General features: G+C 47.2%; 2 protein-coding genes across 2 annotated transcripts; one reads left to right on the top strand and one right to left on the bottom strand.

The window, feature by feature from the left end:
- Positions 1 to 31,689: 31,689 nt before the first annotated feature.
- On the bottom strand, positions 31,690 to 32,419 carry LOC121835159 (the record flags this gene model as incomplete). The annotated part of the gene is made up of 1 exon (XM_042289118.1): positions 31,690 to 32,419. A coding segment is annotated over one exon (708 nt), but the record flags the coding sequence as incomplete, so codon positions are not given.
- A 759-nt stretch (positions 32,420 to 33,178) lies between these two features.
- LOC121835100 lies at positions 33,179 to 58,270 on the top strand. Its single transcript, XM_042289037.1, has 2 exons — positions 33,179 to 33,993; positions 58,192 to 58,270. Exons 1-2 carry the CDS (start codon positions 33,179 to 33,181, stop codon positions 58,268 to 58,270), a joined length of 894 nt encoding a protein of 297 aa, XP_042144971.1.
- The last annotated feature ends 13,819 nt before the right edge of the window (positions 58,271 to 72,089 follow it).

Below are 72,089 nucleotides of genomic sequence, written 5' to 3'. Positions count from 1 at the left end.
TCGTCGACGGATTGATTGTTGACGAGCGCATACGTCTGAGTGACGCGATTATAGTGTCCAATGCGTGAGCTGGGCTCGGCTGACGTCAGTTTGGCACCGCTAACGCGCTTTGGGTACCTCGGATGTATCATAGTGAAAAGGCGGAGAGCTTTCGAAGGAAAGGAGGCACGAAATAGTCCACTATATTTTTAAATATTCCTGGCGAAAAGCTGGCTTTTGACTTTTTACCCTTTCTCTTGGCCCACTAAGCGTTATGCAATTAGTAAAGTCCAAATTTAACATAGTTCATTCCCGCCCAAAAGTTGTTTTATGCCCCCCGCTTCAGTTTCTGTTTAATTCATCTTTCATGTTATCCACTGCATCTCCATTATCTACAACTTTGCCTATACAAACGAATCATATCCCCAACTTTGTCTCCAAACCCGCCTTCATAATTTGAGTTTTTTTTTACTTGTATCGTCTTCCTTTCTTTTTACAGTGCTTTATTTGCACCAACGCTTGTCTCTAAAGTATAGTTGGCACCTCGAATGCATCTCCGACTAATTTGTTTATCGCGTCAAAAAACAAAACAAATACGGTCCCTCGATTTCCGCCTGATGACGTCATAGAAACGTCATGCCGTCGCCGGTTGTGATACTGGCCGCGTCACAGCAGAGATGGTGAATGTGCTAAGGGTCTCTCTGCAGCTTCACACTCCGTGGAAGCCTTTAGCAGCCAAAAGTGGGAACTCCGCGATGACAGCGACACTGGCGATCGCTGGTACCTTCTGCTGGGACTTCAACCCTCAGCCGCCAGGATGGCGACAACCGATAGTGTTATAGGCCGGTTTCTGTGACATCGTTTGTTGGCACTTCGGGACCACTTTTGATGACCACTATGATGCGGGATAGGGCGCTAACACGCACCAGTCGGAGACGCGCTCCACGCACAATATTATGAAGCAACGTTACTGGAACCAGTCATTTAGGAAACTGCCATAGCGCCTACTCTGTAAAAGTGGCACCGATTCGTACTCGCGAACCGAACTAATAGCGATCGCAACGCCGCCATTTCTCCTGCAGCGGCCACTCGGGGAACTGCACGGTTGCTTGTATTGGTTCGGAAGTATCGCATTCCATAGCGACCACTGTAACTCCTCTATTTTGGCTTCAATCGGCCATTTTGGCGCCGAAACGTATAGGATGGAAAGGGTTTCAGGGATTTCAACCCCCCGTATCCCAAGCGAACGCGCCGCGAACTGCTACACTCTTAAACAAAATGGTGTCGTCCTACACCCTCTTGTCCCATATAATGCACCCCGAATTTCAATTCTACGTACAGCGCGCTACAGTCGAACAGACGGGCCCAAATTTTACGAAAGGCTTGATAATGGTGCGATATAACTTATTAAGCAGTTAAAATACGTATCAAAAACACAAACAGAACGCACTGAGATTTTGCAGCAGGGCGAAGAAAACCCCGATGATATTTTTTAGTCAGTAACACGAACATTAGCTATTCTAATGGGCTATCGAGTCTCTCTTGACCATATGTAAACTAAAGATTAAAAAAAAAAAACATGACGCGCCAGTCATTTTTTACCAATCTCCAATAACATTTTCGACAAAAAGAGCTTTTTCTGTTTGTTTTTACGCAAAAAAACATGCTTCAAATTCTAACTCATGGTGATTTCAGTAAAGAAAAAAATTGAGCCGCCATCTTGCCACCTCGAGCTTCGGAGTTTCGGTACTCTGGGAACATTCAGTGACTCTAGCTGTAGCCATACAAAGCAACTTTCATGTTTCAACTCGTCGCTAAGTGGTGGCGCAGTTATCGTATTTAGCTCGGTCTCGGTGCACGCCAGCAGCTTAGGTTTGAAAGGTGAGTTTCCTAACTGGGTGTTTTAGTAACGTAACTACGAAGCCACGCAGTGGCAATGGCGCTGTTGATGGATCTGCCTACTATACTTTGTTTCACCTTAAGTCCAGACGCAGACGACGCTACGAGCCAATTCGACCAATTAGTCAGCGTCATCGCTGAACCAATCATGAACCGAAAACACCCCTTAACTTTCGCTTTTCGCTCTCCTTGATTGGTTCCATTACCTCGTAGCGTCGGCTACGTCTGAACTTAGTTGGAAACGAACTATAGTGTGCTTAGATTTAATATTGTTTCCGACTAATCGATTTGGGGTCACGAGGTTTATGGGCCGTGTTTTCTATGCAAGTTGTGAGAATGAGGCGAAAACGTGTCTCGTTCGCAAGCACCTTCAATATTCGCCCAGCCTCTCCGCCGGCTATCCTTTCCTCTACGCGATCACGTGCACATGCGCACGGACAATCAATCGACGCAGGAGGTTTCCGCCTTGAAACGGCAAACGCTCTCCGTGGTTTCAGTCTCTCGCACTCTTAATTCGATCCCTCTACTGCGTATTCACACCAAGGGAGGACTTATGGGTGAAGCTAGGGAAGTCCTCAAGAAGATATGACGTCAATCAGGGATGTGTCGTCACGGGCGATGCGTAGACCAGATCTAGTTTTTTTCCCTAATACTTGCCATTTTACCAAAAATTAAAGATTTCTTTCTACAAAACGAAGCAGGTAAATATCGTCTCCCTTATAAAAAAAAAAAAAAAAGGCGTTAAGGGGCAATTCTAGGTAATGTGCAGGCGCAGTGCCCTCAACTTGTCCGAGAAAACGAACACTTATTTATGCTTAGGGATTTGGTTATTTTGCATAACTGAACTCCCTCTTACGGCGGTTTCCATCTATTCTCGGCTTGAAGCCATAATCATCAAATAAATACCACTGCAATTACCATATGTTTATCGGAATCACCATCAATTATCTGCCATTACCAATGCCATCGTCATCACCATGATCATGTTTCTTGGCAAGGTGGCGCAAGCAGCCATCCATTACGCAATGTATCGACAGTGTAACCCGTCCTCAGTTTTTCAACATGAGCATAATCATCTTACTCATTTTTCGATTTAAAGTTTTCACCTTTACAATCGTCCCAAGAAACGTAGTTGACAAGTCCGGTTTGCAGGACGAATAAAGAGCAAGGATTTACAACCTGGAACAAGTAAAATAATATAGAAAGGCAACAGAGGAATGATAGACAGCTGCGATTCGCAACTTTCACAATCTATGAGGACGCACGGGCGCCTATCGAATTGGCTCTCATCTGGATGATCGTCGTAGAACAGAAATACGAAGCTGGGTCTGCGAGGTGTAAGTAAAACCTGGTTTTGTCCTATACGAGCAGTATATTAGAGCCTTACACTGTTTTATTTACGTGAAGAAGGTGTGGGTAAGCAGATTTATTATGAAGACTATCATTCAGGAGCTAGGGAGCCTCGATTCTCACACCACGGCTCCACCATCGGTGAATGTTGAGAATTAAAATATCAGCTTCTCCCATAGGCGTTGCGGGAGCAAAAACCTTTTTCCCGCTCACCGGCCTTTTCTCGATTCAAGGCGCCGTCGTAGTTTCAGAAAATAATCTATATGACATTCGAGCTACTGCTGAAGTGTACACCAAAAATTTAATTGATTTTCGCTTAACAATAACTGGTCATCTGCTGTCTAGTGACAATTAGCGTAAAACATCCGCAGGCATATTTTAATCCATCAATCAAACCGTTATATGCAGAATCGCCGCGTTGTTTCAAAGTGTCGCTGAGTGTATTCGTGCTCCGCAGCTGGGAGCATCTAGAGCAAGGACACCGGCTCCAGATCCCAAGGATCCTAGACTCGATACCCACCCCTGCTCGTTTGAACCTGGACGAGAATCGTAACGCCATGCTGTCGTGTAACACTACTGCAGGATGCTCGTTAAATATTGCGGTCTTGCAGGGGTACTGCTTCGGCTAAATGTATTATACTTCGTCTCACCTTAGCATGGACTATTGTTAGCCGCGGATGCTAAAAGAACGAGCTGTTGCTTTGGATGAAGCCTCGGTGGCTGCACCAGCGCTCGTGCAGCGAGTGCTCCAGTCGAAACAGTCAAGACTAGCTGCTCGCGCTTGCACAACCTTCGCAGGTAGTCCATGCAAAGGTGAGACAAAGTATATCTACAGCTGAGACAACAGACGCCCGTTTCTGCTGCCTAACGTCCGGATGTCTAAACATACACGGAACATAAATATTGAGTATTTAGGCTTTCCTTTTTTGTTTTTCTTCCTGAAACAACATGGAGAGTGCAGACACGCAAAGACTGAGGACGGGGAGCGTTGTATAGGGTGGTTCATAGCGTCATGACACGCACCGCGTACAAACATGCGTTGTTCTTGGACGGCGCTGGTTATTGGCAGGTAGGGCCCTAATCTGGACATTTTGGTAAAAAGTCGACGATAAATCCGTCATCCGTAATTGGCCAACGCCGCACTTGACCTTTGCGCCGTCTAATAATAGCCGCCAGATTTCTGGCCGACTTTTTCGCCAAGTGTCCAGAAAAGGGCCCCAACTCCACTGCCCCATTCCGTCCTTCCCAAGGAACGCTTCAACGACAGATCATCCGGGTCACACGCTTTGACCCAACTCAGCCAATTAATCAACGCCAAAAGTGCCTCGTCACTGCGCTCGTTATCTTTTGCCGTTTGGTACCACCGGGTTATCCAATCAGGCACAGTGAGGGCGCCATGATGCTGCCTGCTCTCCGACGTACTGCAAAATAGTGTATGGCTTAGACAAGAATGGAACTCCGCTTCAAATCGCTCTCAAAACAGCTGGCAATGGAAACCTGCTTCAATAGATTCCTTCCTCAATCATCTCGCTCACACTCACCCTCTCTCCGCTTTAATACGCTCTCTCTCTCTTTACCTCTCCCCTTATTTCCCTTTGTCCCCCCTCCGGCTTTCATCCTTTCTCCCCCTCGTGGAGGCTGCCGCAGTTCCACGAGCCACCGATAAATACGCGTGCGGGGCGCCCCGATTCTGCACGCGGTGCCGAGGCCCCCGATGGGTTCCTGATTGCGCCCGCCGCTTAGCCCCGATGGGCTTCCCGCGTCACGGCCCATTAATTCGCGGCGGGCAGACGGATTAGAAACGGGCGCCGCAACTACCGGTGGCGCGCGGCAGTCCGGCTACGCGTCGCCGGATCTTCAGCTCGTCTCCCAGCACAACAGATGGGGGTCGCACTAATACCGCCCAGGAGGAAGGGTCCGCGCATTACGTCATCGTTAGAGGATCCCCGACGCTCTCCGAGCTGCAAAGACGCTCAAGTTTGACGAAGGTACGCGTCAAAGCGGCAGAGTCTTGGCGTTGCCCTATGCTAGCGTCACTCTCCTTGTGAGACGCGGATAGACGCGTTCGCGGCGACTCGGACGCGAGCTAGGTGGCATTTCGTAGATCTACGTTATGTGAAGAAAAACAAGATTCGGCCGGCGAATGCCGTCGCTGTTCCCGTGACCGCCCCAAGTGCGTCGCACAAACATTCGAATGCTACGAAGCAGCAGACACGTGCATCTTGGAGTCGCCGCAAACGTCGCCGGCAGTTTTTCATAGGCCCAATGTCACACCGTCATGCAAGAAAAAAGCATGCGCAGACTGCTAGCAGACGGGCTTTTGCATAATTTATTACCAGTGTTGCCGCGGCTTTGGTTTTCATATTGTTCTTGCGAAATGCTGCCGATGCACCATGAACACGTCGGCGGCGCTTTCGCGTTTCGAGGTTTTACCGCCTTACGCTAGCTAAAAGCTTATGCTAGGTTAAAGTTTAAGGTAGTCATCTAAGCAGCGAGAAGAATGCTTTATCACATCTACCAATAAAAAATATCGTAGCGTAGGCTAGACACAGGCTGCTTAGCTGTCAAAAAAGCAATGCATAACATTGAAAACGTTGTACCGAAGACGCCTTTTTGAAAACCACATCACGCAACATTGGCCGTCACCCTTCCTGGGGCACTAAGCCTGTTATTGCACCCGAGTGATCGCCAAACGCTGACGTCAGCCCTCGTGTTCCAGACATGCTCGCATGGAGCGCGCTCAAAGCAATGCCGGACTCGGACAATTGGCGGAGCGGTCACTAGATGGCGTGCACGTTCGGAAAGGGTCTGTGACAAACAGGGGGAGAAAGCGGAGAAAAAACAGCAAAAATAGCCGTACAGAGCCAGGCGACCAGCGGGGCTTAAAAAACCGCCTGCTCCTGTTATCGCACATAAGACCTCTCCATTTCTTTCTTTTTTTTTAAGTAAAGGGGGGGGGGGGGGGAGGGAAGAAGGGATTTTTAATTTGCAGTTGAGCGCTCTACTGACTGAGTTAACCAGGAGTTAGACGTCAGTACAGCAAACACCTGTCACCAGTCTAACACCAACAAGGCTGGTGGTAGCTGTTAAGACCTGTTTGCTCTACTGACGTCTAACTCCTGGTTAGTCCAGTTGGTGGAGCACTTCACTGGAGATGGAGAGGTCCATGGTTGAATAGAAGGACTAGGGAGATTTTTTTCAGTGATGCATTAGTCACCTGGCTGTGTTTGCAGATTTGTGTGTGTCCCTGGTCCTCTTTGATCCCCTTCGCCAGGGATTATTATAGTTGATGTTTATCGTTGACTTCGTGAAGTCGGTCTGTCTTTGAGGAGTGGTGACACTGGTGTACGCTGTGAATGAGACATATAGTCAGTTGCAGCACCACTGCTGGTATGGCGTTATTAAAGTGCACACATCGAAGTAGCGCTACTTGACCGCACAACGCAGCAATGTCATCCAGATCGAAACGTGAAGGGGTGGGGATTTAACAATGCTAGAATCCCTGTGCTCTACAGCGCGAGCTTTTCGCTCTACGTGCTAGGAGAAGCCGTGCTCGAATATACTGTATAACAACAAGCTGTGCCCACCGTGCTATAACAACAAGCTGTGCCCACATTGCTCACTGGGGGGCCGTATCGGGCACATTTGATACATCACTTGGGTAGCGGTAATTTGCTTTTACGACCTTTGTGGCGAAGCGGAATTTCGGGCCCTTTTATGAAGTGTTACTGCTATGTTGCTTCACGCGTTATAATGTGCTCCGTTGGCTTGTAGCACCGGCGGTAAATTGTTATAAATACATAAAAGATATCGTCGGTAGATGTGGAAATACGACCGTGAGGAAGGGTTTCGTTATGGGATGCTAGCTCCCAATAAATTTACTGTAAAACACGTCTGAGCCATAACTCTATTTCAAGTAATCGGATTTCCGCCTGCTTCCTTTCATTAAAAAATTACAATTCCAAAATGTTTTTGTTATCTTGAAAGTGTTCTAAAGCTTTATTGTTTTAGACCATTCTAAATATTTGATCAAAATTATTAAACCCTTATTTCGACATCTACGTGAACATTTGTCGTAAATATTTCTTTGAAACAAAAAGCTGACCTGGAGGCCATCAGTTGGTTTATTTAAGATCAAGAAACTCGGCTAGTTTGGCAGTTGGTTAATCTTCTAATTAGAAAAACTCCATAAAAGAACCATAGAGGCAGTCAAGCTACACGGAATGATGTGCTTAGTGTTATGCGGTCGGCCTCCAACCTTGGTTGTTTTCATTAATATTTCCACTTTCACCAAAATGTTTTCATGAGCAATGCAATGGCGAAATTAACAAAAATACACTGAACTGTTTTACTCTACTGAGAACAAACGACACTTCAAAACAACATAGTTTTTTAGGACCGGACACAAACCGTAGCGATAGACCACTTTATTGAAAAAAAAAAAAACGCTTCCACAAGACCAGAAGGTCATGAACAAGCATTTCATCTCGGTTGATGTCAATAGAACAAAAGCAACAGAGAGATCCATACTCGCGATATTAGAAAGTAACCATCAACTCGGGTTGTGCTCCAAGATCAAGGCAGGTAAGAATGTTGAGTTAACAGCGTTCTTTTCAGCAAAACGCACAAAGAGGGAAGTTTGTTCCGGGCAATTATTTCAGAGAGAAACACGTGGCAAGCTTACGCGTCTTAATTTCTCTCCGAAAAGATCACCCTTGATTCAATGCAAGACCCCTTCCGGATACCCAATTATGAAAATGTGGTATCATTTCTTAAAGAAAAATGGAACCTAATTGTGTCTGGGTTTTCCATGGACGTTCATGACATGTTTTACTCCATCCCGCATGCGCGTGTCCTACAAGTTATTCTGTCTAACATCGAAGACCAAGGCCTCGCATCATTCGAGAATGCGGCAGGGATGCAAAATGATACCTTTTTACAACTTTTGGGCTATTACCTGTCAGCCATGGTGGTGGCCAACCAAGATCGCTACTTCGTGCAGAGAAGTGGCGTGTGCATAGGATCCCAAGTAGCCCCACATCTGTGTGAAGATTTTCTCGGAGCGTGAAGGCGTGCCATCTAAAAAGGATTAGGGATTCGAGAGTCGTGGCGATATTTTAGTATGTAGAAGATTTCTTCATTTTTTTTTTACTACAGTAGTTGACGATCAAATTGACGGGTACATCAACAACATCCTGAGGAGTTTTCAGCAGCCATACATGGGGCTTACTTTCAAACATGAGCTACCAGACAAGAAGACCATCAAGTTTCTTGATTTGGTTTTGGAATTCAGAGCAAGTCATGTTTGCTGGAAATACCAAGCCCGTTCAGCCAAAGGGTTTCTGTTTTTCTTGTTGGAGCATTCGAAAACTGTTAAGCATGCAGTAGCTGTCACAGCTTTGTTTTGTAGCCTGAACAAATCATGTGAGCATAAGATCTCTCGAAGCTTCGAGATACAAATATCCAGATTCGAGGATGCGGGCTACTCACGGCACGTAGTTGCCTCCGTGTGCGAAAAAATTTGCCACACCATCATGATGTGTAAACACAGCGATCCTTCTACACAGGAAAAGAAGACAAGAAGCCCTTTTGTGGTTGTTCCATACATACATGGGATCAAACATAGGTTAAAAAAGATGGCAAAGCGGCACGAGGTACAAGTGCTGTGTCCGATGCCAATTAAGGGTTATTCGTTGTGCCGCAAGGTTAATCAAGGACAAACAAGCAATAGCAAGGGGTGTGGCACCAATCACAGGACTGCTTTCGACCAGTGTGACAAGGAGGTTATTTACCAGATACTCCTGTTAAGCGGCCGCTGTTACATCGGAGAGACCGGGCGATGTATCAACGACAGGACTCGAGAACATGCCAATAGTCTAAAGAACTTGACGGCAGCAGGTCATTTAGCCCTACATTGCCGCGACTGCAAGTGGAAGACAAACTTACACTTCGTTTCATACTCAGCATGCAACGCTGTCAAAGCTTCTGGCGCGAGCGCGTGGCTTCACCTACGGCAGGGGTGGCCAACCGCTGCTCGCGAGCCGCATGCGGCTCTTTGCTGGTCCAAGTGCGGCTCGCAGATCCCTCGTAAGCCCCCCGCCCGCACCTTTCCGCGTTTTCCCAGGAAAAAAAGAAAGGATTGCAGAATAAAGCACGGCTCGCGGTTTGGCAGCCTTGTACCCCATATGTACAGTCGTACAGCCTTGTGCCCCCCTACGTACAGTCAGACTCTGAACAAAATTTAAGTTTGTCCCCCCCTCCCCCCCCCCCCCCCCCTCCCGCGGCTCTTTGAAGTTTCGTGGTTTCGCTTGCGGCTCTTAGGCCGGGTCAGCCTGGCCGCCCCTGATCTATGGTCTTGTTTGCGCGACAACTCCTGGGTGATTCCACGTCAGTTCATGCAATGGAGGTCCGGGTCATAATATTGATATTTTTGTTAAAACTGTATATGAAAGCCATGTTCTTGGGAGGAACATTCCGCTATATATGAACGCTGTAACGTTTTTTTTTTCGCTGAGATATAAAATAGAGAAGCTCGAGGCGTGGAAATTGAGAAGATTTCACTATGCTACTTTGCACAGTCGTCATTTTCTGATCGAAGCTTTCACGTTACCATAACTTTTTTAATAAATTTCACAAGAGAGATACAACACATACCCAAAAAAGTAAAAATATCAATAACATATTTCTATGCAAACAAAAAAGTCAAACATGGCATAAAAACACGTTTTAGAGACATATTCACAATATTTTTGCAAATAAACTATCTTCTATAATACTTTACAAAACATATCAAAATGCGCGCCTTTGAATTATCTTTACGAATGCATCAAGATAATATGCCCACCCTTAATTTTATTCTTGTTATTAACGCAGAAATGCGGCTGATTTCACAAAATGTGTCAAGATTGGGCGTCGATATTTAAAAAAACTCCATCTTTTATTTTTTTTAAACTCCCCTTGGCAGTTTGCAGTGACATGAACTAACCTGTGATGGCGAAACATTGAGTAACATATGACCTCCGAACGGGAAAAGCTGCGACAAACCTTCACTCCGAGCGAGCCGACCTCTCGTTATAGCGGCTTTGCCGCATAACGTCCCCTTCATGGAAGCCTAAAAATCTGGAAAGCGGGACTCTGTCGTAGAGAGCGGAAAGTCGTGCTGTTTCGAGCATTGCTTTATCGTTGTGTGACTATACCCCCCCCCCCCCTTTCCCCCGCCCTGTCCTCTTCTTCCCACCCCTTAACACGAGCAAGAAACGCATTCGAACGTCACTGCTTGCGGTAGTTAGCAATCGTAGGCACATCACATTGCCTTGAAACCCAAAGCTGTGAAGAGTCAGTTACGGTAAAATAAGGCGACAGTAGTTGTAAGGGAAAATATGCATGTCAGTTGGTCACGAAACATTTCAATCTAAACCCAGAGACGAGGAAAAACAAAAATAACGGACAGTGCGAAACGAACTCTCAAACGCAGCTGAACTTATTCACAAGAAGAACGACAATAAATGCATGTCCAAGCGGAAAGAAATAAAATAGGGAAGATCAAGACATGCAACCGCAAAGACTTGACCGAACCTAACCAGACAAACTAAATCACTCCAAGGTTAAGGACAGCAACGGGAACGGGCACCTCTCCCAAGGACCTGAACAGATGGGTTGCACCACGCTATGCGAACCGACCGAGATCGAACCCCTAATCCCTCTTCTATTTTACTGCCGTAACCCCCTTCCCCAACACACACACACACACACACACACACACACACACACACACACACACACACACACACACACACACACACACACACACACACACACACACACACACACACACACACACACACACACACACACACACACACACACACACACACACACACACACACACAAACTACAGTCCAACACCGCAAACCCCAAAAACATTACAATATAAAAAACTTTTAGAAGGTAAAAAAAAAGGAAAAAAAGACGGCTGACTATCGCTATCCTTACAGGAGACTCGGTGTCTTTGGTGCCCAATAAGTGGTACCACAAACAAACAACACCAGCTTAACCATGCGTGACGCACCGATTATATCTACTATGGAAGGCAGAAGTTGATAACCACAAGGACATTTTCTTTCCGAACTCTGACCGGATATTCGGAGGCGGGGGAGAGGAATTCAGAACCTCTCAAATAGGCGATTGCGAGGGCGTTTCAAGTTCTCTCATTTACGAAGCGAGTAAGAGTCTAGTGTCAAATCGAACAGCCATGGCCCAACGATTCAGCACCGTGCGATTGTTCTGTGTGGACTATCTACGGAGACACAAGAAGATAGTGTATAGCGATAAGCACCTCGTATCGGTAGGGAGACTCAACAAAGTGCGGTTGGAAAAGCTACTGGCTCCACGAACAGTGAAGGAATCTGACCTTTTATGCCAACATTGCTACAGATACCTTCAGAATGAGATTGCTTCTCCTCACAACGTGAGTACATCAGACTCTTCTTTCCGGGACTCTGATGAAGTTCTGGCTGAAGTGAGTCAAGAATTGGGTGCTGCTAGTCCGTCGGTAACTCCATTGAAACCACGTAAAACCATAAAAAAAAGGCGCGAAGCATATTTGAAGAAAAAACAAGCTCAAGTGAGTTCTTCGATTACAAGAAAGCTGTCAGGCGTTTATGGCATGAAAACCGGCGAAGACAGTTGTGAGCACTGCGCGGAGTGGTTTGACGCGTTCCGCGAAGCGCTGAAGGCATCCAGTTCCCACCAGAAACGCAAGCGATTGAACACGCTTCTGCCACCAAGCATCTCGAAAAAAGAAATATTGCGTCTGGTGCCAGAAGCGACTGCCTGCATAATTGATCAAACAAGAAAACTGAAGCGTAAGGGTGGTGTATGGGCAACCCCTGATCCCTACATGGGGAAAAAGGCGAATGCCGAAGACGTGAGAGTTGCACTTGAGTACTACACACGCGACGAGCTCGCATGCTCTATTCAAAGCCCCAACAAAAAGGACGTCGTCAAAGCCATGATCAACGACAACAAGACCAAAGTCGTAAAAAGGTTTATGACCCGCTCTATTAAGGAAGCTTACCAGCTGTTTAGGAAGGACCATCCACATCGAGAACTAGGCATTTCTAAGTTTTATTCCCTACGACCAAAATGGGTAAAAAAGAGTCCCGAGCATGAGGTGTGCGCTTGCATATATTGCGTCAATTTTCAGTTGCTTTTAACGGCAATAACAAATGCCTCACAGGAGACATTTATTGAAGACGACTTCAAACGTATCTACCTCTGCAGCGCTCCACAAAACGATTGCTTCCTGCGCCGTTGCGGAAAGTGCCCAAAAATGCAGAGCATCTCGCTGCAGTCGCTCCATCTCGACGAAGACGAAGAGATCTGTTACGCGTTATGGGACGCCGGCGAACTCGTCAAAAAGGTTATGGACACTTCCGCTTTCCTAAATGAACTGGAGTCATGGAGCGAAAAGTATACGAGGCATTCTTACATCCGTGACCTTCAGCGAAGCCTGATACGTGACACAAGAACCGCCTTACCACCCAAGGCAGTGATGTTCCACTTCGATTTTTCGGAAAATTGGACAGTCATCTTCCCAACCGAAGTGCAGAGTTTTCATTGGAAAAAAACTCAAGTGTCTCTCTTCACATGTGTGGTTACGTCCACGCAAGGCACGGAAAGCTTTGCCGTTGTCAGCATGACACGACACATGACAGAGCTCACGCTCTTCTAGCCACAAAAGCCATAGAAGAGTATGTTGATGAACATTACCTGTTCTTTTCTGAAATAATTTTTGTATCAGACGGAGCGGCGGCGCATTTCAAGAATCGCTTCCAATTGCACGAATTATCTCGGAAGCCGTACTCTTTGGCAAGATGGATCTTTTCAGCCACTGGACACGGAAAAAGCGCTTGTGATGGAGTAGGTGGTGTTCTTAAACACCCCGCAACGCTCACCAACTTGAGATCTTCGCTCAACTCAACGATTGTCACCGCTAAAGACTTTGCGGAAGTGCTGCGTGAAAAAGTAACAAATGTCTGCATGTTCCACCTGTCTGCGGAACGGGTTCGAGAGTTTCGTGCGGTGAAGCAAGTAGAGTGGGCCACCGTAAAACCTGTGAGAGGAATCCAGGCATCTCATCTGTGGAAGTCATCATATGCCGAGAGGCCGGATGTATACATGGCCACTTCCGCAACTGAGAGTTTTAAGCTTAGGTATGCATAGTTAGCGAATTTGCAGAGTGGGGCCGTTTTGTTTTTGTGAATTGTAAGCTAAGTAATGGTATTCCAGCCTAAAGTATATTTTCGTGTCCGTTATACTAACCCCTTCTGAAAAAAAGAATTTGAAAAATATAAAATACATGCCATAACTAACGCTCAAAATATTTGGTGCTGTGCGGCAAAGCCGCTATAACGAAGACGTCGGCTCGCTCCGAGTGAAGGTGTGTCGTAGCTTTTCCCGTTTGGAGGTCATATGTTACTCAATGTTTTGCCATCACAAGTTAGTTCAAGTCATTTGCAAAGTGCCAAGGAAAGTTTAAAAAAAATAAAAAATGGAGTTTTTGAAATATTGACGCCCAATCTTGCCACATTTCGAGAAATCAGCTGCATTTCCGCTTTAATAACAAGAAGACAATTAAGCGTAGGCATATTATCTCTATACATTCGTAAAGAATATTTATAGGCGCGCATTTTTATATGTTTTGTGAAGTATTATGACAAATGGTTTATTTGCAAAAAAACATCGTGAATATGTCTCTGAAACGCGTTTTTATGCCATGTTTAATAGTTTTGTTTTCATAGAAATAATTTATTTATATTTTTACTTTTTTGTGTATGTGTTGCATATCTTTTGTAAAATGCATTAAAAAGTTATGGTGACGTGAAAGCTTTGATGAGAAAATGATGACTGCGCACAGTAGCATAGTGAAATCTTCTCGATTTCCACGCCACGAGCTTCTATATTTTATATCTCAGCGAAAACATTTGTTACGGTGTTCATATATAGCTTAATGTTCATCCCAAGAACATGGCTTTCATATATATTTTTAACAAAAATACCAAAATTATGACCCGGACCATCATTGCATGAACTGACCTGGAATCACCCTCCTGCAAATGATCAACGAGATCAAGCCCCAGGCTCACGCCAGTAGCCTTGACAGCGTTGCACACTGAGTATCAAAGAGAGTATAGACAAAGTTACTTTCATACGGCACCATCGAAACCGGTTCTCACATGAGTTTTCTTAAACTTTATCCATAGAAGAAAAAGGCGACATGTGTGTTATACCCAAATTACACGGCAGCGTAAAGGTACCTTTAGCGCAGGTACCTCTAGTAAAGGGAGCTGGGCCGGTTTGCTCATCTTGCGGCTGCGGCTGCGGCCGCGGCCAAGAGGGATTTTTACGTCACGTGACCAGCTTCATGGGGACAAGGAAGTACCTAGCCTCCCTGCTTAATGGTGGAAAGATCCGCATCGCTTCAAGCACAAAAGCCTAATGTCGCTCGCAGGAACTGATTGCAGGGACTTTCAACTGGATAGCTAGGTTCGACATTGTACATGTACCTTTTTTTAGTACACGGAAGTGACGTCATCACGTCTGATTGGTTGGAAACAAAGTGACGTAATTTCCCTAGAAAAATGTGGGCGGAGTCGGCAAAACTGGGCGGAGTCGGCTACCGGACGTGACAACAAAATGACGTTTCGTTTTGTACCGAGTACGTTTCAAAAGGTACTTCCTCGGAACTAGGTGTCATTGGCACCATGTTTTCGCCGGCGAGGCGTCGCCGTCTCGTTAATTCGACTTTTTCTGTAATAGAGCTTTTTTTTTCGCCCGAAAGGCTGTATCGGGAACACCGCGATGCATTCGAGCTCCCGGAGGAGATCTTTCGGAAGGAATACCGCCTGCCCAAGATCGTGGTGCGGTGGTTGTGCGACGAACTTCGCGAGGAACCGGAGGTGAGGAGAGTGCGTACCTCGTGGACGGTCATGACTGTGGAGCTTCAAGTGTTGTGTGCACTGCGCTTCTACGGCACGGGGAGCTTCCAAAACATGGTGGCGAGCGACGAACCTGTAGCGCGGGACCAAAAGACAGTCAGCGTTGCGGTCCGCGCCGTGTCCGTCGCTATCGTACGTCGTCTCGGGGTCCAGCGTGGCTGGATCCACTTCCCCGAGACGCCGAGCGAGAGGTTCGACGCGGAGAAGGGCTTCAGGCTGCTCGGCAGGATACCCGGCGTCATCGGTTGCGTGGACGGGACCATGGTCTCCATCGTCGGCCCGTCCAAGAACGACCCCACCGTCACGAAGGCGGCGTACTGGTGCCGCAAGTACTTCTACGCCCTCAACGTGATGGTGGTAAGTACACTCATGTTACGTTGTCAAAACGCGCCCCAAATCTGTAGAAAAAAAAAACGTATTCCCGATACGGTTTAAGTATGCCGTTTTATGACTGCGGGCTGTGGGGTCTCACGACTGCGCGAGCGTGTGCTCTACGTAGCATGTGAGCCGTGAGACTCTTCTCCTAAAAATAATACTTGTCTGTTAAAGCTTCCGTAAAAAACAAAACAAAAAAAAAACATTATTTTTGTTTCAAGGTACCTTGCATCCAGGAAGGTGTGTTGACATGCATGTGTCAGACAAAATAACTTAAAAGGTTCTGAAATTGCGACTGCTTTGTGAACCATAAGTACAATCTACGACTTGTGGATTCAGGTAATTACATGTCAATATCTCTCTCACTTTCAGGTGTGTGACGCCGACTGCCGGATAATGTGCATCGACCCACGGTATCCCGGGTCGGTGCACGACTCCTTCGTGTGGCAATTTTCCTGGCTCCGAAATTAACTCGAGCAAGGGCAGCTGCCACACGACGGCCGGTTCCTGCTTGGTGAGCATACTAAATTCATTCCTTGCGCACACGGTGGCTCCCACTGCTTGAAAGCCACAGTACCACACGTACTGTGCTTGTTGTGAGGCACACAGACAAAGTTGTTGCAACTCCTTGAAGTGAGACAACACCCCAAGTTTGGCCATTAACCTCTGTTTATGTCCACACAACTCTCACACTCTGCAGGCTACGAAAGCCACACTACACCAATCTCACGACAGTGATAGACTGCGCAAGGCATGCAACCGCAGTGCGAGTCGCTGTCCAGTTCGGCCCACTCACTGTTACTGTCTGCCTGTACCCTCTTGCTGGTTGGTTTTTGCATGGAGCTCTTTCGCCGATCCCTGGGGGCTCGCCTGGTCGCTTTGAGTCAGTTTGTACGGAATGGGATCAATTCCTCCTTGGCCACTTGGGGCTCGCCAAATCTGTCCTCGGGTCGTCTCTGTCCCACACACTGGATTCTTTTCCCCGACCCTTCTTCTTCGGTCTGCCTATATAGCTCCTCCTATTAGACCCTCCGTGTCCCAACAGGACCCGACTCCTTTCCAATCTAACCACCCCCTCTCTTTTCCCCATCTCCAACTCCACCGAGGATTAGGAAAGAGGTTCGTCGAACTGGCGCCTTATCCCCTTTCTTGCCAAAGACAAGGCCAGCGTGTTCTGCTCTGCCCGTGCCTAAGGTCACGGCCACACTCGCAAAAGCAACAGAGCTTTTATCTGTCGGATGCAAGGGCCTAATAATGCACTTGCATACAACACAGCACCCCTAAGGAATCGTGCACACATCCCATACAACCCACCAGGAAAACACATAGTTACATGAAATAACAGGGAGTTTGCAGGCAAGCTGGTGCTAATTAATCATAATGTAAACTGATACTGTAGTGCAGAAATATTAACACCCTTTTAAGTCACACTTAGGTTACATTATAATTGACATAGTTGCACACAGCTGTTTTCTTGCCTTTTATTTTAAAAAGTAAAGAATGCAATATGTTCCATCCTCTACATGTGCAGGTGACAGCGGCTACCCCTTGGAGCCTTGGCTCATCACCCCTGTCCCCGGGAACCACGCGACCTCCACCGCTTGCGGCCGGTTTAATAAGGCGCATTCCTCGATCAGGTCTGTTGTGGAGCGCTGCATCGGGCTGTTGAAAAACAGATTCCGGTGTCTGCAAAGGCACCGGGCTCTGTATTACCACCCTTCAACAGCCACCGCCATTATTTCGGCATGTGCAGTGCTCCACAACATCTGCCTTGCATCGAGCGAGCCAGAACCGGAGTCAGACTCCGACCCTGAAGAGTCAGAGTTGGAGTCTGAGCCGAGCTCGGACGGTTCTGAGCCGAGCTCGGAGAGGTCAGCGTCGGCTCCCGAGAGGCTGGCTCCTGCCGGCCCTCCGGTCGGCCTTCCGGTCGGCCTCTCGGACAGGGGGAAGGCTCTGAGGCAGCGCCTGGTCGCCCGGTTCGGAACCCGCCGCAGACGTGCCCGTGCGGAGCGCCACACGCAAGGAGTCCGCCGCCACGACGGTAGTCCCGACCACCAGGGACACCGTCGGGAAGCCCCTCAGCGCCCTCGCCGCGGTGGTGCCCAGCATGGACGCCGCCAGCGACAGGGAACCTCTCGCCACCACGACTGAGGTCCTGACCACCAAGGACCCCGTCACATCCTTACCCTCAGTGAAGCCCTCCCCGTGGAAGCCGTAAAGTGCACACTTCGCTTCCTGCTCCACAGTCATGGCCGTCCACAAGCTACATACTCTCTTCAGCTCCTACACCTTGTGAAGTTCGTCGCACAGCCAGCGTGCTGCCTCCGGATACGTGTCGAGTGCATCGCGGTGATATCGATACAGCCTTCTTTAAACTTTTTATGAGCAGAAGGCACGAGACGCAGTCGACAATGACAGAAAAGGTTCGCAGGTTTAGTTGCCAAACCAACAGGTCATCTGATTGCCCCTGCAAAGAACTGAGAATTAATTTAGATTACCTCTAGAAAGAAATGCTTGCTTTAGCAGAGGTTGCTTTCTTAGTTGCTGATTGAACCAGGGATATTGTTGTCGTGGACATTGTTTCATATTACAAATGCTTCAAAGCGTCCTGCCTTCTGCTCCATTTCGTTATCTCTTTTATGGCACTTCATCAAAGTTAGGTGATTGTGTTATCTTAACAGTGCACAGGTAGTTTGTCTTGAAAATTGCTTTATTTCTTAAAGAAAAACCAACGGAGCCCTGGACTAAGGGCCCCGACCGGGACTCGTCAGTCTCGTAACCTTTTGAAAAATAAAGTTATACCACCACCACCACCCCCTGTGACTTCATGATTGAAAGTGTGACAACATGGAATGTGATATTTCAATCATGGAAGTAAAACTGAGCATTGACTGGAACTTTGTAAACAATTGGGCAATCTGAAGTATATATCACAGATATCTTGTTGAACACTCTGGTCTTATTTGAGCACAATAGTTAAATCTCGAAAGGAAAAACAATATATATATTCTCTGACTAGCATACCACCATATAAACACTGGACCACTCTGAAAGAATTATCACAGATGTTGCTCCAAACATTCTTATTTGAGCTTTTGCAATAGCAAGTTCTCGAAAAATACAAAACTTATTTCTGACTAGAGATGCACCATATAAACACTGGGTCATTCTGAAGAAATATATCAGATGTTTTAAGGACACTATGAAGCACATTGTCACATTGTCTCTAGATTGCATATTGTCAGACATATGACAATGCTACATATAAAAAGCATAAAGACCAAGTTCAATGCTTAGGTAAGACAAAATGAATGTAGCTGCTATTGCAACCCATGACTAGACTGCAGGCCTCTTAAGTTTTCAATGAAAAATTTCTCGACAATGGAAGAACACTTCCTACAGTTAGCGACGGGTTAAGAATTAAATGGAGGCTCCTCGCACCTCTTCCTACTTCAGCAGAGCAAAGGCTGGAGAGGAGCTTGCTTCCTCTCTACTGTTCGCTCTGCTAAAGTGCAAAGAGGTGGGAGGAGCTTCCACTTCACTGTTAACCTGTTGCCGAGTATAGCTGCCGCTGTTCGTCAAACACAAGACATGGCTTGCTTGGGCATAAATCCGTTGTTGCCCAGCCAATATTTTCTACTTCCTTCACGGGTCATAGCCAAGGAAAAAGGACTAACCGAGCTCTTGGCAATTGCTGTAATCTGACTATTGCGCCAATCTCGGGCTGCAAAATTAAATGGCCCGCTTGGCCATTTGGATTAAATTAAATAAATAAATAAATAAATCTAATGTTCATTTTCAGGGGGTGGCGGGGGTTGTGAATGTGGCCGGGGCTGCGGCCAGGGCTTCGGCCAGGGCTGCGGCCAGGGCTGCGGCCGGAGCAGCGGCCGGAGCAGCGGGGTGAGCCGGGGCTGCGGGAGGGGCCGGGGCTGCGGGAGGGGCCGGGGCTGCGGGAGGGGCCGGGGCTGCGGGAGGGGCCGGGGCTGCAGGAGGGGCCGGGGCTGCGGGGGGGGGGGGGGGTCGGGGCTGCAGGGGGGGCCGGGGCTGCGGGCTGCTCCAGCGCCCTGCTGGCCAGCAGGAGGAGCACTTGGACCAGGGTGCTGTGGGTGTTTTCTTGTCCCGAGGCCGCCCTGTCAAGGTTTGCGGAGATCCGCTCCAGGACCTTCAGGAGCTGAAATGGCAAAGGAGTTTCATTAACATTGGGCAGCATATTTCCCTACACCCACAGTCTGCCAAGACCTTGCTCATGCCACAACTGTGTCATTCTGCACCATTGTGGACGTGCACTGCTTTCTGTGGCCTCGTGGCAGCACCTTGGTCCTAACCTTGTTAGTTGTAAGTGCGTGTAAGGTTAAGTTTGAGCCTGTACCCGGCCTCGGAACTCCCTCTCCTCTGCCGCCTGGTCCACGTTCTGCTGCAGCAGCAGGGCCTGTTGCTCCACGGCCTGGATGGCAGCCGCGTCGTGCCGCTCCTGCCTCGACTGCCGGGGGGGGGGGGGGGGGGGGGGGGGGGCGCGAGGCACGGTGGGCCGCACCCGCGGCCCCCAGCTTGTCGTTGTGTCTGCCGAGAAACCGAGTATGGGTGATGATGGTGCTCATACCTGCACCACTGATGATAGGTCCCAGATGCCCTAGCAAGAGAGCTTACCTCGTGAGGTGGAGGGCACCGGCTCAGCTGCCATCTGGCGCCTGATGCTGCTTGGCCTCTCCTGGAAGGGGAATTTATAACAACTCGTGAGAACACGCAGCCTTGTCTGTGCTTCCCATTTGTTGACCAAACATTTTGACGAGCATGCATTCTACTCGGAGGAGAACATTTAGAGATGCATTCTACTCAGAGGCACTCTCACTTTCTTTTTTTGACAACGTTTCCATTGAGTACCGGGATATATGTCTAGTGCTAGCACATTATCTTCCCAAAAATTACAAGCAAGACACCATAGGGATTTATTGCAACAGCCAGGGGTGAGGTGGCAAAAATGACGCATGTCCCTGTTTGGGTGTCAAACATTAGATTTCGCACTACATGGACAGATTCAATGTCTTCCGCTAGAGCTCCTAATATTTGCAAAAGGTCAACGTGTTTCTTAAATGCACCCTCATTGATATTCCGCGGTGCAGCGCATTGGTGACCGCTGCCCTGCACTCTTTGTTAACATGATGGTAATTGTTGAAGTACGTACCTGCTGGTCGCCCGGTTCACCGGGGACCCGCACCCCAGGGGCCCCGAGTGCCGAATCTGTGCCCACTAGCGTCAGGATCCTGGCCAGGGACTGCGCTAGTGGGCGCACGGTGGAGCTCCCGCCCCCGGTCCTTCTGTTGATAACGAAAACGACTGAATAAATTTCATTGCACTATCAGCAGACTACAAAGATTACCTTGCGGTCTCGTTGAGCTGTGCAGCTCGCTTCCGCGCCTTCATCACGCGCCGGGACCGATGATCCTTCCATTGCTTGTAGCTCTTGGTTGGAGGCCCCAGCGCGTTCAGACGCAGAGCGAGCTGCTCCCAGAGACGCCGCTTGTCGTCCCGCGTAAGGGCGGCGGAGAGGTCAGTGGCGTTGCGCGCGAGCGACGGGTACTCACACATGAAGGAGAGTTGCTCCTCCTTCTGAGCAGCCGTCACTCGCGCGCTCCTCGTTGGTCCCGCCGACCTCTCCGCTGCCCCCGGCACCCCCGGCTCCTCGTGGTCCTCCGACCCGTCCGACATTTTGGTTTGAAGAAGGCGCGTGGCGCACATCCCGCATAATATTGGAACAACTTTCTCTCCAATTAATTGTTAAATGTATTGCAAAAGGATACAAAAAAGCGGTTTGTTTTAACAGCGCCCAAAACGTTTTGTTTGTTTTTCAATACTTTTACCTGTACTAGAACAGATGCGACGGCCAGCGACGCACAGGATTGGTTGCCGTTCCTTCGCTAAACGCAGGAACTGCTCCCCGCGTCGTAGTAAATCGTACCCCGTATCCCACGCGTTGGGACGCCTCAGGGAATGCGTAGCTACTTCCGCTCGTCGGTGGTTGGCTCCGGACGTCGCTCAAACGGGTGACAGGCGTCAAGTTTGCGATGACGTAGCGCCGTCAAAGTGGGCAGAGCCGCCACGTGAGTGTTGCTAGGATACGCTCCTCCTTTGCATTACGTCACTTCCATGTACCTTTTCTCAAATGTCCAACCTAGCGATCCTGGAGTCCAATTGACCGCCCCGTTATACTGTAGGAGCGGCAGGTAAAGTTTCGGCCAGGGAGGGTAAATAGGAGCCAAAATAAAGAAAAAAAACCACACGAGATAAAAGCGGCAGCAGCCTATTTATCTACCTCCGCCGGCGGCGGTACCTCGCGTGTTCTGCTATGGGGAGGGAGGAAAAAGAAGTGACCATAAGTGGACGCTCTATTCTGACTGTCTGAAAATTTTAACTTCTTGCTAGGACCCTTGTGGCCCTGGAAACCGCTGCGGAGAAGGCAGCGATTTTTCAAGTAAGATGAGCTCGAAGGAGAGTAGTATGACGGTCATTGGTGACCGGGTTAATGTTCATGAAGATGAAAACTCCAAGGTGTACAAGGACTACAGGATCATTCTGCCACGTCTACCGACAGGTATGCTGGTTTCCAACTCGCTCTTTTTGCACGCGGATATCACCGGAAGACCATACAAGCCGACAGACTTCAAAGAAGCTCTTTTTTCGATAATTGAGCGTGAAGATCTGATCGCACTAGGCCCCTACCAGATGAGCCATGTATGGATGGCAGTCTTCGCCAACGGAGCAGCCAAGTGCAAAATCAAAGCGTGTGAAGAGCTCGTAATCAAGCAAAAAAGGTGCGTCGTGATCGATCCCATCAAGGACGAGATCAAACTTAAACTTCTATGGTTACCACCCCAACTACCAGACAGTGAGGTTAAGAAGGTCCTAGAGCCGTTTGGAATGGTAAAGGAAATCACAAGAGAGAAGTGCAGATTTTCTGATTTTGAGGAAACAGCCACTTTGACACGGGTCGTGACTCTTGTCCTTAAGGACCACCTCTCTGTTGACAGGGTACCCCACATGCTGAACATATATGGAGTGAATACTCTGGTGGTCATTCCTGGTCGACCTCCCGTCTGCCTACGCTGCAAAGCAGTAGGCCACATCCGTAGGCACTGCTCTACCCCACGTTGCACTCAGTGCTGGCGGTTCGCCCATTCCATTGAGGAATGTGTCGGGATCTACGCTTCAAAGCTTCAGGGTAATGCTTCACCTAGCGTTGATGTAAGCGAACACATCATGGACGTCGAGGAAATGTTCCCCAAAGATCAAGAACAACCAGAAGATTCCCAGGATCCCAAGGGCTCTGTCGACCAAACAATTTTGAAGTCTCCAGAACATCAGGAGAGTGGACCGACGCCCAGTTTGGACGACGCAGAAATGCAAGGTTCCCAAGGGGACACTCCACCTACAAACGTTAAAGAACCAAGACAGTCTCCCGCTCAGACGACTTCACCTACAACGGCTGAGGATAAAGAAGAGAGGCTGCGCAAGAAAGCGAAGGTGGAGAAAACTGAAAACTACCCCACAGCGGAACCCTGCTGTTCCAAAGACGACATCGCTGTGAGAGATGAACTGCAGCGAAGTCCCGACCTCCAAGAACAACGAGGAAGGTCAAAGTTCAAGGATAGACAGAAAACAAGCCAAGCCCGATCCGCCCCTAACGTTTAAATGACCACAGTCAGCTTTGGCACCACTCAGAGTACCGATTTCACTATATGTACCCTTAACGTCCGAGGTATTCGTTCACGAAAAAAACAATACCAACTCCTTCGTTTTTTGGAACCTCACAATTGTGATATAGTCGCATTACAAGAAACCAAAGTGTCAGGAGACACGGCTTTGCTTTCAGCAAACACGGCCTGGACTAACTTGTACGACATATACCACTGCCCAGCAAGAGACTATTCTGCTGGATGCGCCCTGTTGTTCAAAAAAAGTTTGCAGTACCGCATGTGTAGTTTGCTTGAAGGAATGGACGCAGGTAGGCTCCTCGTGGCTAATGTCCTTATACAAGACAACCCCTGGCGCATAGTCGTTGTTTATGCGTACAGCAACACCATACAAAGGGAGAGCTTGTTCAACCAAGTGAGGATACATGCAGACACTAGATTCGACGTTATTGTCCTTGGTGATTTCAATTGTGTATTGCATGCAAAGGGCAAAGTTCCAAGCAAGAAATTCGCTGATTCCAGTGTAGACATCCTTTGGGCCCTCGTCCAAGATTGTGACCTGGTCGATGCATCTACTACAACGAACGTTCTTCAATACACGCATTTTCAAGGATCGTCTCATGCTCGTTTGGACCGTATATACGTATATGGCTCTTCTGGCAGTAGGCTTTGTGACTACAACGTGATCCCTGCATTCTTTACAGACCATCGTATGGTCACTGTCAGCGTAGGGCCTAGTCGCAAGCAAACGAGAAAAAAAAGCTACAGTCATGGGAATGCTGGAAAATGAACGAAAGCCTGCTCGAAAACGATGACTTTAAGACTGGAGTAGAACGTTTAATTGATGACCTCGGACAAGTTAAAACTGGGTGGTGTCAAAAGTGGGAACTGTTTAAGATAAAAATACGAGAACTCGCGATCGAGATATCTTCAATAAAAAGGTATTACGAAAAAAATAGAAGAGAAACGCCTTAACAAAGACCTCTTATACCTATACAATCTCGAAAGCCAACAACCGGGGCTGTATAAGAAAGAAAAAAAAATATAAAGGCACAAATCGAAGAACACGACAAGAAACGATATGAGGGAGCTGCTGTGAGGACATGCACCCTGCAACTAATTGAGGGTGAAAAGCCTACAAAGAGATATCTTTATGCTGAACGTGAATACGTGAAGAAAAAGCTGGTGCCACTAATACGGAAAAATGGCCAAGAGTTGACAGCGGACAACGACATTGAGCAGGCATTTGTGTCTCACTACGCTGACATCTTTGCATCGAGTACCAATGCCCCTGCTCCCCGACTGCGTGAAATAATAACAAGACTACCATCATTACAAAAAGAAACAACGGAAAAATTGAACGCCCCTTTCGATGCACTCGAAATTACACAAAATACACCGAAATGAAAAGCCGTAAAGCTCCCGGACCGGATGGTCTACCTGCCAGTTTTTACAAGAAATAAAAAGAAAAACTAGCCCCTATTCTATGTCACGTTATCAAAGACTCTTATACAGAAGGTACACTGCCACTATCGTTTCGTAAGGCTCACACCATACTCATTCCGAAGTCAAAAGACCCTGAGAAGTTACAACAGGTTGAAGGCTATAGACCAATCAGCCTTCTCAACAGCGATTAAAAGATGCTAGCTCGAATGATAGCGGCTAGACTCCAGACTGTGATAACTCAAACCGTTGGAGATCACCAAACGTGTTCTATCAAAGGCAGAAATATACAGACAAATCTCCATATCGTACGATCAATATTAGAGATTTGCCAGCGTACGCATGAATCAGCTGCTATATTACAATTCGACCTGGCGAAAGCTTTCGATAAGGTGGACCATTCTTTCCTGTTTGCCCTCTTGAAGCACGTAAACATCGGCGACATCCTTGAAAACGGCATTAAGTTATGTTACAAGGATATATCAACGAAGCTACTCATCAACGTATCTCTTTCTACATCCATCATGGTGAAACGATCGGTACGCCAAGGCTGCCCAATGTCACCGCTACTATTCAAGGTTTACCTAGAACCTCTTTGCAGGGATATCATCAACGATACTAACGTACAAGGTTTTCGTCTTCACGCCTGTGAAATAAAGCTCCTGGCGTATGCAGACGACTTGGTCGTCATTTGCTCCGACAAGCCAAGCATCGCTACAGCGATGTCACGTGTTGCAGACTACTGCTCTGTGTCCGGTGCCTCCGTGAATAAGGAGAAAAGCAGGGGATCTTGGTGCGGGTCGTGGGGAACAACGCCAACCATATACAAGGACATTCGATGGTCAACGAACAAACCGAAACTCTTAGGCGTTCCACTGAGCGCTATGGACAATCCCAGGTCCATGTGGGACACTGTAAGAACTAACGTTAAGTCAGCTGCTCACATGTGGAATCTAAGGTACATTTCTATATTTGAGAAAGCCGCTGTGTGTAATATTTTCCTTTTGTCTAAGCTCACATACCTGCTCCAAGTCATGCATTGTTCCAGGGTTACCGTTAATGTTTTCAACAGAATTTTTGCGACATTTATTTGGAATTCGTCGTATGAGCCAATGAGGAGATCTAACCTTTTTTGACGAACTGAAGATGGCGGCCTCGGCCTTGGCCATATCTTTGTGAGGCAACTTATCGCGAGATGGAAATTTTTTAGAACCTTACAGCACCCGTTTCTAGAAAGATGCAAAGAGTTTTTCTGTGCGAGGTACATAGGATCCAGAGTAGACGAAAAGCGTTCGGGCGATACAATCACTTTACGTGGTTTCTATAAAGAAGTTGCCGACACTATCGATTTCTTGAATGCACGGTTCTCTAGTGCCTATTTAGAGTCATGCTCCAAAAAGAACTTAGTTACATCTCTCATCAACTCTTTGTTTCCCGAACCATTGTATCGCTTAAGTACGTTTGCGGCTCCTCACAATTGTAAGCAGGATGTCTTGAAACGAGTTAAACGTATGCCAATACCACCTAAGTGCAAGACGTTCTTTTTTCGCTTTCATTCTCGAACGATACCTGTGAAGGAATGGCGCGAATCCCGTGGGTTTGACGTATTTTGGAGCACGGACTGTAGACTGTGCAAGACAACTGAGACATTAACTCATGCTTTTGTACTGTGCGTTGATGCTGTATTTTTCTGGGACGTCTTCAAGCGGAAACTGAAAAAGGACTTTGAAGTTGAAGAGTGCATTCTTCGTTACTTGCATTTTGGAAGCCAACTGGATTCAGTTCTTGACACACTCGTCGTGTTAGTTTTATATAGCCTATGGAAAACTCGAAAAGTGGATACGGATGGGGGTGTGGCCAAACCTTCTAGGGTAAACTTCAAAAACATAGCCATATTCGTAGGCCAAAGCATGCTCAAAAATTATGAAGGACATGATGAATGGAAAGAAGTTGTACAAAGCCTCAGTCGTTCACCTGACATCATTTAGGTTATATTCAAAGCACCTAGCTTATATAATAGCAAAACATTTTTATAAGAAAAGTTAAGTTTTAGTTGAGGCGAACTGGAATCGGTGTCAATGAAAAATAACTAATTTGGAAAATAATGCGCCCTAACATCTTGAGTGTAGAGTGTGTGACATGTGTAACCAGTTCTGTGAACAATTTATGTATATATTGTACAATGATGTAAAAGTGTATATAACCATGTAAATAAACTTTTTGAAAAAAAAAAAAAAAAAGTGTTCTGCTATGGTCGAGAGGTTAAACCGCCGGTACTTGTTGTTGCGGCGTGAAAGTTCCGGGTTCAAATCGCACTAGGGACTTCTTTTTTTTTGTATTTTGCACGTGTCTTACTTTTTAACTGTGATCCTTTTTAGGAAATCATCCGCTTGCACTACTGCGCCTTACACGATTTTACTGTTAGTCCCACCTGTTCAATCGAAACACCGGGAAGAAAAAAAAAGTATCAACGCAAGTTAACGCGCTAATACAATCATTTCATAATGTTCATTAAGAGGAAACCAAGATAACAGCATCGCTATGGCTTTCACACTAACGGAGCCGAAACAAGCATCCTTTCCCCAGCAACTAGTTTTATGTGTTTTTAAATATACAACGCTCTTGCTACGATTCCTTTTAATAACAAGAGACGCCTATTTAGGACTAATAAAAACTGCAAATGTGACAATTAAAAAAAAAAAGAAAAAAAAAGACTAGCAACTGTGGCTACATTGATTGAGCGAAATCCTACAGGCAAGGCAGCAAGTCAAACGTCTGAGAAAGTAGTAAAACCGAAATAAAAGCGATCATACTTTTACTTGCATGGAATGTGATAAAAAGTATATTTATACTCTACATTTTGTTGTGGCAATAGTTTTGTAATATTACCACATTACTTGTTGAATTTTAGTTAGATTAGCGGACGATCACGACCGAATGCAAAAATGAATCAGGCGTCGACATCGCAAACCCACTCTCAAATGCAAACACCTAAAATGACTTTGGAACGACAAATGGAATTCATTATAATTAATTTCATTTATGCTCCAAAGTCATTTTAGGTCCCTCACTCTAATACAAACTCCTAAAATGACTTTGGATCAACAAATGGAATGAAATGATTGTATTAGCGCGTTAACTTGCGTTCATCTTTTTTTTTTCTTCCCGATGTTTCGATTGAACAGGTGGGACTAACAGAAAAAAAAAACCGTGTAAGGCGCAGTAGTGCAAGTGGATGATTTTCTAAAAAGGATCACAGCTAAAAAGTAAGACGCTCACAAAATACAAAAAAAAAAAGAAGTCCCTAGCGCGTTTTGAACCCGGAACTTTCACGCCGCGACGACAAGTACCGGCGCTTCAACCTCTCGACCATAGCATCCGTTTTTTTTTTGTTTTTTTCTTTATTGCATGGTAGTTACAGCAACATTCATGTCATTCTAACAGCACTGCGCAGCTCTTTTGCACAGCGTATTAAAAATCACGCATTTCGAGGAGTGATTTTAAAATACTAGTCCACTCCGCTTCAGGTTAACAGTTCAAATACACACTCTGTACTTGTTTTACAAGGTTGAAGAAATATATCCGCACTTCTTTTGCGTCGAGGTCAGCATGTAGAGCAGCCATACTTGATCTCCAAATGCTGCACAAAGCTAACAACATAATCATGTCATAAGGAACTTCATTATCATTATCCACACTAAGGAAACGTATCCCTGTTGGGGTTACAGGTAATTCTTTCTGTAAAGTGCGTTGGAGGACATCCCAGAAAAATACCGCGTCCCAACAAAAAATTAACACATGTTCAATAGTTTCAGGTTTTTTACATAGAAGGCAATTTACCGACCATGGCACATAGATCCCTCTTTCTTTAAGCCAAACCTTAACTGGCAAGGTATTCGTGTGTAATTTATAAAAGAAAGTCTTAACAGCCGCGGGAACACACATCCTTTTTACACGTCTAAGTACATCGTGGCCATGTTGGGACACACCTCGATACAAGGGCATGGGGAAAACACTCACAACTAAATCGCAATAGAGCGCATTTTTACTGACGTCACAAAGGTAATTCAAAGAAAAACGTGCTGTAAGAAACCCCATCGTGTCAACAACTTCTTTAAAAAAACCAGTGATTCTTGTTGGCTCGCCGCCATGAGAAGAAACAAGAAAAGATGGCAAATGGGGGCACACTTTTGTTTGAATCAGTGTGCGAATGAACGGGTGCTCTTGGTCTCTCTCAAAAAAAGAAGCGTGACACAAGCTGCTTGACAAAAAGGTGGGAAAGCCTCACGCCACCGTTACAAACTCGATGAAAAAGATTGTCTCGTCTCATCGGCTCATACTTCGAGTTCCAAATAAACGTGGCGAAAATTTGATGAAATTTTTGGACATTAGTTCGCGCACAGTGGATGACCTGAGGAACATACCAGAGCTTCGCAATCAGAAAAACGTTACAAACAGTCGCTCGGCAAAAATGGACAGCTCGCGTTGCTTCCAACGAGAAGCACGCCTGTCCAGGTCGATAGCGACACCCGACTAGTACGTTTGGCTATTCCGGAAACTTTGCAATGGCACCCCGAGGTACTTGCACGGCACTGTGTCCCAGCATACACCCTCAAATTCTGAGGGTGTAGTGGCCCAAGCACCATGCCAGAAACCACGGCACTTTTCCCAGTTTATAACAGCACCAGTAGCGTGGCAAAACCTTTTAGCCAAGGTTATGACTTCGGTAACGCTTTCTTTGTCCCTACAAAAAACAGCAATGTCTTTGGCGTAACTCATTATTTTTACTTCTGCATTATAAAATTGGAAACCTCGGACACGTTGACTATTTCTTACGCTTAAACAGAAAAGCTCTAAATACAAATCAAACAAAAGGGGAGACATAGGGCAACCTTGTCGTACCGACTCTCGTACGTTAATAACAGAACTGAGCTCTTTGTTCACTATAAGTCTTGTTGTACAGTCCTTATACGCCATCTTTACACCTTTTAGGATGGCGTCACCAACATTGACATGACTCAAAACATCAAAGAGTACATCATGGCTAACACGGTCGAATGCCTTATCTAGATCTATATGTAGCACTGCAACCTGCGTGGTGCTGTCACTGCAGGCCTCCAGGACGCTGCGAGCCACATGCACATTTGTCAAAATAGTCCTCCCCTGTATCCCACACGTTTGATGCTCGCTTATTATCTCACATGCGACACCTTGAAGGCGACGCGCCAGAATTTTCGCGAAGATCTTGTAATCGGTATTGCATAGCGTTATTGGGCGATAACCGGTGACGCTGCGTAGTTTCACGGGGTCATCAGATTTCGGTATCAGGACCCAGTGTAGGCACGAGAAAACGAAAAGGGCAAACATTCTCTTTCATAGGCAGTATGAATGACGTTCAAAAAAACACTAGTTATTAGGCTCTTAAAGTTCTTGTAAAATTCTGCGCCCAATCCATCCGGTCCCGGCGTCTTAGAGTTCGGCAGGTCGTCGATTGCGCGCTCCACTTCTTGGATCGTAATTTCTTGCTCAAGCTCTTCGCGTTCATCATTCGATAACCTTGGCAGTTTTTCTAAAAGCTGGGCATAAATGTCAGTATGACACCCTTGCGCTTTTTTAGCAAAAAGCTGTGCGTAATGCTCGAGGAAGGCCTGTGCTATTTTCTCGGGATCCGTAGTAGTCATTCGCTTGAATTCAATTTCGGCTATTTCGTTGCGAAGTGCGTAACGCTTCTCGTCTGCCAAGGCACGCTTAGTGGGCTGCTCGCCCATTGTGTATTTTTCTGCACGGGCGCGCACTACTGCACCACGATAGCGCTCGCGGTGGAGTTGATCTAATTTTTCTCTGACATACTCCACGTCTTTTACCCCATTACCGGGTCTTTCGCACTCTGCTTTACATAGCTCTATCAAGTCCTTATTTAAACTGTGTTCCTCACACCGGGCGTTGTACGAAAGAATTGATGACCTCTCAATGCCGATTGCCTTAATTTCTTGTTTAGCCAGTTCCCATTTCTCGAAAATGTCCCCTCCCACCTCTTTAAAAGCATCTTTCAAAAACTGTTCTGCGTTTTTTAGAAAGACGTTGTCTTTCAGAAGCTTTATGTTTAGTTTCCATAGGTTCCAATTAAACTTTTTCTTTTCAGATGCTCTGTCGCCTATCGTCGTGATAACAAGACTGTGGTCTGAGAAAAAGACTGGAGTGACACGGTACTTTCCTAAATGTTCTGCTAGAGGGGCAGAAACATACACCCTGTCCAAACGCGCACTGGACGACGCTTGAAAATGGGTAAAGCGCATTTCCTTCTTCGCGTTTTTTACAGTGCCCACATCAATAAGCTCATAACCCTCCAACATTTCGCCCAAAAGTAGTTCACTCTTATCATCGTTCCGTGTTATTGGCGATCTATTCAACTGTCATACAACACAATTAAAGTCACCCACAAGGACTAGAGATCTATCGCAATCAAGATACCGACGTAAACCGCGAAAAAATAAAACGCGGTCAGTGGTCACATTTGGGGCCTAAATGCAAATAAGCCTGAATTGATTTGACGTTAGCACAAAATCACACATAATGAAACGTCCTTCAGTGTCCGTAGTAACGCATAACTGCGACAACGGTACCGACTTCTTCAGAAGCAGGAAACACCCTGCCGAATGACCAACTGCATGCGTCACACAGATTTCGTAGTTAGGCATGAAAGGTCTGACTGCCTCCTCTACCTGTTCCGCCTCAGCCAATTTAGTTTCTTGCAACGCCAAGAAATCGGGTTGCTCTTTCGACAATAATCGCTGTATTTGGTACTGTTTTTTCCTAGTGCATAAACCACGAACATTCAGCGTTGCAACTGTAATGGCTGATTGGGACTCACAAATCATGGGCTGTGCTTCGGTGCAGACACTAAAAACCTAAGCAGTCAGGGTCGAAGTTGTCTTGATGCAGCAATCTTGAACACCAGGAAACCAGGCAAAGAACGCCTTACTTGCTTTCCCTGCGCCGACGTTCCTCTTTAGGATCGTTGGGCGCGGGCTGGTAACGCCCCTTCTTCGTGCGTTCCATCCAGGGGTGTAGTTGGCGTGTTCCGTTTCCTGCTGCCGTATCGTCATCGAAGGCTCGCTTAGTTGACTCGCTGGTATCGTCCATATCTGAAGGTCCGTTGGTGCTTGCGTCGTTCGATTCCTTGTCTGCTCCGGCATCAGAGGGTTTCACGTCGGCACCGCTGGGAGGTGCGCCTTCCGGTTGACCTCCGTTCTCTCTGGCTGCCTCCAAGGAGCTGTTTCCTTCACTCTTGCGTTCTTTGGCAGGGGTTGAAACTTCTGGCGCCAAGCCCTGGATAGTACGCTCCGCTTCCTCGGCATCCATGGCGTGGTCATTGGTCTCGGCCGTCCCGGCCCCACTGGCCACCCTGCCGTACGACCTGACACACTCGGTGCCATGATGCCCGAAGCGAAAAGACTCCGAGCACTTCGGCGCCCTGCATTCTCGTCGAATATGACCTGCGCGCTTACAGCGTAAGCACAACGGCGCCCGACCAGGGATCACAACAAGTACGTTACCACCTTGGATCCGAAGCTGGTGTGGCATGGTATCGGCCGTGCCACCTTCGTTCAGTGTCATCCGCGCACACCTGGTCGTTGATTCGATCCCTTGAAAGCCTTCAACATTCCACTTCTCCCGGCTCACTTCCAGGACCTTGCCATACGGCTCCAATTCCTTACGCACAACGTCGTCCGGCACATCATACGGGATCAAGTGGAGACGAAGTGTGATAGACAGCCAGGTGGCGCCCGCTGCACACCTGGTATATAAAGAGCATGTCGCACGAGATTAAAACAGATGAACACTGGGCAAGCTTGCGTGCACTCGTCAATGCCCCGCTGTCCCGGGAACTCGCCGAACATTACAGTGGCGACGAGGAAGTGGAAGTGTTGAACTGCTGCCGTCGGACTGTGCGCCTGTTCTGGAATGCCGGTGGGCGGCAAACTAGAGCCGTTTGACACTGAAACGAACTGGAGCGAGTACCGGGAGCGGGTTGGACAGTATTTCTTCGCCAACGATGTCAGGGATGAGAAAAGGCGAGCTGTTTTACTTACGTGTTTTGGACCCGCCACATATTCGTTGCTTCGAAATCTTCTGGCTCCTGTCAAACCGTCGGAGGCCAGCCTAGAAACCATTTTCGAAGTATTAGGCGAGCATTTCTCACCGAAGCCTTCGGAAGTCGTCTCAAGCTTTAAGTTCAATTCACGGATGCGTCATGACGGTGAAACAGCGGCGCATTTCTTTGCTTGTCTGAACAAGCTGGCGGATGATTGTGGATTCGGCGCGTTCCGAAATAGAATGCTGCGAGACCGCATCGTCGGAGGTATTAACGACGAGATGATACAAAGGCGACCCCTAGAGATTCCAGATTTGACCCTTGACCTCGCAAAAAAGACGGTCGTTGCAATGGAAGCAGCGAAGAAAGATTCGCAGATGCTATCGACGTCTATCCAGCCAAACCTCGCGTCAGCTAACACAGTGTCACGCGATGCAGCTGTGAACCCGAAGCGGAAGACCGGCACCATCTCGTGTTTTCGTTGCGGAGGCGAGCATTACGCCACACAGTGCCGTCATGCAAGTACCACTTGTCACAAGTGTCGGGGAAAGGGGCATCTGGCACGAGTGTGCAAGGGGAAGACAGCGGATGCGACCGCCGGCGGCCCGACGACGTCCACTAGAATACCGAGATCGGTCCACACCTTGAACGAAGCGGGCCAGTCGCAAGATGTCTCACTGCCAGAAGTCTACGAGATGTGGGAAATGACATCTTCTGCAGTCGACGGCCAACCTTTCCGAGTGGAAGTTACGGTGAACGGGACTCCATTGCTGATGGAACTTGACATGGGAGCTAGCGTGTCTGTTGTGTCTGAGGAGACATTTCGACGCGAATTTTCATCAAGGCAACTGGACCCGTCGCGCATCATGCTGAAAAGCTATTCAGGTGAACTTTCCCCAGTTCAGGGAAGCCTTTCTGCAACGGTGAGACTTGGAAACCGCGAATGTCAGGACATCCTGTATGCTGTCCCTGGCACCTGCCCATCTCTGCTAGGACGTGGCTGGATGAAAGGCTTTGGCATCAAGCTTTCCAACGCGAAGGATGTAAACTTCGTGACTTCTGTTGCGAACCTCGTTGCTGAATACTCCAGTATCTTTGATGAAGGTCTAGGAACTTTCAAGGGGGTGGCCGCAACGATAAATCTTCAGGACAACGCCAAACCAAGGTTTTTCAAGCCTCGTTCAGTTCCATTTGCAATGCTTGACAAAGTCAACGAGGAGTTGCAACGCATGGAACAGGACGTCCAGTGACGACTTCGGAATGGGCTGCTCCTATTGTACCGGTCCTGAAACAAAATGGGCAGATTCGCATCTGTGGAGACTTCAAAGTCACTCTGAATCCTGTGACTGTACCTGAAAAGTACCCCATTCCGCGAGTGGAGGACCTGTTTGCTAAGCTGAGCGGAGGCGAGAAGTTCAGCAAGTTGGACTTAAAAGATGCATACCTACAAGTTAAACTTGATGAGAAGTCGTCACAACTGGTCACCATCAACACTCCACGAGGTCTGTACCAGTACACTCGCCTGCCGTTCGGTGTGACCTCTGCCCCATCGATCTTTCAACAAGAGATGGAGAACCTATTGCAAGGACTTAAGCACGTCGTTGTATATTTCGACGACATTCTCGTGACAGGGCGAAACGATCAAGACCACCTGGAAAACCTGAGCCAAGTGCTGAGTCGGCTGCAGCAAGCTGGGCTGAAGCTGAAGCTGTGCAAGTGCGATTTCTTGGTTTCCCAGGTTAAATACTTGGGTCATGTCGTTAGCTCTGCGGGATTCCAACCAAACCCAGAAAAGACTGACGCAGTACTGAAAGCTCCAAGGCCTACCGATGTAAAAACGCTGCAGAGGTACCTGGGACTGGTCAATTTCTATCGTCGGTTCCTGTCTAACTTGTCCAGCGTTCTACATCCGTTAAACCATCTTCTGGGGGCAAAGACGCCTTGGACTTGGGGTGCGGACCAGGAACAGGCTTTTCGTCAGAGCAAGGAGTTACTGCTGTCTGCCGCGGTATTGGCGCATTATGACCCGAAGAAAGCAGTGGTGCTTATCTGCAATGCGTCGCCGTACGGAATTGGGGCTGTCCTTGCTCACCGAGAAGATTCAGGTGCTGAAAAACCAATTGCGTTTGCATCTACAGGTCTTCTGCCGGATGAACGCAACTACAGTCAGCTTGACAAGGAAGCCCTAGCTCTGATATTTGGTGTGACTAAGTTCCGGCAATACCTGTGGGACCGTGACTTTGAAGCGGTCACAGACCACAAGCCCTTGCTGGGGCTGCTTGCTGCGGACAAGCCTGTACCTGAGACCTGTTCGCCACGTGTGCTGTGTTGGGCACTGATGCTGTCGGCTTACAGCTACAAACTGAAGTACAGACCTGGTTCACACATAGCAAATGCGGATGCCTTGAGTAGGCTGCCGCTGCCAGTTCCTCCATGTTCCATCGAGCGGCCAGCCGAGGTATTTATGCTCGAGGGGGCCTATCCTCGCGTACTACTTGCGTCTGTCGTGGCCGACGCCACTTCAAAAGACTTGATTTTGGCGAAGCTTCGAGATCACTAGTGGTCTGGAGCTGATCTGCATGACCCAGATTTAAAACCGTACGCTCCTCGAACAACTCAGCTGTGCGTACAAGAGAACTGTATCCTGTTGGGGTCAAGAGTCGTCATCCCAGGATCCTTACAACCAGAGGTTCTACGACTCTTGCATAAAGGTAATCCAGGGATCGCCAAAATGAAGGCCGTGGCTAGGAGTCATGTATGGTGGACATCATTAGATGAAGACATTGCGGCTACAGTGCGGGGATGTCGTGTGTGTCAAGAAAACCAGCGACTCGCACGACCAGCACCAATGATGCCATGGCCATTCCCAGAAAAGCCATGGTCTCGTCTTCGTATCGACTTTGCTGGACCAATGAAGAACCGATATCTACTCATCGTGGTCGACGCCTACTCAAAATGGATTGAGATCGTTCCTGTGTCCACGCCGTCGGCAGAAGCCACGATCCCTTGCCTGCGGGTGATGTTTGCCTGTCACGGACTACCAGACCTCGTCGTATCCGATAACGGGCCGTCATTTGTAAGCGGTAGCTTTAAGAACTTCCTTCAACAAAATGGAATAAGGCAGATTCTAACACCGCCGTATCACCCAGCGTCAAATAGAGCCGCTGAGCGAGCGGTTCAAACCATAAAGTTGAAGCTGAAGAAGGCAGCTGATGGAAGTTTCCAGTGTCAGCTGGCCCGAATCCTGCTCAACTACAGAACTACACCTCATGAAACCACAGGGTGCACTCCGGCGGAGTTACTGATGGGCCGCAAGTTGAAGACTGCTTTGGCTCTACTTCACCCGGACCTGAGGTCAAGTGCATCGAAAAAACAACTCATCCAGAAGATGGCGCACGACAGGGCTGCTTGACTGATACAAACTGTCCAACCGGGTGATGCCGTTTATGCGAGAAATTTTCGACAAGGTCCACCATGGGTACCGGCGGCTGTGACCGTCACTCCCAGTGACCACATCACAGATGTCGCACTCCCAGATGGTCGGTGTTGGAGACGTCATGAAGGACATCTGCGTCCTGACCTATCCCAAGCTAGGGCATCATCGGGTCCGCGACCAGAGCCGGTGGATCAGGCCGCTCCTCCTAATGAGAATGTGCCTGTACCACTAGAGGATTCTGCCCAAGCGGTACCTCAAACCGTAACAGCTGAATGCCAGCATGACGATACTCAGCCTGTTCCTGGCATTCCGCTACCAAGGAGTCCTGGTACTCCACTACCGAGGAGAAGTAATCGAGCACGAAAGCCTCCGGTGCGCTTTTCACCGTGAAAATCGGTGGGACCTTGGCTCATTTTTGTTAGGGGGGGGGAGGAATGTGATAGACAGCCAGGTGGCGCCCCCTGCACACCTGGTATATAAAGAGCATGTCGCACGAGATTAAAACAGATGAACACTGGGCAAGCTTGCGTGCACTCGTCAATGCCCCGCTGTCCCGGGAACTCGCCGAACATTACACGAAGACGTACCTCCGTGATGCTGGGATCCACGACGAGGCATCGAAGACCCTTCACCTGCAGTTCTTTGGCGTCCACGAGTCGTCTCTTTGCTTCTGCCGTTCGGAGGGTAGCCATCCAAACATGATTCATTTGGTACGCACCAAGTGCTGCGATGTCGCCGAGTACGCCGCACCTGGCCATCTCTTGGCGAAAATCCTGGATACGGTAGGGGCGCCCTTTCAAATCGCAATGCAGAAGCACCGATGTTTAACTTGTAATTCCTGTAGGCATCTGTGGTAAGACAATTTTATAGTCATCGTTCGTCGATTCACCGGAGTGATTAGAACCGCGGCCAGCAAGGGCCGTTGCAGACGCTTCCACGGAGCTCATGTTTCGAACCCGACCATAGCAGCAGGGGCGAGGCGCCGGCGCCGGCGGAGGTAGATAAATATACTGCTACCGCTTTTATCTCCTGTGGTTTCTTCTTTATTTTAGCTCCTATTTACCCTCCCTGGCCGTAACTTTACCTGCCGCTCCTACAGTATAACGGGGCGGTCAATTGGACCCCAGTTGAAAGTCCCTGCAATCAGTTTCTGCGAGCGAAACTAGGCTTTTGTGCTTGAAGCGATGCGGATCACTCCACCATAAGGCAGGGACGCTAGGTACTTCCTTGTCCCCATGAAGTTGGTCACGTGACGTAAAAATCCCTCCTGGCCGCAGCCGCGACTGCAGCCGCAAGATGAGCAAACGGGCCCTGGAGATCGTGATCACACGACGCATAAAGGTCATTTTCGCTAAGGGAGCTCTTGTGTTAAACTCAGCTCGTCAAGCTCCCTTTACGGCTACAGGAGGTAGCCTCGGACCCACGAACTCAAGATAATATCACAAATATATAAAAATATCTTCTTTAATGCATTATAACAAATAGAATATATATAAATAGCAAATTATGAAATGATCGTGAAATAAAATATGATGAAATAATACTGTAACGAGGAACGCATACTCCAGCTACCGGCAGCAGCGGCGGCACGTGGAAAACAATGTCTGCTACGAACCCGAACACAATGGACCACTGCGAGCTTGTTTTCGAGGTTGTAGACGAGTCGTCCGACCCTCCCTCCCGCCCATGCACGACCTTCCATCCTCGTCGTCGTCCATCCCTTTCGATGGCGTGGCTGGCGTAACCGTGAGACTCCGACGTGGTTCGCTTCTGCCGGGCACTATTTAGCTACTTCAGTGAGAACTTTGCGGGAAAAAATTAAGCTCTAGAATTAAACTAGAACACGAAGAACGAAAGTACGGGATACAACACACAGCTGACTACCAACGATGTTTCAGTGTGAACTTCTTCCTTTCGCGTTTGCTCCTTCATTTTGAGTCCCAAGTAGAGCACGATAAAGGTCGCCCACGTCGCAATGAAAACTCGTAAACGCAGATGAATTTTAGGGCCAGTGTGGCCAGACGGGTCGGACGTTTTAAAGCAAGACTCATTTAGGTGCGCCCTTAGACGCAGAGAAAAAAATAAAATGCCGCAAAAGCAAGCAGAAATAATATTTAGGTTTTAAATGTGATATTTCACACACAATAATCAAAAACTGCGCGTCAAACCGATTTTGAGGAATAATTGTTTATCACGTGCTCCTCTCACGTTTTAGCAAGAATGCAATCGATATCAACTTAAAGAGCTACGTTTATTTATCGTGTGATCAAGAATGCCGTTTACCACAGGTACCTTCAGCTAAGGGACCTAAGCTCAAGGTACCTTTACGCTGCCGTGGGAATTGGGTATGTTCACCATCTCTGAACTTAACCAGAGGAGAGAGTATATTTTTGCGACGTGGAAGTACTTCCCACGAGCAGACAAATGAGCACGGTGCCTAGTTTAAAAATTGAAAAAAGGGAAAAAGTGTGGCAAGCTATGCTTTGACTGATCTTAGCTATGGTGCCTTCATGTGCGCTTTGTTTAAGGTAGAGACATCTCGCCATTTTTGTCCCACGCTTTTATTTTTATTTTTTGTTCAGAAGCGCGTGAAAGAGCGTGCTCCCGCACGCGTTTGTGGCGCTGACTGTGCTATGGCGACATTTTGTTTTCGTCGATTTCTTTGCATTTTACCCGAGAGCGCGTGGTTTCGGCATCGGGTACGACAAAGGGTGGCATCACCCTAAACAGAAGGACATTAAGGCACCCTAATCTTAGCCAGTCGATGAAGATGAAATGTACCATTAAACGCAGTTGGTAATCCAGCGGTTAAATGCGTCTCCCATGTTCTACTCTCATTTGTGTGGTTGGTCTGTTCAGCTGATTTCTCCTCAATATGTTTTACCAACGTGCCCAACTCTTTCCTGTGGCAAGGGAGGTTGTTTGAACCCGATAAATTGTGATAGTACATATCTACTACTTAAAAGATCGCCTTTTTATAAGTCATTCGCTTGGTAAGACTGGATGTGGGTCTTATGGTTGTATAAATATTTTTTACTCTTTATTTAGTATGCATTTTTTAGTAGGGCAATACGACAACAGACTGGCTGGATTGGTGAACTCGGACCGAGTATGGTTTTATGATCCACGTACTAAAATCACAGTAAGTAAATAATTACAAAAATATAATATCTGCGTTTCCCGGGAAACCAGTGTTGCCCCGTAAACACGATTCTGCCGCTTTGCGACGTGACGACCGTTTCCCCCGGCGAACCCAAGGTTGTCTCGGGCAGACGCGAGCGCTTGTTTACGAGGCGACGCTATCGAAGATGCCCTCAATCCATTCGACCGCCCCTAGTGCTGCTACGTCCACCCCCCCTCCGCCGCTCGAAGTGCTTTTGGGGAGGTAGTGATTCCGGGCCGCTCTCAGAGCATCGTAACTTCCGGAGCATCTTACAACAGGCGTCTGACGGGGATGTTAATCTCTGTTGTTGTTGCTTTCGGTTGTCTTTGATTCTTTCCTTTAGAATCTATTTATTGCGCGAGTGACGTAGGCTCTGGCTATTCGAATCCATCGTCAACTATGGTCCTTATATAACAGCAGCTTTACTGGGTTTCACTTCAAGTATGCCGGCAGCGGACGCGACGACAACGTGAAGCCAACCAAACGGCCCTAAAAGTGCGACGTCGCGCGGCCTTCATCGTTTCAGTGCGTTTGCTATCAATAACAAAATCAACCAAGCACACGCAAGAAAAAAAGAGCAAGCGAAGAATCACGGCACATTTAAAGCGCGGGATTGGTTTACTTGGAGAAGAGGACACCCACAAAGACAACGAGCGCCCCTGACGATGCACTTTTGACTCTGCATGATTGGCTACACGTTCGTTACGTCAGCGTTCGGCTGGGTGTCGTCTCCAATCAACAACTCAAAAACGCTCCGTGTCAGGCTCGGGCTCTACTCCTTAGTTAGGGCTATCTTAACATGAGGGCTTTCCATGGAGATAGAAGACGCTGTTGATAGGCTTTGATTACTATACAGAGCGTTTCAGCGAAGGCTTTAAAAATCCCTTAAAAATGAAAGACATTTTGCGATTCCCTGTAATGCAGAATTAGAGAGCAGCTCTTAAGGAGGAAGAGGGTATTTCCCTCCTCCTCATCCGTACCCTCCCCTCCTCCTCTCCCATTTACCGGGAAATTTTTGCTAAATTTTCCCCGCTAAATTGAGCGTAAAAGCATATCCAGCAAAATTTAGCGGGAAATTTTTTTCCTAAATTTAGCGGAAAATTTTCCACCAGATTTAGCTGGAAATATTTTGCACTAAATTGAACGGGGAATTTTTCCCGCTATATTTAGCGGGAAAATGTTTCTGCTAAATTTAACGGGGACTTTTTTCCGCTCAATTTTGCGGGGGAATTTTCCCGTACGTCTAACAAAAAAAAAAGTTCTTTGCTAAGTTTAGCCAGAAAAGTTTCCCGCTAAATTTAGCGGTAAATCGTTTCCGCTAAATTCAGCGGGGAGATTTTTTTGCTAAATTTAGCGGGGAGTTTTTAGAGCTAAATATACCGGGGAAAGTTTTCACCTAAATTAAGCGGGGAATGTTTTCCGCTAAATTCATCGGATATTTTTTTCCTCTGAATTTAGGGGGGGGGGATTTTTTTTTCCGCTACATGTAGCAGGATTTTTTGTGCTAAATTTAGCGGGGGAATTTTTTCGTTACATTTAGCGGGAAAATGTTTCCTCTAAGTTTAGCGAGGAAGTTTACGCCTAATGCAACGCGCAGTGACGTCACTCGTGACCCACGTGACGTCATTATGGAAGACGTCCCATAATGCAACGCGCGGTTATGCCGAAGGCGACAGCAACACCGCTCAAGCCGGGAACGGGCGCCTAAGAGCTGCGCCCTGAAAAGGGTGGTTGAGAAAAAAATAACTTTTTTTTTTTCTGGAGTACAAATTGCCAGCCATGGAAGATGTCAGGGACTGCAAAAAAATACAATGGTCAGCTGCGTAATCAACTCAAATTTACTGGTCATGTGTTTAATCAGTTAGAATAAATATATAGTTCCAATAGGAGACTGGCTAAACGTCTTCAAAAACCACTGAATCAACTAATTTGAAAAAGATATCAGGCAGGGGCAGCATTTTTAGGTGACCCGAAGAAACGCTAAATTTAGACGCGTTTCTAGGTTTCGGTTTTCTGCTTTGCACCAGGGGTCCTAGTCCCCAGTGGCCCAGACACGCCACACGGGTGCGCCTTAATTCACGCCATCCTATGAAGGAAACGGAGCGGTGGCTTCGCGCCTCTGACCCCGGAAAGCAGGACCGCAAGCGCAAATATGCGCTGCTATAAGTGTTGAAACATTGTGTTCAACGTTTCTCGTTTAATACAACATGTAAGTTAGTCTGTTATTTGCGAACCACGCACTTCGTGCGTCTCGCGTTCACCAGTTGGACTCTCACCTGTTTTTGTGTATTTCGTCTTCGTCACTCACTCAACTACTTTGTCGCTGGTTTACGAAATGAGTGTGCTTACTCACTCCTTCTACAAATACTAGGTATCTATGGGTAACCTCTCCCAGGTAAGAGCCCCGAAGTAAGCCAGTAAACAAGATTCCAAAAACAAATATCGCAACTTTCTGTGTCGTCTCACTGTAAGCTGGTGTTGTCCCCCATAATCGGTCCCAATCAAGATTACCAGCCTATACGTCTGTAGTTTCGTCATAAGTTACAATTCTCCAAAGCGTCTTAGTCGAGTGATCCGTGAAAAGTAAACGAAAAAAATACGTCCCGACTCCCACTATGGAATGACTTCGGTGGACCTTGGCGGTGCTGGCGTTGAGGAATTGGGGTCCGCGAGCTTTATTTTTTTTACACCGAACATAGAACGCTACAAGACGTAAACAATTACCATGCACCTCAATTACGGCAAACGGTCATTTATTTTTCCAGCAACGGAAGAAACAGAGGCCAGCGTAATCCTTCACAGTGTTCAAAGCTCATCCGTTTAACGTTTAGGGATAAAACCTCGCGCGTAAGTCAATACACAAGTAACTGAAAATACTTCCTTTTTTTGTCGACTCAATGCACGGTAGAGCGCGTTCTCACCGTGTATACATTCTATACAGAGATCAGTAGCCATCTGTCTTTCACTCCCTCACAGGTTCCATGTCTTAACCGTCTGAGATCAATGATCCGCAAGAACTGAATGGCCGAATCTGTCCAATTGTGGGTAGTTTTGTTTTCATTCAATTGAGAACCAACTAATTAATAAACAAGGACTTCAATTATAAGGACAAGTTGACAGATACGTTCCCAGCAAATCAAGAAACGAAAAGCAAGCGTTATCTTTCCCAGAGCCCAGAACTTCTCGGGTCAACTCTCAAGGATAAGATCTCGGATGTTAGCCAATAAACATTGAACCGAAGTACCGTGCCCTTCCGCACGCCAGGGCACGCAGTCCACATACATATACTCTCTACCCAGAGAGCAGAAAGCCTGGCGTCCTCCGTCTTCCGCCGAGGAGCTTTTCCTCCCCCGAGGACCCGGAAGCTGCGTAGTACTGGACACGAAGGGTCACACCTCGTTACCTTTCGGCGCTCATTAATTCGCTCGCGGACTCCAATTCCTCAACGCCAGCACCGCCGAGGTCCACCGAAGTCATTCCTTAGTGGGAGTCGGGAAGCGGAGGGGGAAGGGGAAGACATAAATAAGCAGGCCATTAGCACAGCAGATCTGTCTTGGCGACGACCGGCCAGTCGACCCGGGAACCCAGCGAGGCTGGAGTAAGCTGTTGCTAATTGGTTCCAATTAGGGAGACCTCAGTTCTTCGCCAATCTGCTGGACCTCCAGGAAAGGGAAAGTGGGAGCTCCAAAGCGCGGCTGGTGGTTACTGTTGCTTGGCGCCTCGGACTAGAAGGTTCTGAAAGGCTTAAGGAGCATTGCGTTTTTTTTTGTTTTTTTTTGTTGTTTAAAAGTTTGAAGATGCGCAAAGTGACGTTCTGGACAAAAAAAAAAGAAAAACAGGAAAAGAGCAGGGGAGTATCCAGTGCGCGGGGCTTGGTTTGTGTTGCTTGGTGCCTTAAAAAGAAGTGGAGTCTGGAAGGATTCAGGAACATCGAGGGTTCTTTTTGGTTTTGTTTGGAGGTTTGAAATCACGTCAGGTGTCATTCTGCTCCTCTACGAATTAGCAAGAATTAAAGGGAAGTAGAATCCAGTGAGTACAACTAGTGCTCACTGTAGCTGCATGCCTCGCAGCAGAGGGTTCTGGAAGGCTTAAAATTATTTTGCTGTTTGTTTAGTACCTTGACGACACGTCAAGTAACATTCTAAACCTCCAGAAAAAGGGGAAAGGAATCCCAAGAGGTCGGCTACTGGTCACTGTAGCTTGGTGTCTTGAAAAGTAGAGTACTGTGGAAGACTTATGGAACATCGGGTTTTGGTTTGGTTGTGTTTTGCAAGTTTGAAGCTACGTCAGGTGACAAGCGGCCCCTTCAGGAAAGGGAGAGAGGATAGGGGATTGTAGGGAATGTGGTCCGTGGTCACTTTTGCTTGGTGCCTTGAATAGTAGAGTACTGTGAATGACTTTAGGAACATCGGGTTTTGTTATGGCTGTTGTTTGAATCTTAAGGCCACGTGAAGTAATATTGTACTTCTACATGAAAAAGAAGGAAGGGGTAGGGGAGTTTAACATGTGTGGCTCGTGGTCATTGTTGCTTGGAGCTTTGAAGAGTAGCGAAATTTGAAAGAGTTAAGGAACATGATATTTTGGTTTTTTTGTTCTTTTGAGTTTTTAAGACACGTGATGGGGCTCTTTTGACATCCAGAAGATAAGACGGAAATGTGAATTTAGTGATTCTTCTCATGGTAACTGTTGCTAGATTTGTCAAGAGCAGAGGACCGTGAAAGACTTCAGAAACATCGATATTTGTTTGTTTTTTGTTATTTAGAGTTTTACTTTTTGCACCTCCAGGAAAAGGGAGGAAGGTAAGGGGCATTTAACGAGTGCGGATGGTGATCATTGTTGCTGGAAGTTTGAGAGTAGACTACTCTGCAATATTTCAAAATATCTGGTTTTGTTTTGTTTGTTGTTGTATGTTTGAAGTGACGTGAAATTCCACTGGGACCAACGCACCTGAATTTCTAAACAGCAAGTCGCTTGGAAGTAATCTGTGGACTTTCTTTTGGTCCAACTCTTGATGAATGTTTTAAAGAGTAGATGACTGGGGACGACTTCAGAAGCATCTTGTACTACTCATTCCTTGCTGTTCAGATATTTGAAAACACGTGACGTAGCATGGGGAGCAGCACGCATGCGTTCGCTGAACTAGGAAGTATTTGGAAGTAATCTCTAGCATACATTTTGAGAGATGCGTTGTAGGAATTTAACCACAGCTATTAAAGATACACATTCAGTGATAAACATGTCGGCTAGGAGGTTTATGACTTGAGGTGAGTCGCGAGTTAGGGTTGAATATGCCGAGTCCGTCTATTTTACTCCAGGTGACGTTACCGCTAACTCAATTCAATTCAATTCATTTTATTTACTCGCATAACACAAAATGGGCGATGGAGGCAGGAAAAAAAGCTGCAGAATTGCAGCTTGACGAAGCCCCTGCCCCCTACAGGCAGATCGGTCAGCGGGATACAATTACATCATTTGAAACAAACAAACAAAAAAAGAACATTTATGCACCACACCGAAAAATATGTTATTAGGAGGATAATATTTCACGCAATATATTCTTGTTTACATTTTCAATCCATACATCTTTTTGTTTGAAAAAATTCAATACTGTTGGAAGTGTGTGCTGAATCACCTGAAGACCATAAATAGGTCTTGGGCGTGGTGCTCTCAAGGTTCCGGCGCTGCGCATATCGTATGCAATATTTTTGCGAGTCAATTTGCATATTTGCCGTAATGGATGATTAGAAAATTTAGTGATGCCATGTACATAGCTGCTAGCTTATATTTATGATATTCTTTGATTTTCATTACTTTATGTTTAGAAAAAAGAGTTTCAGTATGTGCGCAATAAGACTCATTAGTTACGATGTGAATTGCTTTTTTCTACAAAAAATACCATTTATTAACGTTAGTACTTGCCGTAGTTACCCAAACTAGATGACAGTATGTTATACGAGGATTAAATAATGCATTGCAAATTGAAAGCTTTACGCGAGATGGAAATATGTAGCGATTCGTATATAGAAGACCTATGATGCTTGAAAGTTTGAGAGTAAGATTTTGAACATGCGAGTCCCATAACACATGTTCGTGCACGCCTAATGTTTTAACAGTAGTTACAAACTTAACCTCCGAGGAATTCATCATTAAGTTTGTGGTGGCCTTACACACTGTACCTTTCGGTTTGAAGATAATTGCATTTGTTTTACTTTCATTATTTTTAGAGAATTGGAGACAGTCCACCAACTAAGTTCCTCAAGGCATATATTTGCATCGGTAATTAAGTTATCGCTGTCTTTTCCTGAAAAATATATACTGGTATCATCTGCATAAATGACAAATGAGGCCTCTCTTGTGATAGTAACTATATCATTTATAAGTAGGTTAAACAGCAATGGCCCCAAGACACTACCTTGAGGTACTGCTGTCCGAACTGCTTTCAGCATTGAGGAATATCCGGTTATTTCAACAATTTGATGCCGGAAACTCAAATAACTTTCTATAAGAGCCAGGGAATTCCCTCGAATTGCATAAAAATATAGTTTTTCTAACAGAACTTTATGACTCAGCCAGTCAAAGGCTTTAAAAAAATCAATAAATATTCCTAAAGTGAGACACTTGTTTTCAAAATTGTGTAAGATAATTTCATTTTGCTGTAAAAGAGCCAGTTCAGTAGAGCGACCTTTCCGAAAACCATACTGAGAATCTGTAAGTAGCATAGTTTGGCACAAAAATTATTAAGCCTAGCATTAATAACTTTCTCTAAACCCTTGAAAAAAACAGGCAATATTGAGATCGGTCTTTAGTTGGACATATTATTTTTTTCTCCGGACTTGTGTAAGACAGACACCTCAGCTATCTGCATACCTTTAGGAAAAACCCAAGTCAAGAGCGACAAATTAAAGATTTGTGCAAGACAAGGCGAGATAATGTCAAACACGTATTTAATTGGCTGCACCTGCATTCCATTACAATCGGTACATTTACTGTTTTTGAGGTTCAGAAATGCCGAGCTTACCTCGCTCTCGTCGGTAGGAAAAAAAAAACAGTTTTGTGAAATTCCTTGAGCTGAATACTTGCTCCGCTTGTTTGCGCAGGGGAGAACAAATTTGTGAAATAATCATTAAATTAAGTTGCTAGTTCAACTCCACTCAACTTATTACCTTCTATTATAAGTTCCCTTATGACGTCATCGTGATCCTTCCGGTCTAATAGAATATTAACTTTTTTCCAAATTACGTCATTTCTATTTTCATTGTGAAACATTCTATAATAATATAAACATTTTGCTTTCCTCAGCATGCTGGTTATCTCGTTTCGACACTTCTTAAACTTTTGAAAGACACCTATGTCTCTAGTGTTCAAGAAACGTGCATAGACCTTGTTTATTTTAGTTATCATTCTTAACATTAGTTTGGTAACCCATGGTTTCTTAGACTTTTTCAATATAGTTACTTTTTTAGGCTTAAAACATTCTTTATATATATAGCATCAAATTGATCTATGAAGTAATCGTACGCTTCATCAGCAGAGTTCCTTGAGAGCACTACATTCCAGTTTTTAGACGCCACGCAGTGCCTGAACATTTCTAGCGTTTGAACGTTAACAACTTGAGTATAATATGTGATATCATAACTAGGGGCTTTCTTTAAATTATATAAATCAGCAGGAAAATAAATTGGAACATGGTCACTGATATCAGAACACACTACACCAGCAGAGAGCCGAGGGCAAGTTATGTTATACCAGGGGTGGCCAAACCGCGGCTCGCGAGCCGCATGCGGCTCTTTGCTGGTCCAAGTGCGGCTCGCTGATCCCTCATAAGGAACACTTCTCCCTCCCCCCTCTGTTTTTCGTGTTTCCCCAGGAAAGGAGGTGAGGGTTTCAAAATAAAGTACAGTTTAGAGGTTTGGCAGCCTTGTGGCCCCATACGTACAGTCGAACCGCTTTTCCTTCGTATGTTTCCACGGACCCGTTCCATTTATTGTTTGACAGAGTTTGCCGAACCCTAGGGGGAAAAGCATCAAGGACAGAAACTGTCAAACCTTGCCTGTGCTTTGGCTTGGGGTCGAGGAAATGTTCTGTCTTGCGGCCTTTTTCACTAGCCAGCGATACTTGTCCTCTGCTCTGAACAAACGTTTGCCCCCACCCCCTCCCCCCGCGGCTCTTAGAAATTTCGTGGTTTTGTTTGCCTGGCCACCACTGAACTATACCTTTATATATTCCGTCCGCCCTTAAGTTGGCAGTGCGCCAGAAGCTACGTGCTCAGTGAGGCAATCATGTCTGTCTCACCCAGCAATCACGCTTCTGCCCATACCCACGCACAGAGAGTGGTGTGAGATGACGAAATGCAGGCGGTTGACAGGTATGGCTAGCGCGTAGCTCACGCCACACTACCTGCTTATAGTCGACTCACACCACAGGCCGAATCCCGATTTTCGTCCGCGGACCGTGTACTACAAGACTGTCACGTCACGGATTCCTGCGATCCGCGCCTCGTCCGCGGACGCGCGGACTGATAAAGTCGAGCGCCTTTTCACTCGCGAATTTTAATGGGAGATTGACTTGAAACGCGTTTAGTCTGGCAAGGGTACAATGTTTTTTTTTCGGGCGAATAAAACAAAAATGGCGCATCATTGTGTTTTGTGCGTTCGTTGATTCATGATATCGCGCGAAGTTTGGTTCCACGTGTGAAAGAAACTGCAGAAACTTTGCCTGGCTGACGCGACGCAGGTTCCGGTACTCCTCCGGGTCCGTGTCAAGAAGCTTCCATCAAAACTCGTCTATACTTCGTTTCAGCTTCCGTCCGAGCGCAGCCAAAGGCTGAGGGACGGTTTGCAACTTCAAGAAGAGCATTCCTACGCACCACGAAGTAGTCCGCCAAGCTATTTTTTATTCAATAAGTGTTTTGTGCGTAAACATTGCACAATATTCCAGATGTGTAGTGCTGAGAATGATTTGCAACTAAAAGGGTTAAATATATTCAGTTTATGTTTTATTAATATATGTAAATGCATGTGGTTTGGTGAAAACATGTACATCCGCTGGCAACACGGCTGCAGCGCTCGTTTTTTCTGTGTGATTTTGTTCAAATAATGGCTGAATCATATGCTTCGCTGCTTTCCTCACGGAGTGCTTCAAACCGTGTTTTTTTGAAAAGGCGAGTTTGGGCGACAGGCGCGCGAGGTCGTGATGAATGTATGCGTTCAAATTCGGCAGGAAACTCCGGCAGCGTCGTACCGCGAATGCGTTGTAAACAAGAAAAGCGTCCGGGCCACTACAATTCACTGATACGCGGCGAAATAAGGGTACCCCTTTACATGTTGATCACATTGAACGCCGAGTTGGTGGAAAGGACCGCGCCTCGAGCCCTGGTATATATGCAGACAATACAAGGAAACATCAACGGCCGGGTCATCGGTAACCTTGCATTGTGTACTTACATCTTGAGACTATGCCGAAACACCGAACAGGTGGAAGGCTCGGACACAGACGCCAGCGGCCAGCTTACTGTACTGACATCCCTTGTGACTAAATTTCAGAATGTGAAAGGACACTTTTTAGACCTGTAGCAGACGATACCGTTGATACACCCGTGGCAGACGAAATACTCGGCGAGCGCGGGCGGCGCGGACGACACGCGGCGCAGCGGAGGGATACAAAAGTGCAGGCGAGATCGCATGACCTATTGCCGGCGTGTGATTGGCTCCGGCCATACATAGCTTTGACTGCGCTCGGACGGAAGCTGAAACGAAGTATGGTGCACCGCGATAACCTCTGCACGTATAATCAGCCTTTCACCGTGCAAGACGTCTTCTGTGACTCTGGCGTAAGTGTTGTGCACGAGCGTGGAGTGCGTGAAGGCATCTACAAACGCCCTTCCGCTAACCCAGCACTTGTTCACTTCTATACTAAAGCCTTCTTTAGCAGGATGCATGCATCTGTCACTGACATGCCCTGGGTTACTAAAGCCAGTGGCGCTTCGTGCGAAGCTTATGACGTTGTTCTGTTTTGTTCTGTGCTTAACAGTGCCATATGCTTATTTGTCGCAGTAGCAGACGACGATTTCTCTATTGGACAACAGTGCCACGGTGCGATGTTGGAGTTTCCGGACACTGTGAGTTGGCAAACAGGTTCGGTCCGTCCTCACTGATGTCTGCTCGTCGTCTCCCTTGTGTGGATGCTCTTCGGAGACGGACGAACCGCGGAAATGTCGTCACGGGATTAATCTGTCCGCTGATCAGTCCGTCGTGGGAATTGGCCATTAGTTGTGGACTGAAGGTTGGGTGGTAATCTTCAAACGTGAAAACAGCGCAAAATCTTTCACGTTTGAAGATGAACCAACTCGCCCAACTTACTGCCTTGTTGGGTGGAGTTAGGTTAGTTTGTTAGGTTAGTTTCCCTGCTAGATTTAGTGGGACAATTGGCGTCACGTGACATAAGCACCAATTCAATTTCCCGCTAAATTTAGCGGGGCGTTTTCACCGATGCCGACGGGGACGCCGACACCGCTTAACGCGGAAACGGGCGCCTAAGAGCTGCGATGTAAAATTTATTATTTGATTAACTCGATTATAATGCAATTAAATGGAAAGGTGCAAGCGAGCTGGACAAGAATGACGAAAATAATCCCTGGAGAAGGGGAACAAGGGGGACAAAGGACGAACATAAATCTCCAAACACAGCTAGGTGACTGGTGAGCGACCGAAAAAATTCGCCTGGTCCGGGTATCGAACCCGGGACCTCTCCATTACAAGTGGAGCGCTCTACCAACTGAGCTAACCAGGGGTTAGACGTTAGTAGAGCAAACGGGTTTTATCAGCTGCCACCAGTCGTACACCAACAAGGGTGAAGCTTGCAATTTAATGTTATGATTATAATGCAATTAAATGCAAAGGTGCAAGCGAGCTGGACAAGAATGACTCCGAAAAACACCCTCCGATTTTCACAAAAAATAAACTCCGCAAACACGGAGCCCTAACTATAGTCCACGCAGAACCCTCAGGGTTCCGTCCTTCTTCTTTACAAGGACGACTGTCCCCAGTCCTCCATGTAAAGAAAAAGAACGGAACCCTGAGGCTCTGCATCAATTATCGTCCACTGAACACTGTGACTAAGAAGGACGCTTATCCTCTCCCCCACATCGACGATACGCTAGACCGACTGCACCACTCCCGATATTTTTCGTCAATGAACCTGGAGACTGGCTACCGGCAGATGAAAGTCGACGAACGCGAACGCGGTAAAACTGCCTTCTTCAATGCCGTCATACTGTACGAGCTCAAAGTGACGCCGTTCGGACTTGGTACAGCACCAGCAACCTTCCAGCGTGTCATGGACACCGTAATGGCGGGTCTGAAATGGCAGCGCTGTCTCGTCTACCTGGGCGATGTCGTGGTATTTTGACGAGATTTCGACGAACACCTAAGACGACTTCGAGCAGCGCTTCAAGCTATCAAGACCGCCGGCCTGTCACTCAAGCCAACAAAGTGTCGGTTTGCTTATGGGGAACTAAAGTTCCTTGGCCACGTCGTGAACAACAAAGGTGTTATCCATGACCCCGAGAAGACCCGCGTCGTAGCTGCATTTCCAGCGCCGTCTGAAGAGAAGGCTGTGAGAAGATTCCTCGGACTCTGGGCCTACTACAGGCGCTTTGCAAGAGATTTCGCCAAGATATCCGCACTGCTGACGCAACTCACGATGAACGCCGTAAAGTTCGAGTGGACAGAAGAACACCAGCGGTCATTCGATGAGCTCAAACGAAGACTCCAGACGCCGCCGATTCTTGTCCATTTCGACCAGTTTGCTGAACCAGAGATCCACACCGACCCCAGTAACACCGGATTGGGCGCGGTAGTAGTCCAAATGCAGGGCGGGGCAGAGCGAGTCTTCGCATACGCAAATCGGACGTTGTGTGACGTGGAGAGGAACTACTCAGCGACTGAAAAAGAGTGCCTCGTTGTCGTCAGGGCCCGTTTGCTGGAAGCGGGTTAACTTCAACCGCGGTTAAAAGTTTAACCGCCCTTCCCTACTAGGTACCTGCAAGTACCTAGCCAAGTTTGACGAGGGCTGGATGAGCGATAGCTCCGTGTTGTATTATGGGGTGGTAGCTGGTGTCACCTACTGGCTGTATCGAAAATACGTGGCTTCCGCGGAAAGGTTCCCGAAATGGGGGGACCCAAAAAATGCGCGCTGCTTAGTTTTCGCGACGCAGCGCGGCATACATTTGAGCTTAAGAAACTATTTTTATTGCTCGTAGTACAAATAATCGGCAAGGTAAAACTAAATTAACTCTTGTTTGGAAATTTTCTAAATAATTGGCTGTATGAAGTGAAGAAAAGCCTCGTTGAATTTTCCTTCCGGGTTCCAAAGAGGACGACGAAGTTCAGTCCTAGAAACAATAAGGAAGAAGTGAGCACTGAAAGGCGGGCGGTACACCGGCAGCATGATTGGTTAGCATATAAGAACCGTATATAACACCGCCATAAATTGAAAAACCTGTAACTCGGCTCCACTGTAAATTGACCTATTAGTAAATTACCCGAACATCGAGAAGAACGGTGGAAGAGTAATTCTACGATCCGCGCGCGCTGGCGTTCCACTTATAAAAGATTTGAAGTAAATAATCATAATAAATGTTTGACGAGCGCGCGTGCACAGCAAAATTTGTTTTAGAATTTTTGCTTCGGAACAGTTATTACTGCAGACGCCAGCAGGTGCAGCCAGAGCCGGTGCAGCGCGTGTAACTACACTCGTAGCATGCGCCTCGGTGCTTTTTAAGTTTAGCAAAGGGACTATGGGAACGATCTCTGCTTTTATGTGCTATCAATACCCGACCGATTGAGTCAAGGCAATCCACTTTCCAAAGGCGTTGCCATGCCGACAACTATCGCGTTCATTTAGGCTTAGGAATGGCCAAAATCAAAATTCTATCTAAAAAATGCGGCGAGGTCATTGCTCATGTTTTGCGTTTTAAGTAAGGTAAGGCAACGCGAAAACCTTCTGCACCATTCATTGCTGACTAACGCGCCCGCTACTGCAGCTACTACGATGTATTAGTTCCAAAGCGAGCGGCGCTCACTCACCGGAGCACCGCCATGTTTCCCCGCCGTCCCCCTCGTAGGGAAATCCGGTTAACCGCGGTTAGTTAGCCAGCTTCGAGCAAACGGGCCCTGGGCAATAAAAAAGTCCTGCCCATATTTGTATGGAAGTCCTTTTCGCGTGGTCACAGACTACCACTCGCTCTGCTGGCTGGCGAATCGAAGGACCCCTTCGGACGCCTCGCCCGGTGGAGCCTACGACTGCAGGAGTTCGACATGACTGCGGTGAACAAGTATGGCCGGAAGCACAATGACGCCGACTGACTTTCAAGAAGAGAAGTCGAGGCCGGTTCTACCTGCACCAGAGACGACGACAATGAGGGTTTTCTCGGCAGTCTGGATGTCAGCGACATAGCAGCACTCCAACGAGACGACCCTGAGCTGCGAGGACTCATCGAGCACCTAGAGGCACAAGGAAGCGCCGTTCCTAGCGTTTTCGTACGAACACTGCCCACCTTCTTCATCCGACAAGGTGTGCTCTACAATGAAAACTTCAGCGACAACGACAGAGCGTGGCTTTTGGTGATCCCTTCCAGTCTTCGAGAAGAAATATTTCAAGCCAGCCGCGATGACCCGACAGTAGGACACCTTGGCTACAGTAGGACTCTTGCCAGGATACGCGAAAAGTACTACTGGCCGAAGCTTGTGAATACAGTCCACCACTACACCCGATCTTGCCACGAGCGTCAACGACAGAAGAAGCCACCGACGAGACCAGCAGGACTTCTTCAGCCTATTGCGCCGCCATCTGCCCTATTTCAGCTGCCCTATTTCAGCAAATCGGTATGAATTTACTAGGACTAGTTTCGCTATCGACGCAAGGAAACCGACGGATAATCGTCCCAACCGATTATATCACATGGTACGCCGAGACGAAAGCCCTTCCATCAGGTACGGCTGTAGAAGTCGCCAAATTGTTTCGTCGAGTCCATTTTCCTCCGGCACGTCGCCCCCAAATCCTCATTACAGACCGTAAATCACCGTTCATGGCTCAGCTGACGCAAGGACTTTTTTGTCTCAGTAGCACCATCCACGGCCAAACCACTGCGTACCATCCGCAGACAAATGGACTAACGGAAATGCTAAACAAAACTACCGCCGACATGATCTCCATGTATGTCAACGTTGAGCACAAGACGTGGGACGGGATGTTACCCTACGTGATGTTTGACTACAACACTGTGGTGCAAGAGACCACAGGAGTTACACCGTTTCAGCTGTTGTATGGCCGCAAAATGACGACCATGCTGGACGCGATGCTGTCCCACGAACCAGGTGACGATGGGAGCCAAGAAGCCCAGTTTGTTTCTCAACGAGGTGAAGAAGTTCGCCAGCTCGCCCGACTCGGGATTTAAGATGAACAGCTTGACAACGCTACCCGGTACAACCCTCATCGGATCGACGTTCCCTTCAAGCTCGGATACCGTGCGTAGGTCTGGTCCCCGATACGACGACCGGGTCTAAGTGAGAAACTCCTGAAGCGCTACTTCGGACCCTACTAAGTGCTTCGTGGACTCAGGGATCTAAATTACGAGGTGATGCCCCACGCAACACGAACTTCTTCGCGCCGCCCTTCACGAGTGGATGTCGTCCATGTCGTGCGCCTCAGGGCGTACTACGATCGATAGGACCGTAAGTAAATGCTCAACAAAATGCAGGCCAAGAACGGTACAAGAAGTGGTCGTATGATATTAGTCGAACGAGCTTCAAGCCCACAAGATCGCATTTCTGAAAGCATAAATAATTTTACTTCATGTAAATATGTTTAGACAAGAAGCTGTAGCGCTACACTCTGCTAGGGTTAATATGAAACACCGATGAAAGGCTGATTCACACTGCACGTTTTCCTTGCGTTTTCTTACGTTAAGGGGTATCCACACGAAGGAGAAATCCGCTCCTTTCCTCCGCGGAGCGCGCATCACGTGAGATATACGTCATCCCTTTTTGACGCCTCGTGTCGTCGTTCTCCCGTTCTCCTCCGTGGCGGAGGCGCGGAGACTTCGTGCTGGCAGCACGAAAGCTCCGTAGGTGCACGCGGCGGAGCTGGGGACAAAGTTTCCCGGGTTGTTGACGTCACGACATCCGTCCGCGGATTTCTCCTTCGTGTGGATACCCCTTTACGTGCAAACCACCGAAACATTCGTGTCTCGAATGTCGCGTGCCAAGTTTTTTTTATTGAACTGGTAGCCACACTTTATATGAAGCACAGATGTCCCGCTGACTCGTACGCAAGATTTCGTAACGTAACGTAATGTAGGAAAACGGGGCAGTGTGAATGGGCCTTATTACTTGTCGCAGCTTGAGTTTGTACCCACGGTGTTTGTGTCCGGAAGTCTTCGGGTCGTTGAACGCAAACCAACAGCTTCCGATGTCAACAAAAGCTCACCAATGAACTGTTGTCGTTTCCTGAAGCGGCGCCAACCCAGGTCCGCGTACGGGTGGTTTAGATCGACGATCAAGCTCTCCAGTGCTAGATGTAAGAAAACAATTTTTTTTTGTTACTCGACATATCACTAGAGTCTTGATAGCGTCGTTGTGCGTTTGGTCAGCCGTAACGCCGAACACATCCTGCGAACGAGCACGGTTCCTGGCGTTCGTGTATCCGCCAAAAAGCAATAATAGCACGAAACTGTGTTCGCACTCTGTTCTTGGCGCTTCTCGGCAGCAATTTTTGATGAAAATAATCCCTGGAGAAGGGGAACAAGAGGGACAAAGGTCAAACACAATTCTCCAAACACAGCTAGGTGACTGGTGCGCGACGTAAAAAATCCGCCTGGTCCGGGTATCGAAACCGGGACCTCTCCATTACAGGTGGAGGTTTGGAGATTTGTGTTTGTCTTTTGTCCCTCTTGTTCCCCTTCTCCAGGGATTATTTTCATCATTCTTCTCCAGCTCGCTCGCACCTTTGCACTTAATTGCATTATAAACAATTCTTTCCTTTTTCTTGAACATATTTAGACTCCGTAAACCCAAACCGTACACTTCACAGAGCAACACAGCTGGGGTGCTATTCTGGTAGAAAACAAGAAAGTGACGTAACGAGAACGTTGGGGCGGAGCCTCGAACTAGAATGATTCTTGTTTGAGGCTTTGCCCCAACGTTCGGGCTCGAGCACGCTCTCAGCTGGAATCAGACGATCCCTCTACTATGTCACGATGACGTGTGCACGCAGTTGGGGCGCTGAAATCCCCGCATTTTCCACCTGTTCTTTTTGTTATCTTCTTTCTTTCCTCCTGAAGTTAGAACAAGGGAATAACAAGGAAAAGGCTAACTTCTGGAAAATGGAAGGCAAAGGAGAAAAATAATATTATTCTTTTCTAAAATATGAAAAATTATTTTTAAAATTATGACGTAAACTAAATTGAGCTAAGATATCTGAACTTGTTTTTTCGAAGACTTTCTCTACGGTCTTTCAAAACGAACATGGCGAAAACCGCGGTAACGACCTTGTGGTGTTTGCGCCTCGTTTGCATCGTTGCTTTCCCTGTTTAAGCACGATACGGATGGTATTACAAGAACCAAATATAATGTGAAGGTACGCTGCGATACCGATAATCCTTTGTGAAGCCGCCATGAACGTAAGCTGCAAATGAAATGTCCTGTTTGGATGTCCGAAGGGAAAATTTTTGCAAGCGCTACCACTTGCAAGTGGTTTATTGCACAGGTACCACTATGAATTGGTACCACTCGCAAGTGGAACCACTTCTTAGTAGTACCACTTGCCAGTGGTACCACTTGCTAGTGGTACCACTTGCGAGTGGTACCATTGTCATATAGATGCACAAAAACAAAGCCAGATGGTAGTCTTTCTTACTTTTATTTTGCAGTTGAGAGTGCTTGCAGAGCAGAAGTACTTGGGCTGACGAAGCTTAAAAATCCTCAAAACCCATGTGCCTCAGAGCTTTTCGGGAGTCCTAAATCTGTTGTGATAGGACTGTCGACATGTTAGTGATGAGTTGCTGAACAGGCACCTTGTTCTGATGTCTCCAATGTTGCACTGCTTCTGCAAATACAACAGCCAATTACTAATCTAATAACAGCTCATGGGGATACAGTCATATGATTGAGCAGATTGAACTCATTTACCTATGGCGAGGCCAACTTTGAAGGGACTCAGTTCCTTCCTGACCACCACATTTTGTTTTTGTTTGTCCTTCGGTGCCACCTTTTCCCCATTAGTCATTCAGGCAAGTCCCACGCGACCGCAAATCGCTGGCGATAGGCCTTTGGCTACCATAATTGGTTTGGTCTGCTTCATTCTTTTTATCTGCTTGATAGAAGCCGATGGTGGCGCCCCGGTTGGTCGCAACGACCGAAACTGTCAAGTCCCGTAGGGTAGTCTAAAGGGCCGCCCACACTAGCGAGAAAACGCGCGTGGCCCGCCGATCGCGGCAAGTAACAAAATGTCGCCGAAGCACAGTCAGCGCCACGAGCGCGTGCAGAGACACGCCCTTTATCTTCCCGCTTAACCGATTTATCGGCGCGCCGGGCGCGTTTTCTCGCTAGTGTGGGTGGCCCTTAACAATCCGACAATGGTTCTTCGGGCTCTTGATAACGCTGGCGGTACCGATCACGCTCCATGTTCATGTTGCACGACTTTTCATAGTGCGCCCTGATGGTGTAGACAGCCTCCAATTGGTAGACGTCTCTCGTCAGAGCTCTAGAAGAGGCTGCCGCTGACGTCGTTGCTGTCGACGGCACAGCAACACCGCGGGATGAAGGCAATGCATCAAAGACCGGTTGACCCTCCACTCCCAGGCATTGGCGCAGCAGGTATCGACGACTCTCCGAGGGCACTGCGTGAGCACCACATGCCCCCATCAAACATTCGAAGAGCAAAATTCATCGCTCCCAGGAAGTTTCCGACTTCCCTGGTTCACTCAAAACGTCTTGAAGACGTTTTATGTACAATCCGCCGACCATCCCGTCGTCAAAAGAATGTGGAGTCCTCGATAGACCCGGCGGGTCGGGAAAGAACGTCCAGTCACCTGTGCTGCTCTCATGAGACTCTTTATTCAAAAATGATGATCATGAAGAAGAAGAAGTAAGTGGATGAACACACAGCAAAGAAGACAAAGTTATCCGAATATATGAAAATTTAACAATGAAGACACAACACCCCCCACGGGTACACGCAGTACACGTGGCAAATGACGGCTTAAGAATAATAATAATTGGGGTTGTGGGGATATTTATACAGCGTGTAGTTGGTCTGCCATTAAAGTTGCGACGAGTCACACGCTGTAGATGAGCAATTTAGCCAGTGCAGTACAACCGCTAACCTGGGGTCTTTATCGTGCACCACGCAGTAGTGATACACGACCGCACGCCGGTACGATGCTCATCCAGATCGAAACGGGCAGGGGTGGGGCTCGAACCCAGGATCCCTGGGTTCTGCAGCGCGAGCTTTCGCTCCACGCGCGTCGAGCTGGGTGTGCGCTTCAGCCCACTCGGCCACCGATCCCCCCTGACGGCTTAAGAAACGCTGGGCGTGGCTCGTTATCTTCTTGGTTCGTGATTGGTTTTCCGGTGGTCGTGTCGGATAATGGTGCATTCTCATTGGCTGTGAAGGGATGACGAGACGCTCATGATTCGCAATGCCCTGCATGCGTTTCTTGAGCTCAAGCTCAAGAAACGTTTTGTTGAAAATTTTTCAATTTAAAGAAAAGATTTCCAGGAAGTGCATTACTGTTTGTGGGAAAAGATTTTCAAAATTTATAATGGCTTAGTGAACCTCGTATGAAAGATTTCTCCTCGCGTGTTCTGAGAATATTGTACTCATGGAAAAATTAGCATATCGTTATGCATAGACCTCTATCACACTGTATACATGTGTGAAATCTTGTCAAAATATTTGAATTTGGCTTTTTGTAACAACAACATATTTAAGACACCTGAAACTTTTTTTTCAGGGTGAGCAACAGCTTTCTCTTATTTTATAAGTGATATGTGTGATTTTGCAAACTGGTGCCTTTTGCAACCAAGTGGTACCACTTGAAGCTCATGTGACACCATTTCCAACCCAAGCGGTACCACTTGAGGCCCAAGTGGCACGACTTGAATGAAGCCCAAGTGGTACCAATTGGTTTGTAAGCGGCACCACTTGACTTGCAACTTGCACCACTTGACTTACACGTGGTACCTCTTGAAAGCAAGAGGTACCACTTGCAATACCACTTCATATTTTCACCTGGGACGTGAAGGAGACTCCACATGGATACAGCGCTCATGGCGACTCTGTGGTATTATATGTCAAGTCGTGAGATCGACGCAGAGTGCACCGGTTGTGAACGTGATCAGGATGGTGCAGGAAAGTTTATTCGGGAAGTTTTAATAAGGCTTTGCTCCCATAGCTCACTGAAGTGATTACGACGGTAGTCCCCATAAGGCATGCTCTATTCTTTCGGCGCTGGAGAAATGGACGCGACCGCATAATCTCGGGCAGTCTTTTTAGGGGCGAAGCTCCCTAGGGTCTAACATTGTCCGCCCGTCCGTCCTACCGCCCGTCCAGCCGCCGTCCGTGCTCATATAAAAAGAATAAAAAATGTTTGCGCGGTCGACAGGATTCCAGCCTGTGCGGGGAGGCCCCAATGGATTTCTAGTCCATCGCCTTAACCACTCGGCCACGACTGCGGAACGAGTAGGGGGCTCTGAGATGTAGTAGTAACTCAAGAGCTGGCGATGTCATGGAGGAAACGTTGCATGTAGCCGCTCAACGTCTATACAGGAGACGGCGCTGCGGTCAAATGCGTATATAATCGCGTTAAACTTTGCATGCATTGGCTCAACGTTTATAGACAAGAGGGCGCTGCGGTCAAATGCTCAAATGCTTTAATAACCTCGTTTCATACCACACATTCTCTTTCTGACTTCCCACGGCTTCTAGCGGATCCAAGCTGATCCGCTAGAAGAACCACTGGCTCTGAGGTTCACCGACCATAAAGCGGTAATAATAAAGTCGAAACGCAACCCGGAGCTCAGCACTACCTATGAGCAATAAAAAAAATCAGCACCATCAGCGCTACCTATGAACAATACAATCAGTATCATCAGCACCATCAGAGCTTCGCCCCAATCAACATTATTCACCACTTGGTGATGCGGTCATTTTTTTACCTACGTTTTCATTTGCATAAAAGCTCGTGCAAAAAAAAAACAAAAAAAACGGCTTTTGCGTTTTTACATGTCATAGGTAGCTTGCTATCCCATTGGCTTCATTGTGCGTGACGATTCAACGCTCTTTGCCATGGGAACGTTCATGAAACTAGAAAGCCTATGTTTGCCACTAGCAGTCGCTTTTCGAGTTCGGGTTGTCACGACAAAATGACGTAAGAACAAGAATGCACGGGACTATTTGCATTGTTTTAACTCGATAACCGTACCCTTGGTGAGATAAACTCGAAAGAACAAGGCCGCGAGGCTGGTCGGATCGACCGCGGCTGGGGTTCGACATGCAATCGTTAACTTGATCAACGCGTACACGAATGCTTTTGTGATGTTGGATGAGCGCATTCGGTGGCAGTACCGGGTCAAAGAGCACGGTAAGCTGGCGTTCAACGTCTCCGATATAACCCTTGGCGAGATGCAAGATTTAGCTTATATTTCTGCCGGTGTTATGAAGCTTGAAAGTGGTGGCGTTGTTGTGGCTCATAACGGCGGCCTTGCTGAGATTATGAAGACCAGGGTGGCCAGATGCGGCCGAGCAAACAAGCAAATGGTCGTCCCCAAACCAAGCCCCAAAAAAGCGGTGGGACCTTCGTGAACAAGCCCAAGACAAGCGGAAGTTCAATAAAAGTACAGATTCTTGAAAATACTTTATTAAATATAAAATAAGAAAGAGAACTCGCTCAAATACGAAGGCGAAGTAAAAAACAACTAGTTATATTAATCATGCCAGTGCATGATCAACGCCTCAACTATACACAGCCATCGTCGCACGTGTCCGACTCATCTGGAAAATCCTCAGCCCCAACTTCTGCTGAACCATACATGTTTTTCGAGTTGAAACGCTGCAACATCTTTGCGGTCAGTTGAAAGTCCATGCAGCAGACGCCTCGAAACGTGAGGCCATAACGTGTGTGCAGGTTGCCGCTCAACATGGGATTCTTGATTCTGTTACGGTAGCGCGACTTCACAACGTTTATGTACGAGAACACGCGCTCGACGTCGGCATTGCCGAGGAGCATGGCCAACAACGACAGAGCGAACTCTGTTATTTCTTTAAAACAGCTTTCACCGCTTGCATCCGTGAAATCTAACACTTCTACCCAGAATGAAACGCAGTCTTTGTTGTTTGCATTTTTCCAGGGAAGAATGCACAGCGATCTATACTGAGAGTCCAGGGGACCTACATCTCCCTTGAAAAATTTGAGGGGCGGTACGTCCTGAAGGGGCGCTTTTACCTGGCTCAGTGCGCTCTCCGGCGAGAATGATTTCATGGAATGAACTCCCGGCATCTCAGTTTTACGTCTCTGTCTTGCTCGGCGTTTAGTTTTGACGCAGCCATCTCGACAAACTCGCTGTCAGTGACCACTACGAGCAATAAAATAAAAATATTTGCAGAAACAGCGCGAATAAGCCAAAAAAAAAACAAAAAAAACGCGACAAGCGGCTGAAAATATCTACCAGCGACTCGGTGAAAAAAGACGCCTAAATCTGCTTATAATAAGCGGAACTGGCCACCCTGATGAAGACGGTAATAGACTTTCATTGAGTGGTGCTATGCGTCACGATTCAAAACCTCACCTTGACACAAAGTGGCCAACGCTTTCCGAGCACGGAGGCAGCAGCCAACGGTCTGAGAAAGAATTGTGCCGCCGCCACGACCGCAAGCGATCGCCCCAACGGCAAGAAAACAAGCGACAAGCTCATTGCGGTTTGTATTCGCAACTTTCAGCAATGGTGGTACTGCGGTGTGAGAGTCGCGATCCCTAGCTCCTGGATGATAGGCTTCAGAATAAAGGTGCTTGCTCTCTCCTTTCTGGCGTGAAAAAATAAAGTAAGGCTCTAATAGAGCTCGTATATACGAGTAGCAAAAATAGAATAACTTACACGTCGTAGACCCAGCCTCGGTCTGCTGTTCTAGGACGATCATCCAGATGACAGCCATTTTGATGGGCACCAGTGCGCCCCCTATAGGTCGTGAAAGTTACGAATAGCGCTGACAGCTGATTCATCGGACGACAAAGGTGAATGATGTAAAACGCAATGGAAGTTTGCCAGCGCTTGCGAAACTAACGTGTTTCGTTGAAAATTTACTCTTTGGAATTTGTTGACGCCTTGAAAGTTTGACGAGGACTGCATTGTGAACGCAGGCTTTACACAAGTGTTTTCTGAAGTGTGCGCTTTGCCTGCATGCATATAAAGACAGAAACACTGCCTATATGGTGCATAAAATAAAGAAAATTTCACTTATCCTGAAAATGTTGACAGTCTATTGAGTGTTTTCGATAATAGTGGCGTAGCCATGAACTTGTGAGGGGGGAGGGGGGTTGACGTGGCTTGGATGTTCATGACTTGTGGTGCGGGGGGTGGAGGGAGGGATGGTGTCAAAATTCGCGTGTATATTCTCGGGCCCGCCGGATTTGGGGAGCATCCTACGTTCACAGGCTGCAATAAGCATGTGCATTGCCACTGACCTCGTACCACAATAGCAAGATGTTGCTGACATTCTTCACTTTACGTAGCAGTTCTTTCTTTAGTACATATGCTCGCTTTTCCTTCACACACCTACTCTGCTTCCGCTTGTCGTTTATGCTTGATGATGATAAGTCAACAGTGCGTATTTGCTCTGCATCACAGGCAAATTTAAAAAAAAAAATAAAGTTCCCACCACTCTTTAATTTCAATGAGTTGTTGTCCCTTTTGAAACGGCAATCTTTTTAGTTGGTATCAGACCCTTTCCATTAAACATACGTGTGTTAAATGTAGGACAATGGTATCTTTATTGTTTTTCTTGGTCACGCAGATGACAACCATCAACAAGATTTCACTGGCTAAATTTCTCGTCTACAATAGATAACAATGTTGCCATACTTTGTCAGGCTAAACTAACGATTCATTTTAGCATACACCTATTCGTAGTTCATCGCAGGGCATCGAACAATGTTTCTTAAGACCATCCCATGACTGACATGCAAATTACAGAAGCTTGAAAAGGTGAAATATCTAATTGATACAATAAAATTCCATCAGCAACCCATCCAGACTTTATTGCGTGAATGACAGTAGCTACAATCCGCAACGAATGGTCAACTGTAGACATAGCTACTAAGCGTGCACTAGCTTCGAAGCGGTAGAAACCCTAAAGTTTTAGCGTCAACTTACCACCATGTTGTTAATTGCAAAGTGGTGTTTGCGGCAAAGTGTTGGAGTCCTTCAGAACGGTGACGGTCTCCTTGAGACCGATGATGATAGTGACGAAGGTTCAGTTAGATTCTAAGTTAAGTCGATGCACCCCACGACGTCGGTGTGCTTGTCGTGATGGCGACGAAAGCATTCTTTCGCACATGACTCAGCTGCCTCGGTCCGGGGTTTTGTCGATCCAGCCGTCTCTTCCCAGCCGTCATGATTCGGCAAATTCAGACAGGGACCCTACGGGCACCGCATCTCTTCAGAGGTTTCGCGGGAACGACGGGGCGGGATCTTCCACAGCCTCTGGTATCTGCAAGAACTGCAACTCTAAGGCAGATCTGGTCCATCTCATGTGGTCTTTCTCTTTGTGTAATGTTCCACGAGAACGGGCTTTGGACCTTATCACAAAGGCCCCAGTACCCGTATCCTTGAACGCCTGGGCATGCGCAGACACCAACATATCCCCCAAGCTTGATTTGTAGCTCTAGGAGGCACTACTCACTTTCATAAGAGACCCAACTGCGCCTCCAGTGGGGGACCAGCTCCTTCCGGCTACGGCCAAGAGGATACGGCCTCTCCTTCCCTCGTCGACGAAGGCCCTGAAGCCATGAAGTGTTGCCCTCTTCTTCCTCTCCGCCCCCTTATTGCTTATCCTCCTTCTAGCTGACCTCCGCAGCGCGCTCCACGCAATACAAGGTCAATAAACGTGTTTTCAATCAATCCCAGCCGGCTGACAGTGACACTCGCGATGGTCGTCATGACTCTAATCACCAGCGGCTGGGCATTAGTTATGTGATCATCGGTGGCAACCACGCCCTTTTAGCTCCCCGTTGCGAGAAAGCTCAGCGCGATTCGATTAGTAGCTGCTGCTCGACGGTCATCATGATCACCGTTTCTCGTCGCGCAGCTGGGGTGCCATGTTGCGCTTTTTGCACTCCCAGGAGACTTGGAAGAGGGAAGTGACGTCAACGACACAGCAAATGCAGATTGGATGTTGACAGAAGAAAACGAAATCAACACCCAGTCTGCGTTTGCTGTGTCGTTGACGTCACTTCCCTCTCCCTAGTCTCCTGGGAGTGCAAAAAGCGCAACATAGCCCCCCGGGTCACACTGCGGTCGCACTGTGCTTTTCGATAAGCGGTACTGTCGACAAAAGCAATCGTCGTGCATCGCAAAGGAAACCTGGTGCTCGCGAAAAAACCGTTTTTCTACGCGTTGGTTGAGCCATCATTGCGCAGCAAGCATCGCCGCCTTTTTCTACGCTCTAGGATCCTGTCCAAAGCTTGTTCCCCTTCGTGCAATAGAAACAGAAGTTAAAAGCACGAGCACATCGCCCCGAACGATGCTTGCACGAACGTTGGCTTGCACTGTGCAAGCGCGCCTGCTCGAAAGGGACGTTGAAAGCTCGGAGCACGTTCTTGTAGCTCCTGCACTCGCACTAGCTCGCAATCATAGTGAAGCAAAGAGTGAGGTGTGTCGATTAATAGGGAGTTTTCGTAGATCGTTCTGGCGTCTCCGCTACGCCTCCGCTACGTTATCCGCTACGCCTCCCCAACTACTGCGCATGCGCCAATCTATCGTAGACCTTGCGGAGTTGCGGACGTGGTTGCGGAGGCGCCTTACAAAATAGCGGATCTCGAGATACGCTGGCCGTTCGATTGCGTGTCTTTCTATCTATCTTATTTTATTTATACATATATAAGCGTATAAATAAGAGCACAGCAACGACGACGTTAAGAGGATGGCACACCGGGCCACGGCGGTGCCTCAATCTGAGGCCTGGGGTGCTATGTTGCGCTTTTTGGACTCCCAGGAGACTTGGAAGAGGGAAGTGACGTCAACGACTAGAGCAAACGCAGATTGGATGTTGACTGAAGAAGACAAAGTCAACACCCAATCTGCGCTTGCTGTGTCGTTGACGTCACTTCCCTCTCCCTAGTCTCCTGGGAGTCCAAAAAGCGCAACATAGCACCCCTGGTGCCTCGGAGGCGGCAGCTTCAACTTTGACTGGGCTACCTCCTTGGAGCCTGATGCCTTGACCGCAGTGGACCCCAGTGAGCAACAGCTCCATAATGTTCCGGAGGCTCCTTCGCGCACCGATCGAACGGCGTGCCTGATCCCCCAGCTCGCTTCTCACACGCCCAACCCGCCTCCACAAAATCTGGACTTCTGCGAATCGGACTGCCATCCTCCCCAAAACCAACAATCCATGTCGTCGTCACTATGCATGTATATACTCATGACATTATCATGTTCACTAGACGCGGCACCGGGGGCCTCCGTGGTACGAGCTGGTGGCTTTCTGCGGTGCCGCGGCTCTTGAAAGCCAAATAAAGTCTAAAGACTTAAGATTAAATTCTTTGCTGATCAACAGTTGGTAACGCCTTAAAAAAAAAGAACAATAGTGTTTCCCCGTTTATAGCTGCATCTTCGGGAATTGGCGGAGAACGCGTCCACGAACATAAAAGAGAGCGAGATGACAAAGAGGATTGGTTGGCCGAACTGAATCCGGCTTTAAGCAAAGCCCGATTGCCGCAAGCTGGCAAGATGTGCTACGAAGAATTTATCCAGGAAAAAGATTAATATTCATAATCGTAATTTAACCATGTGTTGTGTTCGAAAAGAAGCACTCTGATAAAACAAATGCGTGGTTGCAGTAATAGTATGCGTTTAATGTTTTATATAGTGCTTTTTACGACCGCTAGTGGTGCTGTCATAATCGCAGTACCGTAGCCCGCAGAGAACGGTCTACGAAACTACTTTTTGAGTCTCCGCTATGCCTTTGTTAGCGGGCCTCGTAGCAGGTAGCGGATAGCGTTGCGGAAAGGCCAAAACGATCAACGAAAACTCTCTAATACCGCTGTTAATCTGGTTTTGCGGATTCCGCTGTGTGCTCCGTAGGCCGTACGTGGTCATACGTCACTTTGTCGTCATGGTCCGAACTCGAAGAGCGACAGTTCTGGCCACGACCAACTCTATACTTACGACCACTCCATCTGAGCGCTCCCTATGGAAGAGCCTGCTCCCCGCTGAGGGCCGCGCTTTACCACCGCCTAGTGGGAGACGTCCTCGCTGGGCGGCACAAAAACTGGGTCCTCCAACCCTGTTATCTTTATGCTCTTACCTCGTCGGGTTCTTCTGTTATCCGTGGGTGCGTGGCAGCTCATCGCGCTTTCTGGTTTCAAGCGCGTTCACAATAAAAAATGTTTTTCTCTATGTAAAGAATACTGAAAGAGTCGAATTCGTTAATTAGTTCCCCTTTTTTAGTTTGCGCAGTCAACACCAGATGGTATTGGCTGCGACCGCGCCCCGCCAACACCTAGAGGTCAAGACAACCCGGTTCAGCGCGGAAAATACAAAAAAAATTATACAGAGTTGCAGGCCTTGCCAAGAGGCGCCGCTGAAACTGGGCCCTCCGAAAGGTGCGTGCTGGAGCGTTTCCGAATGGAGTGGTCGTAAGTATAGGGTTGGTCGTTGTTATGGCAAACGGTTGCTTTCGTGTTTCGCGAACGTTCCCGTGGGACCTGCGTGGAATTATCACACGTACTGTGGCCAATAGGAGCGCGCGGTTTGTAGGGGGGAGGAGTTTTCGAGAAACACGAACGTGACCGTTTGTGACCAGAATAGCCCCCCTGGTCGTCTCGTCGTTTGGAGCGCTGGACGAAACAAAGAAGATTTTGCGCAGCGTTGCCAGACGCTTTTGTTGTGATTGCGGTACTGTGAAAACCTTTCTAGTGACACTTTTTCGCTTTAAAGCCCCTCTATCTCGGGGAATGTGGCGCCAATAATTGTTGTGGAAATGCTCGAGACACACTCTAAAAAAGGTCTGTGCGTCTACTTTCACGCACAACACTCGGAGAGCGAATCAGCGCAACTTACGGAGGCAGCTCAGCGAATGACGATGCCGAAACATACGTTTAGACCAAAAAGCGCAGTCTGAGTTGCGACATTAAGCAATCCGAAACGTCACGCTTGCATTGCTTAATGTCACAACTCAGTCTGCATTTTTTGGTCTAAACAGATGTTTCGGCATCGTCATTCGCTGAGCTGCCTCTGTAAGTTGCGCTGATTGGTTCTCCGAGTGTTCTGCGTAAAAGTAGACGCACAAACTTTTTTTAGAGCGCACGTGCCGTTCCCCGCTTCTTAGAAGAACATGGCGTCAGAAATCTAGCTTAGGCAACACCACCTAGACAGAAGGCCTCCGCATGGTTTCTTCTTCCTCTATAAACGTCATCACAGTCGGATCGCGCTCGGTCGGCTACTGGACCCGAGCCCGACCTTCGACGCGCTGATTGGCCCCGAGCCGCAGCCGAACACTGACGCAGCACTCGTGCCCAATCTCTCGCCTCGATCGATCTGACTATGATGACGCGTGTGGAGGCCTTCTGTCCAGGTGGTGTTGGCTTAGGTCTGTGCTGTGCCGGCATGATCTTCCCGAGGGCTGCACGTTGCACGTGCCTCGTGCATCGTTGCACCTCGCACTACTTTTAAAGCGGCGGTCCCACGGTGGCCATCTTAAACAAGCCATTAGTTTAACCACTATACTTCGTTTCACTTTCTCTGCGAGCGAAGCCAAAGCTAGAAGCGCGAGACCAGCGCTTTTTGCGTTTCTCCCCAGCTCGCGCGCTCGAGCAAAGCCTGAACGCACGGAGCTTTCGCGCTCGCGCTTCCAGCTTTGCCTTCGCTCGCACATAAGGTGAAACGAAGTATAGATGGCGGCACTCATCCGTGTGGCTAGAAAACTGGCTCGTGCCACGGATGTTCCTCCTCTGCTCTTAATTTCCTCCTTTCGGCTGCTCGCCCTTGCACGCTCAGCGCTCAGCGCGTGCTTGCGCTGACACAAATGCCAGCAGTGCCAGTGGCGCTAGTAGCGCCCAGTTCGCACAGAAGCGGAGCCCAGCTAGCTAATCGACCTGATCAAGAGTGTCTAGTTGGGCAAAATCTGTTCTTTGGTACTGGCTTTGTTCCGCGTTGCAGGGTTGGCAAAGCGATTTCGTTAGAGGCTTACAAGCCAGTAGCTATCGTTTTAACTCTTCAAGAGTAAAAAAACATAGTCAATCAATCAGTGAAGAATGTTACCAAATGTTAAAGAACAGATTTAAGATATTCCTTGTGAGCATTTCGTTAATGAAAGAGCTTTTTCCCGACATAAACGTTTAAGGGTGATTTCATCTCAACTCAGGCACGGATTTAGGGTCGAATTTTTAATTTTGACGAAAAAAATATATGTTTTGGGGCAATTCCTACAATAAAAGAAGACGCAAACGGTTATCTCGTCGGATTTTTTGTTCTCAAGTTATGGACCGTTGAAGCGGTCAAGGTGGAAATTGATGTTTTTCCAGCCTATCGGAGGTGCCATATTTCACTCCGTCCCTTTTCCCTACTTTTTATGCTACATCAATATAACTTTTTGGGAACACTCTAGACATAGGCTTTTTCATGCTAATTAAGCGTCTAGGTCATAACATTCTTAATGATTTTTTTTTATTTGTCAAAGCGCCTCTCTGTGACGATATTTGACGATGTTCAGCAAGCTGTGCTGTGTGACCTAATCAACATATTTTTATGATCTTTGTATCACCGTAAAGCACCAATTATGCTCTTTCTTTTGAGTATAATTTCAATATTTTGCAGCAAGTATATAATGCGCTACATGTGCCTGAAAAACGAATATTTAGAAAAACTAGCAAGTTTGGAGTCGATTTTCTAAAAAACCCCACTTTTTATTTTTTTCATTTTTTATTCAAAGTTAGTTAATATAGTAGTCTATCAGGAACTACCAACAGAAATTGTAATATATTGTCTGTATGGCCGCTATTAAGACTCGAATCTCGTGCTATGAGCGTTTTGAACGGGACTTCGCACAGGCGCTCTGCTGTGCAGAATTTTGGCCTATATGAGGTTTTCTATTTATCGTTAGCCGTTACCTAATATCCAACCATAAACATTAAAAAAAAGTTTGAGTTAATACTAATATGTCTATAGGCTCAGCTGCGCTAGACGGACAATCGCACGGTGTTGAGATGGCTGGGGGCACATATAACCTTCTTCACCTCTTTCGAGTCACACATCTTGCCCCTACAGTTTACTTTAGGTCAAATTTTCACCTAAAGCATAAAGGTGTACTCGTACAAGTCTGCGTGGTGAAAGCTGTAAACTTTTACTTTTTTGTTGGTCAAAATTTAACGCATTAACTGATTAAAAATTTAATCGCAATTAAATCATTGATTGATTAATCGGTAGGTTATTAGATCAAGTGCCCAGACCTAGTTATAACTCAAAGTAGGAAAGCATAAGCAAACGCCCCTGTGTGAGTGTACATTGTTTTGTTCAGTAGTTTGAAGAGCGATGGCCGGGCTAGAGTGAACAGGGGGGCTATGTTGCACGTTTTGGACTCCCAGGAGACTAGGGAGAAGGAAGTGACGTCAACAACGCTCTTTGGATGTTGATTGGTGGAGTCGCTGATGACGCGTTGCGTGGTGCTGCTAAGATACGCTCATTCACACCTACGTCACTTCCTTCTTCCTAGTCTCCTGGGAGTCCAAAACGTGCAACATAGCCCCCCAGGCGCGATCTCTTACGGCCTTTGCACGGGGAGTAATTGCTCCCTGCGGCAGCAGCTCGGAGGGGTCGCTGTAACCCTACCGCACCTACAGCGCCTTAATTCCTTCAGAGAGGCACGTCCTCCTCACCGTGTTGTCCTCTTTGCTCCGGAGTTGAGTTGGATAAGTTTCTAGAGTAATTAAACCCACAGGTTGTGAGGCCGGCTGCCTTCAGGGACTTATGCGGAACACGTCTTTCTCTTCGTCTTGTTAAGAAAGAAATTTGGACAGACAGCCATTTAATTATTGTAAGCCAAAACGTATTTCAATCGGCTCACTACAGTTATTTCAAACAAGTACAATTGCACAGATTTTTAATCGCAGTGGTCGGGGAACAGTCGTTCAGGATGGCTCAGGCGGCATTGGGCATGGTTGTGTGGTCGCACCCCTACGCGGCTAAAGAAGTCCCATTGCTCCTCGGCGAGAGTGAAGGCCAAAAGGAAACCCCTTTCTAGCCCGGTCATGGAAAAATATGTCAGGGAAGCACTGAGCGTTTCGCCTGATTTTATTTCGCAACACTCATTGGGGATCTTAATAGGTGGGAACAGCGCAGGAAAAACCGACGAAGGACGAGTAGAAGAAGTGCACAGACACAGCGCTGCCTTCCTGTTAAGATGCGAGTTGGTTAAGCACCTATTAAGATGCTTAACCAACTCGCCCAACTCTCTGCCGTGCTGAACTCATTGGGGAGGAAGAGGGGTGCTACCAAAAATGAAAGGGAAGTGCGAGGAAACTTCACGAGTTTTGATCCTGGGCCGGCTTGCTAGAACAGCGTCTCAGCTGAGACTGAGTAAAAGAAAGCAGTGCAAAGGGTGGGAACCGCGACTGTCTTGACACGCGGCTTGAGTCCCACTCAGCTCGAGCGCTGGGTTTGGCATTGCTTTCTTTCCCACAGCCACAGCTGAGACGGTGTTTCTAGCAAGTCTGACCTGGCTGATTATAATTAGTTGCAAAGGGCAAGAGCCATGGTTGGTGTAAAGCCCAAAGAGGAAGCTGGGAGTCGTTGCATTATTAAACCAACACGATGAAGGTTGATCGTCTGGCATTGTTCTTATTTGAATAAATGAAATGAAAATGAATCCAAGGAAAGACGACCTAGTGAGGATTTCGCACATGTGCAACGCTTTTGATACGGCACTTCACGGAAAGGGGGTTAATTAAACCCTTTTATTGAGCCTCAGATTTGAGCCACGATGACTGGCTGTTTGTTGCCTTACCGCGAGGACCAGTCACTGCGGTTCGCACATAACACTCTCGGTAAGTTGTCTACGAGTAGAGTAATGTTACACCTGAAAAATTCAAATCCCTGCAAGATGGCGAACAAAACAGAACCTGCGCGTTTCGAAAGCTGGAACTTTAAAAAAAAAAAAAAATGTCTGTTAAAAATCTTGGAGTGAAGGAAAAGAAATTCCCCTTCATCGTCACGATCATATGGAGTTCAATATTTGCACCTTTCGTGGTGTCGTAACATGGCGCGCAGCACTGAGTAGCTTATTTATAGCCACTATGTGTTTTCGAGAACATGCTCGTGACCCTTGTGACGCGCTTCTCGTTTTCTTTTTTTCTTTTTTTGCAAGATTAATTGTGACTTGCTGCAAGAAAGAGGGAGTAGCGCGAGGAAATATCTCAGAAAAGAATCCTCTGCGTCAGGGACAGAATCAGCGCCACTTTTTGTGAACTTCTCCACCTCGAATTTTAGTCACCTTTCAAAAGATGGCCAAGTGCGCGTCGTCTGCTACTACATAGGTTCTTTTTTTATTATTTAGGACAATTAGTATGCCTTAAAAAAATTACAATCATAGAAAGTGATTTTAATTAGAACGATAAAAGCTCTAATTAAAGAATCGTTGTTTAAATAGTTGTCCCCTTCTTTGAAATCGGTTTCTTTCGTACAGAGTCGAGCTTGAAAATAGTCCCATGATTTAAAATTATTCTAAACAAATCTGATTATGAATAGAAAAAAACACGCTTATAGTGAACCAGCTCAGTTCCTTTAGCATATAATTAAAAAAACAATTAGATCAGATGCCAGAACGCTGCCTGAGAAAACCCAGAACGCGTGAAGGGAATTCTTTGGCATTTTATCCCAATCAAGCTGTGTTTACAAGAAAAAGGGTGACGTTGCACTTCTAACATTTTGTATGGTGGGTTACTATGTTTAAAGGAGCATACCTTAAATGACGTTGCTGCGTTATAATGTGAAACTGAGTTACGAGACTTCGAAGCCGCATAAAAAATGCTCTCTTTGAATAAATAAAAAAAAATGAGAATGTGCTAATTAAGAAAAAATACACGGAACTAGACGAGTCCTTCGTCTATTCGATAAACAAATAAGAACGCGTCTTGGATGCATTGCAGGTCTACAAACGTGGAATGTATAGAGGTATGTCTTTGAAAAGATCAAAACTTGAACTTTTTGTTTTCTTATTGTGCGTTAAGTTTTGATGATTGAAAAGGTTTACTCCGACTTAACATACCAAATTAATAACAAAAGGTACAGACCTTTCGCCACCTATGCAGGTGGCATCTTCAGTATACACTGACCTGGACAATGCGACGACGCTGGCCCGAGAACAAAGGGGGGGGCAAAGAAAATTCGTCGAGTCC

The sequence above is a fragment of the Ixodes scapularis genome, unplaced genomic scaffold (genome assembly GCF_016920785.2).
Source record: "Ixodes scapularis isolate PalLabHiFi unplaced genomic scaffold, ASM1692078v2 PGA_scaffold11__112_contigs__length_91849675, whole genome shotgun sequence".
Taxonomy (NCBI): domain Eukaryota; kingdom Metazoa; phylum Arthropoda; class Arachnida; order Ixodida; family Ixodidae; genus Ixodes; species Ixodes scapularis.
Note: the sequence above shows the minus strand (reverse complement) of the source record. Positions and strands in the feature narration are given on the sequence as shown.

Excerpts from the sequence above, each read along its gene's own strand:
- LOC121835100 (XM_042289037.1), top strand. The coding sequence starts at position 33,179 with ATGGAAGCAGCGAAGAAAGATTCGCAGATGCTATCGACGTCTATCCAG. Across the intron at positions 33,994-58,191 it reads CAGGACAACGCCAAACCAAG|AAAAGATTTCCAGGAAGTGC; the intron begins GTTTTTCAAGCC and ends TTCAATTTAAAG.